Source organism: Hyla sarda, chromosome 10, assembly GCF_029499605.1.
Source record: "Hyla sarda isolate aHylSar1 chromosome 10, aHylSar1.hap1, whole genome shotgun sequence".
Lineage (NCBI taxonomy): Eukaryota > Metazoa > Chordata > Amphibia > Anura > Hylidae > Hyla > Hyla sarda.
This window is the reverse complement of record NC_079198.1, coordinates 36,671,041-36,743,129: the sequence shown is the minus strand read 5'-3', so window position 1 is coordinate 36,743,129 and position 72,089 is coordinate 36,671,041.

Sequence of the window (72,089 nt, the reverse complement as noted above, 5' to 3'; positions counted from 1 at the left end):
TGTTTGAGCTGCAGCGTCAGAACGGTATCCCACAACATAGTCTCATTTGTGATGTTGCCACACGTTGGAATTCCACCCTCCATATGTTGGACAGAGTATACGAACGAAGAAAAGTCATCACAGATTTTTTGATGATCCAAGCAGATAGGAGTACTCCCCTGTGTAACTTCAATGTGAACGAGTGGTAGCTCATATGTGACACCTGCCGTTTGCTGAGGCCCTTTGAGGGAGCCACATTTTTTGTTAGTCGCTCGATTTACGCCATGAACGACATAATTCTACTCCTACATTTACTTCAAAAAATTATTGAAAACATGGCTGGTCACGGCAATGGAGATGTTGCGCCTACATCAGAAGGCTACATGAGTCCTGTGGGGGATGAACTGGAGGATGATGATGAGGGGCAGAGCGGAGCACAGTTTACGGTGGATGAGTTGGCCGGTGTTTCTGGTCATTGGACAGGAGGGGAGAAGCAGGAGCAGCCAGAAGTGCTGGAGGGTTATTACGAGGGAGGCGAGACAGAGGACCCAGACACACCGTGGCAGTATGCAGTGGAGATGGAGGCAGGTAGTCCCAGTGAGTCACTGTCACAAATGGCACGATGCATGCTGAGTTGCTTGCGTAGTGACCCCCGAATTGTCAAAATTCGTCAGCACCATGACTTCTGGATCTCCACCTTATTAGACCCTCGCTATCGGCTCAGAATGGGGGCCTTTTTTACACCCACTGAGAGGGAGTACAAACTGACCTACTTCAGGGAGCTTCTATGTAGTCGGTTGGCCGATGCCTATCGGCCACATGGTCCATCCACTCGCAGGTCTGACTCGGGGGGCCCTCTGCGCTCACCTTCCACTGCCACGGCTGCTGGGGAGGAATGGCATGAGCAGTACCGGCTCAATCAGCAGCAGCCTGAGTCTACAGTTGCTGATGAGTAGCTTCCTTCAGCCACATAGTGAAGCTACTCATCAGCAGCAGGTGGACATGGAGCAGGACCTGAACCAGCAGGTGATGGCTTACTTCGACATGACCCTGCCAACAACCGTTGAAGATCCGCTTGACTTCTGGGCAGACAAACTCGATTTATGGCCGCAACTAGCGGAGTTTGCCCTGGAAAAGCTGTCCTGCCCGGCCAGTAGTGTGCCATCAGAGCGGGTGTTTAGTGCGGCCGGGGCCATAGTCACCCCAAGGCGAACTCGTCTGTCCACTAAAAATGTGGAGAGACTGACGTTTGTCAAGAAGAATCAGGGATGGATCAGCCAGGATTTCCAGCCACCAATGACAGATGGGTCTGAGTAGATTGACCATGCTCCTACAACAAAATGTTCTCTATTGTGGTTGGTTATGAAACCCTCTGGGGCAGACCTGGGGATTGTACGTCCCACTTGACACATACTGCCCTTTGATTGGCTCTGACCGGCCCGCACTGATTGGGGGACATCTTTGCTGCCTAATCTGGGGGACATCTATGTTGCCTAATCTGGGGGACAAGTATGCTCCTAATCTGGGGGACATCTATGTTGCTTAATCTGGGGGACAACTATGCTCCTAATATGGGGAAAACTGAAGCTTCTGGCTTTGGGCCTATAATTTTTTGAAGTTTAGCAGTAGCTAAATACATGCTTAATGCAAATGTAAACATTGATCTTTAAATGTAAGGGGTTATGAAAACCTCTTGGGTACTGCAAATGCATGCTCCAGACTCATTCTGTGTCTTTCAGGAACTACTTGCCTCCCTGGTGCATCTGGCCTTGGCATTACATTTTTGGATGCTTAGCAGTAGCTAAATACATGCTTAATGCAAATTTCAACAATGATCGTTAAATTCTCGGCGCTCTCCCAGGGCCTTCTCCTACCCCGCCTGGGCCGATCCGAGGACCTCACTAACCAACTCACTAACTAATCCAATCGCTTATAGCGACGGGCAGTGTGTACAAAGGGCAGGACTTAATAAACACCAGCTTATGACCCTCACTTACTGGTAATTCCTTGTTTTAAGATTAAATAATTGCAATCACAGATCCCTATCACAAACTGGTTTCAGCGTGCAACGCGCACCTGTCCTTGAAAGATAGAGAGACGCTAATCCGTTCAGTGGAGCGCTAGTGCGGGCCAGGACATCTGAGGCCATAACACACCTGTTATTGCTCGATCTCGCAATTGATCGGGCAAGGTAAGGGGTTATTAAAGCCTCTTGGGTACTGCTGAGGCCTATTCCTGACTGCTCCTGGTGCAATATATGGGGTAATTAAACACTCTTGGGTAGTGTTATTGTTAAATTTACTGGTCATTTTATCAGTAATAAAATTGAATTTTGCAGAATGCTAACCATTACACAACGGAACGCTTGTTTCGTGTGATTTATTAATGAAAAAAATTAAAAATAGATGGAGAGGGATTAACTCTGCTTAATCATTTTTGGCAAATAGAATCCTTTTGCCATCTGATTTTTTGGAGACAGATGCACTTACACACATGTAATATTTTTTTTTACCAAATTTCAAACATTGTGTGGTTTATTACTTTTGAGAAGAATGTCTTTGGGTGGTCCACCGTCCTGCATTATAGAGTCTTCTGAACTGCTGTATATGCGCTTGTTTTAAAAAAAAAATTGTCAGACAAATTTTGTCAGACAATTTCGATAAAATTTAGCTTTTTTTTTGGGTGGATTGTGAAGCCCGGGTGTGTAGTGTGTACTCGTGCATCAGTCAACTCCAGTCTGTGTCCTTTAGGCAATATATGGGTTACTGATGCAGCAGAGGTGGGGCCTTGGTCTTGGAATTTTAATTATTGAAAAAAATATGAACACATTGTGTTGTTTATTATATTATAGAAGAATGTCTTTGGGTGGTCCACCGTCCTGCATTATAGAGTCTTCTGAACTGCTGTATATGCGCTTGTTTTAACAAAAAGGTATTTTGTCAGACAATTTTGAAAACATTTTGCCGTTTTTTGGGGTGGATTGTGAAGCCCGGGTGACGGGTGTGTAGTGTGTACACGTGCATCAGTCAACTCCAGTTTGTGTCCGTTAGGCAATATATGGGTTACTGATGCAGCAGAGGTGGGGCTTGGTCTTGGAATTTCAATTATTTAAAAAAATTGAACATATTGTGTGGTTTATTATATTATAGAAGAATGTCTTTGGGTGGTCCACCGTCCTGCATTATAGAGTCTTCTGAACTGCTGTATATGCGCTTGTTTTAACAAAAAGGTATTTTGTCAGACAATTTTAAAAACAAATTTTTGGGGGTGGATTGTGAAGTCCGGGTGTGTACTCGTTCATCAGCGAACTCCACGCTGTGTCTTTCAGGCAATCTATGGGTTACTGATGCAGCTGAGGTGGGGCCTGGGTTTAGGAATTTCAATTTTTTTTATTTTTTATTCAACAATTGTGTGGTTCATTATTTTTGAGAAGAAAGTCTTTGGGTGGTCCACCGTCCTGCCTTATAGAGTCTTCTGAAATGTTGGATATGCGCCTGTGCTTACACAAAGTTGTACATTTAAAAAAACAAAAATGTATACAATTTTGATGATTTGGGGGCGGATTGTGAAGCCCTGTGTGTACTGGTGCATCAGCCAACTCCAGGCTTTGTCCTTCAGGCAATAAATGGGTTCCTGATGCCGCAGAGGTGGGGCCTGGGTCTGGGAATTTTACATTTTTGGATTGCGGGTGCTACAAAAAAGATGGGCACACCCTAATCCGTTCAGTGGAGCGCGCCTGCGGCCCCGGACATCTGAGCGCATAACACACCTGTTATTGCTCGATCTCAGGAGAGGGGGGTTCATCATCGGGAGAAGAGAGTTGCAGGTTGCCCTTGAGTCAGCAAGGCAGTAGCACGGTTGGCAGTCAGCGTGGTGTGGCAGTGGTGGGAATTCTGTAGCCAAACGTGCCCGGGGGAGACCACCTGCCTTGTGGCAGCTTACCTTTCTGGGAGTTAGCGGGTTACCAGCACCGGTCGATGAAAGATAGAGACACGCTAATCCGTTCAGTGGAGCACGCCTGCGGCATCGGAAATCAAAGGGCCTAACACACCTGGTATTGCTCGATCTTGCAATTGATCGTGCAAAGGTAGGGAGTTATTAAAGCCACTTGGGTACTGCTGAGGCCTACTCTTGACTGCTCCTGGTGCAATGTATGGGGTAATTAAACACTCTTGGGTAGTGTTTTTTTTTTTTATTTACTGATAATTTTATCAGTAATAAAATTTAATTTTCCAGAATGCTAATGGTTACACAACGGAACGCTTGTTGCGTGTGATTTTTTTAATGAAAAAAATATATAAAAAATACGGACAGGGATTAACTCTGCTTCATCATTTTGGGCGAAAAAAGTCCTTTGGTGATCTGATCTTTTGGAGACAGATGCGCTTACACACATATTGAATTAGTTTTTTTTTTTTTTTTATTCAAACATTGTGTGGTTTATTATTTTTGAGATGAATGTCATTGGGTGGTCCACCGTCCTGCATTATAGATTCTTGTGAACTGTTGGATATGCGCTTGTTCTTACACAACGGTATTTCTTTAAAAAATTTCTAAAATGTTGTTGTTTTTTTGGAGGGGATTGTGAAGCCCGGGTGTGTACTGGTGCATCAGCCAACTCCTGGCTGTGTCCTTCAGGCAATATATGGGTTCCTGATGCCGCAGAGGTGGGGCCTGGGTCTTGAAATTTCAAATTTTTGGATAGCGGGTGCTACCAATGAGAAATCTTTGACAAAAATGCCATATATTGTGTTGGTTTTTGGGGGTTTGTGAAGCCCTGCTGTGTACTCTTGCATCAGCCAACTCCAGGCTGTGTCATGCAGGCAATATATGGGTTACTGATGCCGCAGGGGTGGGGCCTGGTTCTGGAAATTTCAAATTTTTGGATAGCGGGTGCTACCAATGAGAAATCTTTGACAAAAATGTCATATAATGTGTTGTTTTTTTTGGGGGGGGGGGGGGATTGTGAAGCCCTGGTGTGTACTCTTGCATCAGCCAATTCCAGGCTGTGTCATGCAGGCAATATATGGGTTACTGATGCCACAGGGGTGGGGCCTGGTTCGGGAAATTTCTAATTTTTGGATAGCGGGTGCTACCAATGAGAAATCTTTGACAAAAATTTCTCATTGTGTTGATTTTGGAGAGGGGATTGTGAAGCCCTGGTGTGTACTGGTGCATCAGCCAACTCCAGGCTGTGTCGTACAGGCAATATATGGGTTACTGATGCCGCAGAGGTGGGGCCTGGGTCTGGAAATTTCTAATTTTTGGATAGCGGGTGCTACCAATGAGAAATCTTTGTCAAAAATGTCATATATTGTGTTGTTTTTTTGGGGGGGATTGTGAAGCCCTGGTGTGTAGTGTACTAGTGCATCAGCCAACTCCACGCTGTGCCATTCAGCCACTAAATAGTCTCCTCTTGCTGCCAACATGTCCACGCTATGTCATTCAGGCACTATATGGTCTCCTGACACTGATGCCACCACCAGGCTCTGTCATTGTGCTGCTGTGCGGCAGTGATTCTAAGAGTGATGCCGGTAATCTGCATGCTATTCTGAATAACAGTATTATTTCACTACCCCAGCACACTCCATATGCGTTTTAGGACACAGCAAAGTGTTCTATACCCCTATAGAGGCTGTATGTAGGCTAGAAATAGCCTTTTTTAACATCGATTCGCCGCAAATAAATTTGGATCGAAACAAACTTTTCGGGAAAATTCGGCGAATCGGCCGAATCAAATTTTTTAAAAGTTCGCTCATCTCTAGTGCAGATTCCACCATTGAAAAGGGAGGGACTGCATCACCAGCAACTTGGACAGGAGCATATTCAGCTTCTGTGCCTATGGATGAATGGGCGCATACTGTTGTCTCTTGGACATGGCTTTGCCGAAGGATTGCTGGTGGAATAATTGATTTGAAGTAGGAGGAGCAGGAGCATCTGGAGTGACAGAAGATTGGTTTGACATACAGCTCCCTTCGGCTGAGGTGGTGGAGCCTTGGCTGTCTGAAACAGGGAGAAGCATGCCACTGGGTGATGCAGAAGGCTGGACCACTACATCAAAGCCACGGTTCTCCCAGGCCACTTTATTGTAATGCTGCATATGTTGATGCAGGGCCGCGGTGCCAACATTGGAACCCTGGCCACGCTTCACCTTCCCCTAGCACATTTTGCATTGGGCAATGTTAACCTTCTCCAGATGCTTGATGAAAAACTGCCATGCCGCAGAGTAGCTGATTTTCCCAGCAACAGTTCTCACTGATTGACTGCTACTGCCGTCCACTCCAGGGACCCCTGTTTCACTACCCCCTGGGAAGGTAGGCTGCCTCAAAGCAGGTGTTCTACCCTGGGCATGTTTGGCTCCAGACTTTCCACTTCTGCCACCATGCTGACTGCCAACCATGCTATCACCTTGCTGGCTCAGCTGCTGCCTCACGGGCAAGCTGCAACCCTCTTCTCCTGATGATGTTGAAGCCCCTTCTGCACCTGGTTCCCAAGTGCGATCGGCTTTATCATCATTGAGTTGTGTCTGCACGTCACTGATGTCCTCCTCAGGTTCGTCAACAGTGTCTGCTTCAGGAGCTTGAACGCTGCCAACACCACCTCCCACTCCACTCTCCTCATCACTACTTGCCCGCCTAGAGCAGGAAGCGATGGATGTCTCCTCCACCTCTTTGCTGGGCAGTAGCTGCTGACTTTCATCTAGATTATCTTCAGTGAATAGTGGAGCTGAACCCACAGCATAAGATGCAGTACTTCTGTGTGGGAGCAAACAGAATAGGACAGAGGCAATGGGAGGACAGGGACTGCTCCCGGGCTATGTCAACTGAGAGTATTGTCTGAGGAACCCACTGAATGTTGACTGGGAGTGTCAGATGTCACTTGTGATGAAGTGGATGACAGTGTTAACCAATCGATAACGGCAAATGGGCTGCTGGTCAAGACACGACTGCTAGCTGATAACGGAAACACAGGTCTCTCACTGCGACTGCTGCTGACACTCGCCCCCAGTCTTCTGCGACCTCTGCCAGATGAATTTAGGCCTCTGCCACTCCTCTGCACGTTCTGGCACTTCTCTGCCTGACATACTTATTGCGGATATGAGGGTAGTATAATACGCTCCACTACGCTTAAAACAGCATTTGTGTATAACACCAGCCGATGTTTCCTCTTGGCTGGCCTTTCACAGTATCTAGGCCATTAAGACTTTAACAGGAACAAAATACACCACTTAATTTACGTATGTGGTATGCACCTATGAGGGGAGGACAATGTGCTCCAGTATGCTTAAAAAGCATTTGTGTACAACACCAGCCGGTGTGTACTTTTGACTGGCCTTTCACAGTAACTAGGCCCAGATTGATCATATTCTGTGCAGAAGAAAAACACTTATCATATTCTGTGCAGAAGAATAATGTTGCAGTTGCCCATAGCAACAAATCAAATTACTTTTATTTTTCAGAGGCCTTTTTAAAAATAAATGAAGCAATCTATGCTACGGTGAACTGCTCCACTTTTCCTCTGAACAGGTTTTGATAAATCTTCCCCATTGTGTATTTTAGTGGAGAAACTACTCTACAATACAGAGTTGGAAAATACAAGTAGATACAATAACATTCTTGATAACAGGAACAGCACAAATGACTATGAACCCTGAAGACAATAGCATGAAACCTTTTAGAGAGACTCAATTAATGTCTATTCTTCTAAGCCAACAAGACCAGAAAACAGAAGGTCAAATACAAGATATGTAGCCCTGAGATGCAAACAATAGGTACCTTACACAAAGAATAGCCATTTCTTTCTCAGAATATTGCTGTTAGATTCATAGGTAAAAAGTGGCAAAAATCCTGATTAGCCTTACTCACATATGGTATAAACTATCCTATTTTATTGTCCATGTTTCCACTCTCTTGTTAGACTGGTGATTTTTATTTAACTTTTGACCATTTAAAAGTTGTTATTAAACAAAGCCATAGTTAGGAAAACCTCAACATTTATTCATCAGTGTTTTGCTAGGATGAGTGTGTTCTTTGCTCTTTGAAATCCAGCTTAGACTCCAAAGGGCTAAAGATTGATTTTATTTTTTATTTTTTTTGTACTTCTTTCCATTAAAACAAGACATACTTGTCTACAATCCTCCAGTGCTAGAAAAGAAAGCTTATACATAAATAACGCATTAAATCTTTTCATGTGGGTGGTTTTGATAAGAAAAACCTTGGATTTAAAGGAAAATAGGGGAGAACATGTGTCATGATCATCAGAGATTGCTCCTCCATAAGGCCACTCAGGCCACCACCTAAGGCCTTGCAATGTAGGGGCCTCGCTCTGGCCCCAACCATCACAAGTACATTGGTGTCTACTGCATCCGATAAGCCACGCTCTGCCACCTTAAAGGGTTATTCCGGGCAAAAACATCTCATCACCTATCGAAAGGATAGGGGATAAGATGTCTGATCGTGGGTGGCCCGCCGCTAGGACCCCCCCCGCGATCTCCCTGCAACATTCTGCAGTTTCGGAAACAGCTGAGCATCCGAGACAGAGACGTGACGTCACGCCATGCCCCCTCCATTAATTTCTATGGGAGGGGGCGTAATGGCCAGCGGTTTCCGAAACTGCAGATGCAGCTACACATAGAATGCGGGCTGCTGCAGGAAGATCGCGGGGGGTCCCAGCGGTGGGCCCCCTGCGATCAGACATCTTATCCCCTATCCTTTCGATAGGGGATAAGATGTTTTTGCCCGGAATACCACTTTAAGAAAAGTGGCTGCTGGGGCTGGAAGCGTGCCGTGCGCAGGCATGTCTAGCATGTGACACATAGTACATGGTTAAGAAACACAGTGATCTCACAGTACAGGCTAACTATACACATAGATGTCCCAGTACAGGGATAATACACACAATTACTTTACAGTACATAGACAGGGGCATCACATTACATGGATAATACACACAGTGGTGTCACAGGGATAATGTTCACATTGACATCATAGTACAGGGATAATACACAGTGATGTTACAATATGTGAGGCAATACACATGGGGAGCTGCATAGGTATGCGCAGCCTAAAGCACAAACTCACGCCGCGCACGTGCGTGTGTGTGTATATATATATATATATATATATATATATATATATATATATATTTATTTATACACACACACATACACACACACAAGTAACTAACAACATATTGTTAATTTGCTCATAATCTCTATGTGAATTGCACTCATTAAACCAGCCCAGGTCAGGTGCTCTGTGTGAACAATTAGAGATAAGCAAACTTTAAAAAAAATTGATTTGGCCGATTCGCCGAATTTTCCCGAAAAGTTTGTTTCGATCCGAATTTGTTCGCGGCGAATCAATATTAAAAAAGGCTATTTCTAGCCTACATACAGCCTCTATAGGGGTATAGAACACTTTGCTGTGTCCTAAAACGCATATGGAGTGTGCTGGGGTAGTGAAATAATACTGCTATTCAGAATAGCATGCAGATTAACGTCATCGCTCTTAGAATCACTGCCGCACAGCAGCACAATGACAGAGCCTGGTGGTGGCATCAGTGTCAGGAGACCATATAGTGACTGAATGACATAGGGTGGACATGTTGGCAGCAAGAGGAGACCATTTAGTGGCTGAATGGCACAGCATGGAGTGGCTGATGCACTAGTACACTACACACCAGGGCTTCACAATCCCCCCCCCAAAAAACAACACAATATATGAAATTTTTGACAAAGATTTCTCATTGGTAGCACCCGCTATCCAAAAATTTGAAATTTCCAGAACCAGGCCCCACCCCTGCGGCATCAATAACCCATATATTGCCTGCATGACACAGCCTGGAGTTGGCTGATGCAAGAGTACACACCAGGGCTTCACAATCCCCCCCCCCCCAAAAAAAAAAAAAAACAACACAATATATGAAATGTTTGACAAAGATTTCTCATAGGTAGCACCCGGTATCAAAAAATTCGAAATTTCCAGACTCAGGCCCCACCTCTGCGGCATTAGGAACCCATATATTGCCTGAAGGACACAGCCTGGAGTTGGCTGATGCACCAGTACACACCAGGGCTTCACAATCCCCTCCAAAAAACAACCAAATTTTAGAAATTTTTTAAAGAAATACCTTTGTGTAAGAACAAGCACATATCCAACAGTTCACAAGACTCTATAATGCAGGACGGTGGACCACCCAAAGACATTCTTTTCAAAAATAATAAACCAAACAATGTTTGAAATTTTTTTACAAAAACGAATTCAATATGTGTGTAAGCGCATCGGTCTCCAAAAGATCAGATCACGAAAGGAATTTTTTCGCCCAAAATGATGAAGCAGAGTTAATCCCTGTCCGTTTTTTTTTTCATTAAAAAATAACAAAAAACAAGCGTTCCGTTGTGTAACCATTAGCATTCTGGAAAATTCAATTTTATTACCGATAAAATTATCAGTAAATAAAAAAAAAAAAAAACACTACCCAAGAGTGTTTAATTACCCCATACATTACACCAGGAGCAGTCAGGAGTAGGCCTCAGCAGTACCCAAGTGGCTTTAATAACCCCCTACCTTTGCACGATCAATTGTGAGATCGAGCAATACCAGGTGTCTTATGCCCTCAGATTTCCGGGGCCGCAGGCGCGCTCAACTGAACGGATTAGCGCGTCTCTATCTTTCATCGACCAGTGCTGATAACCCGCTAACTCCCGGAAAGGTAAGCTGCCGCGAAGCAGGTGGTCTCTCCCGGGCACGTTTGGCTCCAGAATTTCCACTACTGCCACACCACGCTGACTGCCAACCGTGCTACCGCCTTGCTGACTCAAGGGCAATCTGCAACTCTCTTCTCCCGATGATGAACCCCCTTCTCCTGAGATCGAGCAATAACAGGTGTGTTATGCCCTCAGATGTCCGGGGCCGCAGGCGCGTTCCACTGAATGGATTAGGGTGTGTCCATCTTTTTTGGTAGCACCCGCAATCCAAAAATGTTTAATTCCCAGACCCAGGCCCCTCCTCTGCGGCATCAGGAACCCATAGATTGCCTGAAAGACACAGCCTGAAGTTGGCTGATGCACGAGTACACACCCGGGCTTCACAATCCACGACAAAAAAATGCCAAATTTGATTGAAATTTTCTGACAAAATACCTGTTTTTTAAAAACAAGCGCATATACAGCATTTCAGAAGACTCTATAATGCAGGACGGTGGACCACCAATAGACATTCTTCTCAAAAATAATAAACCACACAATATGTTCAAGTTTAAAAAAAAATTGAAATTTCAAGACCAAGGCCCCACCTCTGCTGCATCAGTTTTTAAAAACAAGCGCATATTCAGAAGACTCTATAATGCAGGATGGTGGACCACCAAAAGACATTCTTCTCAAAAATAATAAACCACACAATGTTTGAAATTTGGTTAAAAAAAGTTATTACATGTGTGTAAGCGCATCTGTCTCCAAAAAATCAGATGACAAAAGGATTCTAATCGCCAAAAATGATTAAGCAGAGTTAATCCCTCTCCATCTATTTATTTATTTTTTTCATAAAAAAATCACACGCAACAAGCGTTCCGTTGTGTAACGGTTAACATTCTGCAAAATTCAATTTTATTAATGATAAAATTACCTGTAAATTTAACAATAACACTACCCAAGAGTGTTTAATTACCCCATACATTGCACCAGGAGCAGTCAGGAGTAGGCCTCAGAAGTACCCAAGAGGCTTTAATAACCCCTTACCTTGCCCAATCAATTGCAAGATCAAGCAATAACAAAGCAATCCACTGAACGGATAAGCGTGTCTCTATCTTTTAAGGACAGGTGCGTGTTGCATGCTGAAACCAGTTTGTGATAGGGATCTGGGATTGCAATTATTTAACCTTAAAAAGAGGAATTACCAGTAAGTGAGGGTCATAAACTGGCGTAGATTAAGTCCCTGCCCTTTGTGCACACCGCACGTCGCTATAGGCGATTGGATTAGTTAGTGAGTTGGTTAGTGAGGTCCTCGAATTGGCCCAGGCGGTGTAGGAGAAGGCCCTGGCAGAGCGCCCAGAATTTAACGATCATTGTTGAAATTTGAATTAAGCATGTATTTAGCTACTGCTAAACATCCAAAAATGTAAGGCCCAAGGCCAGAGGCACCAGGGAGGCAAGTAGTTCCTGAAAGACACAGAATGAGTCTGGAGCATGCATTTGCAGTACCCAAGAGGTTTTCATAACCCCTTACATTTAAAGATCAATGTTTACATTTGCATTAAGCATGTATTTAGCTACTGCTAAACTTCAAAAAATTATAGGCCCAAGGCCAGAAGCATCAGTTTTCCCCATATTAGGAGCATAGTTGTCCCCCAGATTAGGCAGCATAGATGTCCCCCAGATTAGGCAGCATAGATGTCCCCCAGATTAGGAGCATAGTTGTCCCCCAGATTAGGAGCATAGTTGTCCCCCAGATTAAGCAGCATAGATGTCCCCCAGATTAGGAGCATAGTTGTCCCCCAGAGTAGGCAGCATAGATGTTCCCCAGATTAGGAGCATACTTGTCCCCAAAATTGGGCAGCATAGATGTCCCGCAGATTAGGAGTATAGTTGTCCCCCAGATTAGGCAGCATAGATGTCCCCCAGATTAGGAGCATACTTGTCCCCCAGATTAGGCAGCATAGATGTCCCCCAGATTAGGAGCATACTTGTCCCCCAGAGTAGGCAGCATAGATGTCCCCCAGATTAGTAGCATACTTGTCCCCCAGATTAGGCAGCATAGATATCCCCCAGATTAGGAGCATAGTTGTCCCCCAGATTAGGCAGCATAGATGTCACCCAGATTAGGCAGCATAGATGTCCCCCAGATTAGGAGCATACTTGTCCCCAAGATTAGGCAGCATAGATGTCCCCCAGATTAGGAGCATACTTGTCCCCCAGAGTAGGCAGCATAGATGTCCCCCAGATTAGTAGCATACTTGTCCCCCAGATTAGGCAGCATAGATATCCCCCAGATTAGAAGCATAGTTGTCCCCCAGATTAGGCAGCATAGATGTCCCCCAGATTAGGAGCATACTTGTCCCCAAAATTAGGCAGCATAGATGTCCCCCAGATTAGGAGCATACTTGTCCCCCAGAGTAGGCAGCATAGATGTCCCCCAGATTAGTAGCATACTTGTCCCCCAGATTAGGCATCATAGATATCCCCCAGATTAGGAGCATAGTTGTCCCCCAGATTAGGCAGCATAGATGTCACCCAGATTTGGCAGCATACATGTCCCCCAGATTAGGAGCATACTTGTCCCCCAGAGTAGGCATCATAGATGTTCCCCAGATTAGGCAGCATAGATGTCCCCCAGATTAGGCAGCATAGATGTCCACCAGATTAGGCAGCATAGATGTCCACCAGATTAGGATCTTAGTTGTCCCCCAGATTAGGAGCATAGTTGTCCCCCAGATTAGGCAGCATAGATGTCCCCCAGATTAGGAGCATACTTATCCCCCAGAGTAGGCAGCATATATGTCCCCCAGATTAGGAGCATACTTGTCCCCCAGATTAGGCAGCATAGATATCCCCCAGATTAGGAGCATAGTTGTCCTCCAGATTAGGCAGCATAGATGTCCCCAGGATTAGGAGCATAGTTGTCCCCCAGATTAGGCAGCATAGATGTCACCCAGATTAGCCAGCATAGATGTCCCTCAGATTAGGAGCATAGTTGTCCCCCAGATTAGGCAGCATAGATGTCCCCCAGAATAGGAGCATACTTGTCCCCCAGAGTAGGCAGCATAGATGTCCCCCAGATTAGGAGCATACTTGTCCCCCAGATTAGGCATCATAGATGTCCACCAGATTAGGAGCATAGTTGTCCCCCAGATTAGGAGCATAGTTGTCCCCCAGATAAGGAGCATAGTTGTCCCCCAGATTAGGCAGCGTAGATGTCACCCAGATTAGGCAGCATAGATGTCCCCCAGATTAGGCAGAATAGATGTCCCCCAGATTAGGCAGCATACATGTCCCCCAGATTAGGAGCATAGTTGTCCCCCAGATTAGGCAGCATAGTTGTCCCCCAATCAGCACGGGCCGGTCAGAGCCAATCAAAGGGCCGTATGTGGCAAGCGGGCCGTACAATGCCCAGGTCTGCCCCAGAGGGTTTCATAACCAACCACAATAGAGAAAATTTTGTTGTAGGAGCATGGTCAATCTACTCAGACCCATCTGTCAGTGGTGGCTGGAAATCCTGGCTGATCCATCCCTGATTCATCTTGACAAACGTCAGTCTCTCCACATTTTTAGTGGACAGACAAGTTAGCCTTGGGGTGACTATGGCCCCGGCCGCACTAAACACCAGCTCTGATGGCACAGTACTGGCCGGGCAGGACAGCTTTTCCAGGGCAAACTCCGCTAGTTGCGGCCATAAATCAAGTTTGGCTGCTCAGAAGTCCAGCGGATCTTCAACGGTTGTTGGCAGGGTCATGTCAAGGTAAGCCACCACCTGCTGGATCAGGTCCTGCTGTATGACCACATGCTGCTGATGAGTAGCTTCACTATGCGGCTGAAGGAAGCTACTCATCAGCGACTGTAGACTCAGGCTGCTGCTGATTGAGCCGGTACTGCTCCTGCCACCCCTCCCCTCCCCAGCAGCCGTGGCAGTGGAAGGTGAGCGCAGAGGGCCCCCCGAGTCAGACCTGCGAGTGAATGGACCATGTGGCTGATGGGCATCGGCCAACCAACTACGTAGAAGCTCCCTGAAGTAGGTCAGTTTGTCCTCATTCTGGCCCCCATTCTGGGCCGGTAGCAAGGGTCTAATAAGGTGGAGATCCAGAAGTCATCGCGCTGATGAATTTTGACAATTCGGGGGTCACTATGCAAGCAACTCAGCATGCATTGTGCCATTTGTGATAGTGACTCACTGGGACTACCTGCCTCCATCTCCACTGCATACTGCCACGGTGTGTCTGGGTCCTCTGTTTCGCCTCCCTTGTAATAACCTTCCAGCTCCTCTGGCTGCTCCTGCTCCTCATCTCCTGTCCAATGACTAGAAACACCGGCCATCTCATCCACCGTAAACTGTGCTCCGCTCTGCCCCTCATCATCATCCTCCAATTCATCCCCCACAGGACTCATGTAGCCTTCTGATGTAGGTGCAATGTCTCCATTGCCGTGACCAGCCATGTTTTCAATCATTTTTTGGAGTAAATGTAGGAGTGGAATTACGTCGTTCATGGCATAATTCGAGCGACTAACAAAAAATGTGGCTTCCTCAAAGGGCCTCAGCAAACGGCAGGTGTCACGTATGAGCTGCCACTCGTTCACATTGAAGTTACACAGGGGAGTACTCCTATCTGCTTGTATCATCAAAAAATCCGTGATGGCTTTTCTTTGTTCGTACAGTCTGTCCAACATATGGAGGGTGGAATTCCAACATGTGGCAACATCACAAATGAGATTATGTTGTGGGATACCGTTCTGACGCTGCAGCTCAAGCAAAGTGTGCTTGGCGGTGTACGAGTGGATGAAGTGCATGCACAGTTTCCTTGCCATTGTCAGGACGTCTTGCAAATGGGGTGAAGACTTGATGAACTTCTTGACAACCAGATTCAATACGTGTGCCATGCAGGGCGAATGGTTCTCACTTCCTTGTCGCAGCGCGGCCACAATGTTCTTCCAATTGTCATTCACCATGGTTCCCATTTCCAGATTTCGTGGAGTAAGTCATACTCGTATTTCTTTAGCAGTTCCTCCCTGTGTGTCCGTTCGCCAAGGCAAACCATGTGAAGGATGGCTTGACACTTGTGCCCTACACACGTGGTACGATGAAGGGCCACCAAGATTTGGACATGCAGTGGAGGCCGAGGAAATAGGGGAGGAGGAGGAGGCGCACACTGTAAAAGGACCAAGTGCCTGGGAGCCAGAGCATGGAGGAGGAAGCGGTGTGACCTGTTATGGTTGCTGTTATGGCTGTGCAGGAACATTTACCCAGTGGGCCGTAAAAGACATGTATTGTCCCTGCCCGTAGTTACAGCTCCACACGTCGGCGCTGCCGTGCACTTTTGAACACACCGACAGGCTCAAGGACTGGCCCACCTTCTCTTGTACAAACTTATGCAGGGCTGGTACTGCCTTCTTCGCAAAGAAATGACGGCATGGGACTCTCCACCTCGGCTGGGAACAAGCCATCAATTCCCTGAAAGCTGCACCAGTTGGAGTCCACCAGTTGGAAAGGGAGGGACTGCAACACCAGCAACTTGGACAGAAGCACATTCAACTTCTGCGCCGTTGGTTGAGTGGGCGCATACTGTTGTCTCTTGGACATGGCTTCGCCGATCGATTGTTGGCGGAATGGCTGACTACGAGCGGGAGAAGCAGGAACGCAAGAAGGAGGGTTTTACACAATGCTCCCTTCGGCTAAGGTGGTGGAGCCTTGGCTGGATGACGGAGGGAGCGGATGGCCACTGGGTGATGCAGCAGGCTGGACCACTACCTCGGAGCCACGGTTATCCCAGGCCGCTTTATGGTGGCGAATCATGTGTTGACGCAGGGCCGTGGTGCCGAGATTGGGACCCTGGCGACGCTTCACTTTCTGCCAACAGATTTTGCATGGCACTACGCTAAGGTCCTCCGGATTCTTTATGAAGAACAACCAAACCGCAGAGTAGCTGATTTTCCCACCCGCAGTTCGCACTATTTCACTGCTATTGGCGCCGCCTTCAGGAACCCCTGCTCCACTACCTCCCTGAATGGTAGCTTGCCGCGAAGCAGGTGGTCTCCCCCTGGCACGTTTGGCTCCTGAATTTCCACTACTGCCACCACCACGCTGATTGCCAACCATGCTACCGCCTTGCTGCCTCATAGACAAATAGCAAATCTCTTCTCCTGATGATGATGAAGCCCGGCTTCTGCACCCGGCTCCCAATTGCGATCGGCTTCATCATCATCAAAATATGTGTGCACGTCACTGATGTCCTCCTCGTGTTCCACAACAGTGTCTGCCACAGGACCCTGAACAATTGAAACACCGCCTCCCACGTCACTCTCCGCATCACTACTTGACAGCCTTGCGGAGCAAGGGACGCATGTCTCCTCACATTCTTGGCTGCCCATTAAATGCTGACTGTTCTCTATTACATCGTCCTCACTAAATAGTGGAGCTGAATCCAAAGCATGAGTTACTTATTTGGGAGAGGGAACAGCATAGGACAAAGGCAATGGGATTACGGGGACTGCTCCCGGGCCATGCCAACTGAGGGTTGTGTCTGAGGAACCCACCGACTCTCGACTGGGGTTGTCAGATGTCGCTTGTGATGATGGGGATGAGTGTGCAAACCAATTGACGAGGAGAGATGGGTCGACGACACGACCGCTGGGTGTTAACGTAAGCTCAGGCCTATTGCTACGACTCCAGCTGCCACTCGCCCCAAGTCTGCTGCCAACTCTGCCTGACGTATGTAGGCCTCTGCCCTGTGCATATCCTGGCACTTCCCTGCCTGACATACTTAGTGCGTTTATGCGGGTATAGAACAGCAGCAGACGATTACTTACGGCTGTCCTTTCAAAGTATATAGGCCCTAGACAGAATAACAGTTACTAAATAGTACACTCCTTTGTTGTATGTATGCCCTTTGCAATGATGAGCGCACTGGTATGCGTATTTCTACGAAGAAAAAACACTTTTTTTTTAAATTACACCAGCAGGTGTATACTAATGTGTGGAATAGCACTGAATTTTGCACCGAGACAGAAATACAGGTACTAAATAGTACACTACTTGGTTGTATGTATGCCCTTTGCAATGATGAGCGCACTGTTAAGCGTATTTGCACGCAGGAAAAACTTTTTTTTTCTTTAATACACCGGCAGGTGTATAATGTGTGGTATAACACTTAATTTAACACAGAGACAGAAAAAAAGGTAGTATCTGGTACGCTATTTGCTTGTATTTAGGCCCTTTGCAATGATAAGGCCACTGTTAAGCGTATTTGTACTCAGGAAAAAAAAAATGTATTTAATACACCGGCAGGTGTATAATGTGTTGGTTTAACAATGAATTTAGCACAGAGACAGAAAAAAAGGTGGTATATGGTACGATATTTGCTTGTATGTAGGCCCTTTGCAATGATAAGGCCACGGTTAAGCGTATTTGTACACAGGAAAACCTTTTTTCTCTTTAATACACTGGCAGGTGTATAACATGTGGTATAACACTGAATTTAGCACAGAGGCAGAAAAAAAGGTAGTATATGGTACGCTATTTGCTTGTATTTAGGCCTTTGCAATGATAAGGCCACGGTTAAGCGTATTTGTACTCAGTAAAAACTTTTTTTTACTTTAATACATTGGCAGGTGTATAACGTGTGGTATAACACTGGATTTAGCACAGAGACAGAAAAAAAGGTGGTATATGGTACGCTATTTGCTTGTATGTAGGCCCTATTTAGCACAGAGACAGAGTAACAGGTGAAAAATTGTAAAAAGGCACTAAAGTCCACACTAATATGACTTATTTCTGAACAGCAGCAGGACCCAACAGTGCAGCACCACAAAAAAAAAAAATATCCAGGGATTAAACCCTAAATTGCACTCTGTCACACAATTCTTAGCAGCAGAAGATTTGTGGAGCAAAAAAAAATCAATTGGGCTGAAAAATGAGGAGATAAGATGCTTCAGAAAGTTCAGGCAGCTTGGAGATCTGTGTGAGGCAGCTGACAGCTATCTGCCCCTCTCTGCTGCAATGCTCAATAACGTGAATAGGAGGTTTAGCTATCAATGATCCTTCTCAGTGTTACAGCAAAGTACTCAGCACTCCTGCCTTTCCCTAAGTCTGATTTGACTAGCAGTTGCAGTGTAACGCTGTGGTATGAGCTTTTCACACACACACACACACACACATTCCCGTCCTCTCCATCTGAGTGCATAGATAAAATGAAGAGAGGCAAGATGGCCGCCGATTATATAGGGGCTGTGACATCACAGGGGTCAGTGAACACTGATAGGCTGCATCTCACATGTGGTTCAGGGTCAGCCCGCCTACCTTCAGGCTGCATCTCACACGTGGTTCAGGGTCAGCCCGCCTACCTTCATTCCCGCCGCTGTTTCCCGCCCTCCCATAATCCCCTGCCCCATGTACTCACATGTGGATCCGCCATCTTAGGTCTCCAATAGCCTGGAACGCTGTAAAATGGAGTTTAATATAGCGATTCGTGCAATAGAATTGCAGCGATATTCGTATTCGTTGCCAATCGAATTTTTCATGAAATTCGTAACGAATTCGGGTTCGTCAACTTCGATTCGCTCATCTCTATGAACAATATGTAGTATCATGCAAGTTTAAAACAATAAATCAGAACAATCTGCATTTGAATCTAAACTATCAGTAAATATCCACAGGGCGAACAGGTACACAAAAATACCAATACCAATAAGATACCAATAAAAACTACAGACCACGGAGTCAAAAAATGAGCCCTCATATAACTCCATACGCGGAAAAATAAAAAAAGTTATAGGGGTCAAAATATGACAGTTTTAAGCATACAAATTTTTGGTGCATGTATTTATTTATTTTTTTAAGTAATAAAGTAAATAAAACCTACATAAATTGAGTATCCTTTTAACTGTATAGACCTACAGAATAAAGATAAGGTGCAAAATGGCATTTTTTTTCTCATTTCATCCCACAAATATTTTTTGTTGTTGATTATGTTATAAAATAAGTATATATATATATATATATATATATATATATATATATATATATATATATATATATATATATAATGTGGTCAAGTTACAATGTATCAGACGTATAATAGTCCTAACAACATGAGCCTGAGTTGTGCCCAGGTGGCCGAATAAGGTAGCCTATGAAGAAGAGGGCTACCCATATATGAAAAGTAAATGGAAATTATGAAAATACGGGAGGGAGGGTGGGACAAACACGGCGGTACTGAAGCAGAGACCCAGTGCCCAGGGTCTCTGCCTTAAGTAGCGTACAGACTCCTCCTACAAATTAGGTTAACTCTTTCAGTTAACCTTCACTTGTGGTCAAGTTACAATGTATCAGACGTATAATAATCCTAACAACATGAGCCTGAGTTGTGCCCAGGTGGCCAAATAAGGTAGCCTATGAAGAAGAGGGCAAAACACTCAAGTTTGTGAATGTAATAATAAATATTTATTTGTTTAAACAACAAATACAATCTAAACATTAGCCAGCTGGCCAAATGCAGTAGCCATTTCCACTTGTGGGTCTGGTATGTATCTGTTGAAGCAAGGAGACCTCTATCTTCCCAACTTTTCAATAATGTGAGATGGAACAGCATGCCTGGATGCAGAGGATGCGGCCCCCATCCTGAAAGAATGCCCCGACACCGTTGCTGGATCCATACCTGCATTGTGAGCTAAGATATGAACATGTCTTACAAAATCCCGAGATGTAAGGGGCAACACGGGAAATGGCAGTAATGGCGAACTTGGTGGTTTGTCATGAAGCAACCTCAGCAATTGATGCAGGACCTTGACTGGACACCATTGATTATTGGATGGGTAGATGTTGATTTCATCATGCTTTAACTGCTGCGTCTTAGTGTGCCCCAGTGATAACTTGAAACCTGACCCCGCTGGTGATAAATGTCTTATTAACAATATCGAGGCATTATATGTAGTCTTGGTGAACTCACCCGGTCGAAGAAACCCGTAATAGGCTAGATAAATGGCTGCTTTGATAACCGTACTAGCGGAGACCCCAAACGGACTGCCATCCAGAATGGTACTGAACAGTTGAAAATTGGCAGCAGACACGGGAACTCTGGATGGTAGTTTAGGTTTCTCTAATTTCTGTAACCCCTTCAGGGCTGCTTTGACCGGATGAGTTCCAAGGATGGAAGGCAAACTGGGGTGACAAAGTGACCGGAAATGTTGTACCCCGGCTAAATATAATCGTATAGAGCTATGGGACAATTTGAGTGATGAGTGGCAAAATGATATGAACGCTAGAATGTACTGTAAATCAAAAGGGGAAGAAGATGGATGTTTGTGATGGAATTTAAGAAAAGCGTTCCAGGCCATCTTGTAAGATCTAGCGGTGTTGTTTGCTAGCGAGTGATTAATTAATTCTAAGGCCCCTAGGTAGTGTCTGTCTAATCCAGCATCAAAGCCCTGAACGGAGGTGCCCGAGTGGCCACCCGATCTGCATCTGGCATGACTTGACGGAAGATCTGAAAGTTAAAGCGGGAAAGGGCGTCAGCGGCAATATTCTTTTTCCCCTGAATATGAATACATTCAATGTGAAATTCCTGAGCGAGAGCAGTGTGAACTAATCTGCGGAGGAAAGACATTATTGTAAGAGACCGAGACCTGCCTTTGCATATTATATCTCGAATGGCAATGTTGTCTGTATAGAAGACCACAGACTGCCCCTTTCATAAATGACCCCATGTCAGAGCAGCAGCCACGACAGGAACAATCTCAAAGAGATCAGATGTGATGGAGAATTCTGGAAGAGCCAGGAGCTCTGGGGACCAGGATTCTGATAGCCAGTGCGTGGTGAATATGGCAGCGTAACCTGCTGACGCCGCTGCGTTCGTGATGACCACTGGAGATGTTTGATTAGCTAAGGGAATGAACAATGAGATCCTGTTCCACCCCATCAGGTATTGGTCCCACATCATCAAATCTGATCTTGATGCCTGATCAAGGACCACAGGAGAATCTGCCTCCGGAGCTGAAGGCAGCAAGGCTAATAATCCGGACACAAACGCTCTGCCCTGAGGGATAATCCTCGTGGCGAAATTTAGCATGCCTAACAGGCTCAAGAGCTGTTGTCTATTTGTAGCCGGAGAACAAGCCATGCTGTGAATCACCACCCGGATTTGGTCCAGCTTCTCCTGTGGGAGTCTGGCCACCATGTCTGTCAAGTCCAGTACCACCACTAAAAAGGTGATGGAAGTGAAGGGTCCCTCAACTTCCTTCTCAGCTACTGGTATGTTCAAACACTAAAACACTGACAAAACAGTCTGTAAATCCCTAGGCTCACAACTAGAACCTTCAAGCAACAAAAAGTCATCCAGATAGTGTAACACGTTGGCGCACGACCACTGATTGACCAAAGACCATTCTACAGCAGAGGAAAGGTATCAAACAGCCAGGGCTGCTTTTAGACCCGAAGGTCAGGCGCGTGGCAAAGTAATATTGCCCCTCCCATTTGATCCCATGCCACTGCCATAAGTCTGGGTGTATAGGTAACAGTTTAAAGGCATCGGAGATATCAACCTTTGACAGCCAGGTGCCGGGACCAAGGTTCAGGATTCGCTGTATTGCCACGTCCACTGATGTATACTTCATGCTAAACTCTTCGGATGGTATCAGAGAATTAATACTAGGGATATTAGTAGAATGAGGTGCTGACAAGTCGTATATGAGACGGTGTTTATTCGAAAATTTCCCGCATGCTACCCCAATAGGGCTCACCCTCCATTGATTGAAGGGAGCCCTAGAAAATGGACCTATCACGATCCCTTTGAGCACCTCATTCCTCAAGAGCTCGGTTACAATGCTGGGGTTACAGGATGCTGATAGAAGATTCCGACACTCAAAAGTCTCTTGGGGAAGACTAACCAGGCCGGTGTGAAAACCTTGCTCAAACCCCTTGCACAGGAATTCCACTAAATCTGTGTCCGAATGACCACACAGATATGCCCTGAGCACCTGAGTATTGACTCTACCTAGTTATGCCTCGGGACCCAATTTCTTGGGGCATTGCATCTTAGGATGAGCCCTATGACAAATGCTGCAGATATGTAATAAACGGCATTGACTAAACCTGCACGAAGAGTAGTTAAAATTATTACATATCTGAGCATTATCTAAGTAATGCACTGGCCTACCCAGCTTGTCTATGTTAGGCCCAGGCTGTGACTTGAGTGAAGAGCTGTTCTCGGCCACAGATGAGCAAGCTGCAGAGCCAGGGCACCAATTAGTGGCATGCGTGGAGGACTGGCAGACAGCGCACAAAGGTGCCCTCAGACCGGCAAAATGCCTGCAGAATAGTTCTGTGTCCAAGACAGCCCAATTCGTATTCTGTTGGAATTGAAACAATGTGTCAGCAGCTTTGGCAGAGAACGAACGATGGTAGTCATAGAAAGTGAATCCTCCATATTTATATCCTAAATCCACCAACTTATGGAGGTATTGATCTAATTCAATTCTCCTATTTGGATTGGCTGTGCATACCACATCCCTACAAAGTCTGAATGCCAACACAAACTCCGGAATGTTTAACTTCCTGTTGAGTCTGGGATCTCGAGCTTTGACAACACTTCACCATAGGCAAAGGTCTTGTTGTCCAAAACGTCTTGAGAAGCTACCAGGAGAGAGGCAAGATTGACATCTTTTCCCTCGAGGATGTCTTTCCTGATAGCTTCAGGTATGAAATGGGTTGGAATGAGATTTACAGATAGAGCAGACGTACCTGGGGTAGTCAGACCAGGAGTGGGATCCGTATTGGGAACCACTAATCCCAACCCCGGCGTGACCAAAGCACCAGTAAGAGGGACTGAAGAAGTAGCTGGAGCGGATGCCCGATTGGCATCAGTACCCAATGGGTCCGTTACTGGCGTGGGTACCTGTGGCGGGGTAGTGCCAGCGGACACGGGTGGCACCACCTGAGCCGAGGTGTTAGACCGAGCCTCGAGAGTCACAAGCCTATTCTGTCCATCCAGCATGGACGCGGATAGCGAATTTAGAATAGTGTGAATCTGCACTAGAGAAACAGATTCATGATCAGTCTGCTCCTGAGGGCCTGGGGTCCCTTGTGAGTTTAGGAGCCTAAACAGTTCGGCTTTCCTTGCCGTGGCAGGGAAAGGAATCCCGCGACGGCGTAGTTCGGACGTAATTCGGCCGTAATCTTGGGGATGGTCCAGGTCCTGAGTGACTGCACGCTACCCATGGATGAAGATCTGGCCGGAGAAGGGGGGGCTGCTGCCTCTTCCATACTCTCGGAGACGTGGGACATCCCCTAAAGTAACAACAACAATACCCCCAATCAGAAGACAGCTCTTTAAGCAGATAACCCATGTGACAAGGAGGAGACAACATGAGGCGCGTGGATTGATAACAATCAGCCCCGAGAAGGGCTCAAAGACAAGACAAGTGAACTATGTAACTAACCAGACTACGAGGCGCCAGGACTGGCGGGGCAATCCACCTCTACTGGCAACCCTTCCCTCCACCTCCCCCGCCCCTCTCTTTTAACCGTAAAATATCCCTGAACCCCATAACGTGAGGACTCGAGGATTGACCCGGCAATCCGCCTCTAAATAGACGTAAAGGAGAGCGTGACTAATAAAGCCCGCCCCCCCTATCCCTCAAGTAACTCTATAAAGACCACAAATTGAGGCTAATTTACTAATACTCACGCAGAAACAAAAATCCCCAGAATGTATTACTACTGAAGAAAGACTTCAACCTTGCTGCCAATGAATAAGGAGGTTAACCTAAACCACGGAAGATCGTGTGGAAAGAGATTGAAATGTAACCTAATTATACACAATACATGAGACCACAAGTACTTCCGATAATAAAACAGAAACACATACTCGGATTGCCCTACCACGGAAATGCCGAAGAAATCTTGAACGGGACAAGACAAATACCTGAAAAACAAGATTCCCTCTTTTATTACCATCATGCAGGACCCTGAAACGGAAAGCACGCCTGCAGTTAACCACCTAGCATTACCCCTCGAATATGACAAGGACCAGAAAATACACTAGCAACCTTGTGGTCACACTAGAAAGCGCCACCTAGCAATCACATATATATATAGAGCAGCCTCTCCCTTTTTTTTTTTTTACAGCCTAAAAAAGGGTCGAGCCAATAGGCAGCTCTGCACTGACACATGCAGAAGAAAAGGGGGTGAAGAGGTAAGACCTGCATTTGAAAACCCCTCCCCCCACAATAAAAACATCATGATACCCGGCTGGTCTTTAGCATGTGTACTGTAGGCTTTATCCTTACCCAACTCCCCTGGAGAAGGCTTTCCTCCTGCATTCCTGAGATACCACGGAGCGGTGCTCACTGCTTCCTGTACACTGCCCCGAGATAAACACGTGACCGGTGGAAGTAAACATTAACACGTGCAGACGCCGCTCTGCATAAGGAGGCCATACGTACGGAAGCTGGCTCTATGTGTATCTGAACTCGGCTGTCTGCCGTGCCTTCTGCGTGGGCTACAGAGCCCCCCCCCCCAACAAATGAAAGACATATGTGAGTTAAGTGTAGCGTAGCCAAGCTACACACTTACCTTCTCTAGGGCTCTACAATTGCGAGAACCGGAATCGTAAACACAAACACGGCGGTACTGAAGCAGAGACCCAGTGCCCAGGGTCTCTGCCTTAAGTAGTGTACAGACTCCTCCCACAAATTAGGTTAACTCTTTCAGTTAACCTTCACACATATATATATATAATATATATATATATATATATATATATATATATGCAAATATGAAGATTGTTCTTGAAGGGGTTATCAACCATAAGGTGATTTTAGTATGTATCTGGCAGACAGTAATGGACATGCTTAGGGAGGATCTACGCTTGTCCTGGGGTTAAATTGCTATGTTGTGAGATTACCATAATACTGTGGCTAGCTTTTTATGAACTGGTATTCCCTGTTTGAGTTTTCTTCTTTTTCTTTTGCCTTCAAATCTCATAATTCCATTTTCTTCCCTCCCACACATAAGCCACCCCACCCATTGATACATAAATGAGCTGCATCCATTCAAAAGACCTGTGGTTTTCAATCATGGCGCCTACAGCTGTTGCATTAGTTGCAGATTGATCTCTTTCCCACCAAGCGATCACTCCACCCATTGAAGCAGACAGGCTTCCTGTCATCAGCTGACTAGTGAGGTCAGGTCTCGGGAAAAAATCTGAAACAACAGTAATTTTGTATGCTGTTAAAAATAAATATTGGGGTGAAAATCACATAAGAATTGCGAGAAAACCGTCACACACAGGTACAGACACTACATAATGAACTACACTAACTTTACAGCCCCAGTAGCATAGTCAAATAAAAAATATACCTGGATTACCCCTTTAATGTAAAAATGGGCTGAGTCCTTGAGGGGTTAAATACACCCAGGCTAGTGAATCCCTTTGACAAGTCTATACAACCTTTATGGCAGACCCTTCTTCACAGGCGTGCGGGGACCAGACCGGGGTAACTGCTGATATTGATCAGCAGGCACCCCGCACAAATGCCCAGGGGGGTCATCAGACCCCCCATGTTGGCGATCGGCGCAAATCACCGTCGAATTCACACCGGCGATTTGCCAAGACACCCACGATCCCCCTGAAGGGATCCCCCTGCCACCTCTCCTATACCTGCTATTGGTCGTCTAGAGCGAGGACCAATAACAGATCGGGGGCAGGGGGTTAACTTTCGGTTTCTCCGTTCTGCCCACCCACAATAGGCTGGACAGAATGGGGATACCGGCGCCATAGTCCACTTACCCATCGGTGGAGGCTGCGGGTGGCGATCGGCGGTGGAGATCTGCAGAAGAAGAGGACGGCGATGCGGCTCCCTGGATCCTACGGAAGCCGATGAGTTGCCTAGCAACATCTGGATGGCTACAGTCTGAGACCACTATACAGTGGTCTCTAAACTGTAGCCCTCCAGATGTTGCAAAACTACAACTTCCAGCATGCCCAGACAACTGTTTGCTTTGTGGGCATGCTGGGATTTGTAGTTTTGCAATAGCTGGAGCTTCACAGTTTGGAGATCACTTTGCAATGATCTCAAAACTGTGGCCCTCTAGATCTTGTAAAACAAAAACTCCTAGCATGCCCACACGGCAGATTCCTGTCTGGGCATGCTGAGATTTGTAGTTTTGCAACATCTGGAGGGCCACAGTTTGGAGATCACTGTGCAGTGGTCTCTAAACAGTAGCCCATCAGATGTTGCAAAACTGCAAATCCCAGCATGCCCAAACAGCAAACAGCTGTCTTGGCATGCTGGGAGATGTAGTTGCGTACCTCCAGCTGTTGCATAACTGCATATTCCAGCATGCCCTTCCGCGATCAGTACATGCTGGGAGTTATAGTTTTGAAACAGCTGGAGGCACACTGGTTGGAAAATACTGAGTTAGGTAACAGAACCTAACTGAAGGTTTTCCAACCAGTGTGCCTCCAGCTGTTGCAAAAGTATAACTCCCAGCATGCACGGTCTATCAGTACATGCTGGGAGTTGTAGTTTTGAAACAGCTGGAGGTTTTCCCCCACATGTGAATGTGCAGGGTACATTCCCACGGGCGGGTTTACAATAAGTTTCGCCGCAACGCAAACTCCTAGCGGGAACCTCACTGTAACCCGCCAGTGTGAATGTGCCCTAAAAACACTACACTACACATAATAAATTTTAAAACACTGAATATACACCCCCTTACACTGCCCCCCCCCCCCAATAAAAATGAAAAGTTATTTTGTTTCCAAAACAGAGCCTCCAGCTCTTGCAAAACAACAACTCCCAGCATTTCCGGACAGCCACTGACTGTCCAGGCATGCTGGGAGTTTAGCAACAGCTGGAGGCACCCTGTTTGGGAATCACTGGCATAGAATACCCCTATGTCCACCCCTATGCAATCCCTAATTTAGTCCTCAAAAGCGCATGGCGCTCTCTCACTTTGGAGCCCTTTCGTATTTCAAGGAAACAGTTTAGGGCCACAAATGGGGTATTTCCGTACTCGGGAGAAATTGTACTACAAATTTTGGGGAGCTTTTAACCCTTTTACCCCTTATGAAAAGGAAAAGTTGGGGGCGACACCAGCCTGTTAGTGTAAAAAAAATATGCTGGTGTTACCCTAAATTTTACATTTTCACAAGGGAAAATAGGAAAAAAACAAAAACAAATTTGTAACCCCATTTCTTCTGAGTAAGAAAATACCCCATATGTGGATGTAAAGTGCTCTGCAGGTGCACTACAATGCTCAGAAGAGAAGGAGCGCCATTGGGATTTTGAACAGAAAATGTATCCGGAATTGAAGGCCAAGTGTGTTTACAGAGCCCTCATAGTGCAAGAACAATGGACCCCACCCACATGTAACCCCATTTTGTAAACTACACCCTTCACCTAAAGTCATAAAGGGTACAGTGAGCATTTACGCCCCACAGGTGTCAGAAAGATTTTTGGAAAAATTATATTTTTCATTTGCACAGCCCACTGTTTCAAAGATCTGTCAAACGCAAGTGGGGTGTAAATACTCACTGCACCCCTTATTAAATTATGTGAGGGGTGTAGTTTCCAAAATGGGGTCACATGTGGGGGGTCCACTGTTCTGGCACCACGGGTGGCTTTGCAAACGCACATGGCCCCTGACTTCCATTCCAAACAAATTCTCTTTCCAAAACCTCAATGGAGCTCCTCCTCTTCTGAGCATTGTAGTGCGCCAGTAGAGCACTTAAGGTCCACACATGGTGTATTTCCATACTCAGAAGAAATGGGGTTACACATTTTGGGGGTAATTTTCTCCTATTTCCCCTTGTAAAAATGTAAAATTTGGGGATAAAAACTGCATTTTTGTTAATTTTTTTTTAAATTTACACATTCAACTTTAACAAAAAGTCGTCATGCACCTGTCAGGTGTTAAAGCTCACTGTACCCCTTGTTACATTCCTTAATGGGTGTAGTTTCCAAAATATTATCCCATGTGTTTTTTTTTGTTTTTTTTTGCTGTTCTGGCACCACAGGGGCTTCCTAAATGTGACATGCCCCCCAAAAACCATTTCAGCAAAATTTGCATATACATATGTGGTATTTCCTTACTAGAGAGAAATTGGGTTACAAATTTTGGGGCACTTTTTCTCCTATACCACTTGTAAAAATTCAAAAACTGGGTCTACAAGAACATGCGAGTGTAAAAAATGAAGATTTTGAATTTTCTCCTTCACTTTGCTGCTATTCCTGTGAAACACCTAAAGGGTTAACACACTTACGGAATGATGTCCTCTGATGTCTTCCAAAAGTAAAAACATGTCAACTTTATGATGCAAACATAAGGTAGACATATTTTATATGTGAATCAATATAAAATTTATTTGGAATATCCATTTTCCTTATAAGCAGAGAGCTTCAAAGTTAAAAAAAAAATTCATTTTTTTTTCTCACATTTTTGAATTTTTCACCAAGAAATGATGCAAGTATCAACAAAAATTTACCACTGCCATAAAGTAGAATATGTCATCAAAAAACTTTTTCGGAATCAGAATGAAAGGTAAAAGCATCCCAGAGTTATTAATGTTTAAAAAGTGACAGTGGTCAGATGTTCAAAAAATGGCCGCGTCCTGAAGGTATAAATGGGCTGGGTCCTTAAGGGGTTAAAGGGCGCTTGCAGTCCAAATGCCTGATCTTTCGGCTGTTGCATATGTCGACCCATCATCAGGAAGAAGGGGATGTATCCAGTGGAGCAGTTAATGGTATTGTTATAGATCTCCAACAATTCTGGCAACAGCCGGGGCCACTCTTCATACACAGATGCTGCTCGCAGCATGTGGATGAAGACTTGATTGATGCGCTCACATAATTCATTCCCCTGGGGGTGGTAAGCCGTAGTCCGAAGTCTCTTGCAGTCGTGGAACCAACACAATTCCTGGAACAGTTGGGCCTCAAAGGCTGTTCCCCGATCAGTGAGGACTGACTCTAGACATCCCATGGTCTGCACGCAGTTAGAGTTGAACATCTGGGCAGCAATTTTGGTTGTGAGGTCTTTGACAGGCACAACTACTACCCACTTAGAGTAGTTGTCCACCATGATGAGAGTGTGAGTGTACCCAGAACGGGTAGGAGACAACTTGACATGGTCTTTCACTTTGGATGGGATGGAGGGGTGCTCTTGCATTCTTGCATAGGTTCTTGGTGATGTTGCAGACGACACACTCGCTGCACCACTTCTCGACATCACTTCGCATCCCAATCCAATAAAACCTTTGTCTGACAGTGGACTCCAAAGTGTCCCGACTGACGATGGCAGGTGTTGAGGACCATCGCAGCGTCTCTAAGGGGCACCAGAATCTGATGAAGTCACTCACCGGATCCAAAGAATTCCTGTACAACAGTCCCTTGTGCATAAACAGTCATTTCCTCTGTCGCCACAGCCTTTTCAACTCATAGTCACACTAGGCCTGGCATAGATGGGTTGGCATCTTTTTCATTAACAAGTAGTCCAACAGATTCCCCATGACTTAACTTTCATCTTGCAGAGTCTTCCACGTGAAGTGGTCTTCCAAAACCCTTTCGGACCTAGGTTCACTGTCATCTCGCCTAGTCAGGACACTCTGACTCACGAACCTCTGATAAAATGGGGACATCTCCACATCTTCCCACTCGTCTGCGACCGGGAGTCATCCGAGACAGTACATCTGCATTTACATTGGACTTGCCATTTCGATACTTGATGCTGAAGTTGTAGTTAGCCAATCTTGAGGACCAATGCTGTTCAATGGCCCCCAACTCAGCAGTATTCAGATGGGCCAACGGATTGTTGTCCGTGTAGACGGTAAAAGGCGTAGCAGACAGATAGTCCTTAAATTTTTCGGTCACAGCCCAGACCAAGGTGAGGACCTCCAACTTGAAGGAACTGTAGTTTGAGTCGTTCTTCTCTGCTCCTCGCAGATGTCGGCTGGCATAAGCTACCACCCGCTCTTTGTCTTCTTGGACTTGGGATAAGACAGCGCCCACAACCTCAAAAATGGCATTGGTATATAGTCGGAAAGGTTGACTATAATCCGGATACGTCAAGATAGGTTGTTTGGTCAACAGATACTTAAGAGCTCAGAACGCTGTCTCTTGCTCTTCGGCCCACTTGACAGGTAGTCTTCTATTGTAGTTTTCCTTTTTGGTACCCCTGAGGAAAGCTGTAAGGGGTCCATCAATCTGAGCGAAGTGGGGGATGAAGCTGCTGTGCGTGGGGTTGGCCGGTCTTTGACAACCTTCACTTTTCCCGGATCAGGTCGAACTCCCTCCGAGCTGACGACTTGACCTAGGTAGTGTTCCTGAGGCTTCAATAGAGGGTTTAATCTTAAGCCCATGATGGATCAAGAATTGAAATACCTCTGTTAGTTGGTTAAGATGCTCCTGATAAGTTTTGGAGCATATGATGACATCATCTAAAAATAGCAGGACACTTTGGAAGTTGAGATGTCCCAGGCATCGCTCCATCAAATGGAAAGTAGCAGGGGCGTTGCATAGCACAAAGGGCATACTTTTGAAATCAAACAACCCCATCGGGGTCACGAAAGCAGTCTTCTTTCGGTCCTCTTCAGCCATGGGCACCTGCCCGTATCCGCTGGTTAAATCTAATGTGGAGAAGTAGGCGGCTGATCCTTAAGCATTAAGGACTCTTCCATCTGGGGTAGAGGATAGGCATCTTTATGCGTGACGTTATTCAATTTCCGATAGTCCAAGCAGAAGTGGATAGTCCCATCCTTCATTTTGACTAGGACCAGGGACTCTGACTCTCTTGGATGACATCAGCATCCTTAATTTCAGCCAACATCTTTTTGACCGTCTGTTACATGCCCGATGCTACATGGCAGTGCCTCTCCTTGATTGGTGGACTGTGGTCTGTCAGGATCCGGTGGTAGTCTGGCCAAAGTCAGTGGGGTGCTTGCTGAAAGCTTCATGGTACTGCTTGGCCACTTTAATGACTCCACTAACCTGTTCTTCTGGGGTGTTTTTGTTCCCCACTTGGAGCTGGGTCCACCAGGGTTCAGGACGACTTGTTCCAGGCCCCGGGGCTGCCTGAGCTTTTCTCAGCCGGGCCACCTGCATCCCGGTGAGGATGTTCTTCGGCCTGATGAGATACAACTGAGCAACTTGAGTATATTTCGGCAGGATGGTGGCAGCGTCAGACAGCTTAAGTAGATGGCCTGGGACTTTCCCATCGGAGACGGTGACTAGACTTCTTGCTTCCCGGACTAAAGGATAATCTTCCAGATGTATCGGCTCCAGCAATTCTTGGTAATCTTTGTTCCTAATTCCAGGTCGGGCACGGCACCAGATTATGGTCTCCGTATGAGGCTGCAAGACTACTTACTGGATGTCCTGAATCCGTACTCGGCAAACTTCTCCCTGATGGTTGAAAAACTTCTGCTTTACTTGAAGAATCTCCGGCCTGAAGGTGACATGTAGGGGAGAGAGGCATGCAAAGAACCTACTACTTCAGTAAAACAGTGTCTCATAATGTTCATCCCAAATATAAACTCTGCGGCCCCCTTATCGGATACATTGGTTACACTCCCTGTCCTCTGTGTATATGCTCTCCCACTTAAATGGTTGGTTCCCAGTATCCATGTCTGGGTACTGGTTTCCCTTTCCCTGTCATTACTTGAAAATCAACATCATCAGGTTCACATAACAAATCAGCACTCCAATATTTGTAAAAGACATCCTTGAGTATGGTGGACACCTGAGATCCTCTGTCGATTAGGGCCTCCAACTGTACTCCCTCTACAACAACTTTTACATAGGGGCATTGGGCAATGTAAAGGGAGAGTCCTGACTAGGAACATGCTGAATCTGGACCTGGTGATGATTCCCCTGTGAGCCCCTCCTCTACCTCAGAGGGATTCCCGTTTAAATCCCAACATTGTCCAGTCTTATTACAATGGCTAAGGAAGGGCATATGAGTCCCTGGAGGTCTGTTAGAGGGAAAATTACAGGAATTGGCAGTGCAAGGAGCAGGGACAGGTTTTCTAGGTGGAGGTGATTCCTGGCTAGGCGGATTGGTCCGGCTAACAAGATCTTTTATGGCCTTGGTCAGCTGAGCAATGTCCTGCCTAACACTTTGAAGTTCTGAGGCCGCAGGGATTGATAGAGCAGGTGGTACTGGTACAGGAGCAGGTGATGATGGTAGCACTGACCTAGCGGACGCCTCTAGTGTCTCTGAGGGACAGTTCTAACTTCTTCGGACTCAGCCACGGACTCAATAACTTGGATGGCTAGTCTCTTAAAAGTGTTCGTAGTCAAAAAACGTAGCAGGAAGGTCTGGATACACGGGTATGGCAAAACAGGCAATAGGAACGCTTTCTCTCAGGCAATAGGCACTGAAGATCGGGCAGGGAAGTGTGGGAGGTACAAACAACTTATAATGTGGTGTCAGGTGTATTCATTAATTATGGGCGTACTGGTCCTTTAAATTTCAGAGCTCCGGCACACACACGCCCTAAGGGACGGCAATACACGATTGAGAGACAGAAGGAGCGGAGTGAGGTAAGAGACGGGCCAGGAACCGCATGCGGGTGCATCCCGCAATGCGAATCCCGGCCCCGCGGCCGTCAGGGACATATGGACACTGCGCTCACGGCCGATGCTTGTGGCCAGAGCGCAGTGTGTAACAGTACCTCACAATACAGGAATTTAGGTGCACTACTGTGGTAGATGTATACAGTGACATTGGCTATCCCTCAACACTGATGTTAAAATTGAGACATTCACCAGTATATCCTTATATGAAGGACATACCAGAGCCTGCACACCAACGCCAAGGTTTCTCAAATGGCACGGGACCTAGTACTAAACCTACCTGTGCGTGATAGGCAAAACAGGGGCCAGTGGGCAATTACGGCAGCATTAGGTCAACTCACAGAGTCCTCCCAGGAACCCTCCAGCATGACTAAGCACACATACAATGGGAGGAGGGAGGCAAACTGCAAGCCCTACCTGAGTTGGCTAAAATAGGTGCATGGCCTCACAGGTGCTACCTTGATGCTGTCTAGAGAATGTTCAAGCCGCATTACATATGGAGTTTACACACCTCCAAGAATAAAATTTAACCCCTTAAGGACCAGGCCATTTTACACCTTAAGGACCAGAGCGTTTTTTGCAAATCTGACCACTGTCACTTTAAATATTAATAACTCTGGAATGCTTTTAGTTATCATTCTGATTCCGAGATTGTTTTTTCGTGACATATTCTACTTTAACTTAGTAATAAAATTTTATGGTAACTTGCATCCTTTCTTGGTGAAAAATCGCCAAATTTGATGAAAAAAATGAAAATTTTGCATTTTTCTAACTTTGAAGCACTCTGCTTGTAAGGAAAATGGATATTAAAAAAAAAAATTTTGGGTTCACATATACAATATGTCTACTTTATGTTTGCATCATAAAATTTATGAGTTTTTGCTTTTGGAAGACACCAGAGGGCTTCAAAGTTCAGCAGCAATTTTGAAATTTTTGCACAAAATTTTCAAACTCACTATTTTTCAGGGACCAGTTCAGTTTTGAAGTGGATTTGAAGGGTCTTCATATTTGAAATACCCCATAAAAGACCCCATTATAAAAACTACACCCCCCAAAGTATTCAAAATGACATTCAGTAAGTGTATTAACCCTTTAGGTGTTTCACAGGAATAGCAGCAAAGTGAAGGATAAAATTCAAAATCTTCATTTTTTACACTCGCATGTTCTTGTAGACCCAATTTTTGAATTTTTGCAAGGGGTAAAAAGGAGAAAATGTTTACTTGTATTTGTAACCCAGTTTCTCTCGAGTAAGCACATACCTCATATGTCTTTGTTAATTGTTCAGTGGGCGCAGTAGAGGGGAAGGGAAGGGAAGGAGCGATAAATGGTTTTTGGGGGGCATGTCACCTTTAGGAAGCCCCTATGGTGCCAGGACAGAAAAAAAAACAAAAAAACACATGGCATATCATTTTGGAAACTAGACCCCTCAGGGAACGTAACAAGGGGTAAAGTGAACCTTAATATCCCACAGGTGATTGACGACTTTTGCATCTGTAAAAATATTTTTTTTTTTTTTACCTAAAATGCTTGTTTTCCCAAAAATTTTACATTTTTAAAAAGGGTAATAGCAGAACATACCCCCCAAAATTTGAAGCCCAATTTCTCCCAATTCAGAAAACACCCCATATGGGGGTGAAAATTGCTCTGCTGGCGCACTACAGGTCTCAGAAGAGGAGTCGTCACATTTGGCTTTTTGAAAGCAAATTTTGCTCTGGGGGCATGCCGCATTTAGATAGCCCCTATGGTGCCAGAACAGCAAAAAAAAAAACACATTGCATACCATTTTGGAAACAAGACCCCTTGGGGAATGTAACAAGGGGTAATGTGAACCTTAATACCCTACAGGTGTTTCACGACTTTTGCATATGTAAAAAAAAAAACATTTTTTTTTACCTAATGTGCTTGGTTTCCCAAACATTTTACATTTTTAAAAAGGGTAATAGCAGAAAATACCCACCAAAATTTGAAGCCCAATTTCTCCCGATTCTGAAAACACCCCATATGGGGGTGAAAAGTGCTCTGCTGGCGCACTAAAAGGTCTCAGAAGAGAAGGAGTCACATTTGGCTTTTTGAAAGCAAATTTTGTTCTGGGGGCATGCCGCATTTAGGAAGCCCCTATGGTGCCAGAACAGCACAAAAAAACCACATGGCATACCATTTTGGAAACTAGAACCCTCGGGGAACGTAACAAGGGGTAATGTGAACCTTAACATCCTACAGGTGTTTCACGACTTTTGCATATGTGAAAAAATGTTTTTTTTTTTTTTTACCTAAAATGCTTGGTTTCCCAAAATGTTTACATTTTTAAAAAGGGTAATAGCAGAAAATACCCCCCAAAATTTGAAGCCCAATTTCTCCCGATTCAGAAAACACCCCATATGGGGGTGAAAAGTGCTCTGCTGGCGCACTACAGGTCTCAGAAGAGAAGGAGTCACATTTGGCTTTTTGAAACCAAATTTTGCTCTGGGGGGCATGCCGCATTTAGGAAGCCCCTATGGTGCCAGGACAGCAAAAAAAAAAAACACATGGAATACCATTTCAGAAACTAGACCCCTCGGGGAACGTAACAAGGGGTAAAGTGAACCTTAATACCCCACAGGTGTTTCATGACTTTTGTATATGTTAAAAAAAAATACCTAAAATGCTTGTTTTCCCAAAAATTTTACATTTTTAAAAAGGGTAATAGCAGAAAATACCCCCCAAAATTTGTAACACAATTTCTCCCGAGTACGGCGATACCCCATATGTGACCCTTAACTGTTGCCTTGAAATACGACAGGGCTTCAAAGTGAGAGTGCCATGCGTATTTGAGGCCTGAATTAGGGACTTGCATAGGGGTGGACATAGGGGTATTCTACGCCAGTGATTCCCAAACAGGGTGCCTCCAGCTGTTGTAAAACTCCCAGCATGCCTCAGTGGCTATCTGGCAATACTGGGAATAGTTGTTTTGCAACAGCTGGAGGCTCCGTTTTGGAAATAGTGGCGTACCAGACGTTTTTCATTTTTATTGGGGAGGGGGGCTGTGTAGGGGTATGTGTATATGCAGTGTTTTTTACTTTTTATTTTATTTTGTGTTAGTGTAGTGTAGTGTTTTTAGGGTACAGTCGCACAGGCCGGGGTTCACAGTAGTTTCTCGCTGGCAGTTTGAGCTGCGGCAGAAAATTTGCCGCAGCTCAAACTTGCAACCGGATACTTACTGTAATCCTCCGCCCATGTGAGTGTACCCTGTACGTTCACATTGGGGGGGGGGAACATCCAACTGTTGCAAAACTACAACTCCCAGCATGTGCGGTCTATCAGTGCATGCTGGGAGTTGTTGTTTTGCAACCGCTGGAGGCTCCGTTTTGGAAACAGTGGCGTACCAGACGTTTTTCATTTTTATTGGGGAGGGGAGGGGGGCTGTGTAGGGGTATGTGTATATGTAGTGTTTTTTACTTTTTATTTAATTTTTTGGTAGTGTAGTGTAGTGTTTTTAGGGTACAGTCGCACGGGCAGGGGTTCATAGTAGTTTCTCGCTGGCAGTTTGAGCTGCAGCAGAAAATTTGCCGCAGCTCAAACTTGCAGCCGGATACTTACTGTAATCCTCCGCCCATGTGAGTGTACCCTGTACGTTCACATTGGGAGGGGGAACATCCAGATGTTGCAAAACTACAACTCCCAGCATGTACGGTCTATCAGTGCATGCTGGGAGTTGTAGTTTTGCAACAGCTGGAGGCACACTTGTTGTGAAACACTGAGTTTGGTAACAAACTCAGTGTTTTGCAACCAGTGTGCCTTCAGCTGTTGCAAAAACTACAACCCCCAGCCAGCATGTACGAACAGCGGAAGGGCATGCTGGGTCTTGTAGTTATGCAACAGCCGGAGGCATACTACTTTGGCTGGGGATGCTGGGGATTGTAGTTATGCAACAGCTTGAGACACACTGGTTTGCTACTTAACTCAGTGTGCCTTCAGCTGTTGCAAAACTACAACTCTCAGCAGTCACCGACAGCCAACGGGCATGCTGGGAGTTGTAGTTATGCAACCACCAGATGCACCACTACAACTCCCAGCATGCACTTTAGCTGATTGTGCACGCTGGGAGTTGTAGTTATACAACAGCTGAAGGTACACTTTTCCATAGAAAAAATGTGCCTCCAGATGTTGCAAAACTACAAGTCCCAGCATGCCCATAAGGGAATGCTGGGAGTTGTGGTGGTCTGCCTCCTGCTGTTGCATAACTACAGCTCCCAGCATGCCCTTTTTGCATGCTGGGAGCTGTTGCTAAGCAACCGCAGGAGGCTGTCACTCACCTCCTGCTGCTGCTCCACGCCGTCGCCGCCGCACAGGTCAGTCCCTCGCCGCCGCCGCTCCTGGGGCCCCGATCCCAACAGGGACGCCGGGGATCAGGGTCCCCAGCACCTGGGGTCTTCTGCCCGCACCCGCTCACGTCCTCCGGAAGAGGGGCGGAGCGGGTTGCGGGAGTGACACCCGCAGCAGGCGCCCTGATTGGTCGGCTGGGAATCCGGCCGACGAATCAGGGCGATCATGAGGTAGCACCAGTGCCACCTCACCACTGCTGGCTGAGGCCCCGATCAGCCAGTAATTCCGGGTCACCGGGTCACTGGAGACCCGATTGACCCAGAACCCGACGCAAATCGCTGGACTGACTTGTCCAGCGATGTGCGGCAATCGCCGACATGGGGGGACATAATGACCCCCCTGGGCGATATGCCGGGTTGCCTGCTGAATGATTTCAGCAGGCATCTGGCACCGGCTGGGCTCCAGCTAGCGGCTGGGGCCGGAAATGCGCAGGGCGTATCCATACGCCCTGTGTCCTTAAGGACTTGGAAACGGGGGCGTATGGATACGCCCTGTGTCCTTAAGGGGTTAAACTACAACAAAAAATGTGGTCTCAAGTGGCTGGAGGTGCTCAACCCCAAATGCAGTTGTGCATTTATACTGGGGGAGCAGATCCTGCCCTTGTACTCCGTTGCTAGAGGTGATCCCCAGCTTAAAAATGCATACAATGGAGGATGCCTGCAGCGGATTACAAGTGCCACAATAGAATCCTACACCAGATAGACGGTGTGGATGTGTAACAATTAGAACATTACAATACAGAAATGTAGGTGCACTACTGTGGTAGATGTATACAGTGACATTGGCTATCTCTCAACATTGATGTTAAAATTGAGACATTTGCAAGTATATCCTTATATAAAGGACATATCAGAGCCCGCACACCAATGCCAAGGTTTCTCAAATGGCTAAACCTACCTGTGCGTGATAAGCAAAACAGGGGCCAGTGGGCAATTACTGTGGCACTTGTAGTCCGCTGCAGGCATCCTGCATTGTATGCATTTTTATGCTGGGGATCGCCCCTAGCAATGGACTACAAGGGAAGGATCTACTCCCCAGTATAAATGCACAACTGCATTTGGGGTTGAGCACCTCCAGCCATTTGAGACCACGTTTTTTGTTGTTGTAACAGTACCCCCCCCCCTTTGGTCTCCCCCTCCTTTTACGGCTCAATGATCTTTGGAGAAGATCCTGATGTAGGATGTTATCCTGTGGTTCCCAAGACCTCTCCTCTGGTCCGAATCCATCCCAATCTACAAGAAAGAAATGTTTTCCTCTGATGAGTTTGGAGTCCAGAATTTCCTTGACAGAATATACATCAGAGGTACCCGAGATGGGAGTAGGAAGAATGTCCTTTTTAGAGAAGCCGTTATGGATGGCGGGTTTCAAGAGGGAGACATGAAAATAATTTTGGATCCGAAGGGAGGAAGGCAAATGAAGAGAATAAGCCACTGGATTTAGATGTTTCTTGACCTTGAAAGGACCCAAATAGCGTGGACCCAGTTTGTAACAGAGTACTCTGAAGCAGATATATTTAGATGATAACCACATCTTGTCCTCGGGTGAGTATTCAGGAGGAGAGTGCCTTTTCTTGTCCGCTTGACATTTCATACGGGTCATGGCACGAAGAAGGGAGAGACGAGTCTTCTTCCAGACGGAGGCGAAGTTCCGTACTAATTCATCTGCCATAGAGACACTGGAGGGAGAAGACAAGGGGAAAGGTGGACAAGGATGAAGTCCATAGACCACAAAGAAGGGTGAAGTTCTTGTGGATTCGGTATCCCTATGGTTGTAAGAAAACTCAGCCCAGAGTAGTAGTTCGGCCCAGTCGTCTTGGCGGGCAGAAACAAAGTGGTGAAGGTAATCTCCAAAGATCTGGTCACCCTCTCAATTTGACCATTAGATTGGGGATGATAGGCAGAGGATAAATCCAACTTAAAGGAGTACTCCGGCCCTGAGACATCTTATCCCACCGCGGGAGTTCTGCCGCTGGGGACCCCCGCAATCTTGTGTTCGCCACCCACCTGTTTGAGCTGCACGCCGTGGTGCCAGCTCACAAACAGCCGGGTGGCTACAACGGGGCCGGAGTATCGAGCCGTCACGCCCCCTTCCATAGACTGGCATAACGGGGCCGGGGAGTGACGTTACAAGGGGGCGGAGTCGTGACATCATGATACTCCGGCCCTGTGGTCTCCACCCGGCTGTTTGTGAGCTGGCAACGCAGTGTGCAGCCCAAACAGGTGGGTGGCGAATACAAGATTGCTGGGGTCCCCAGCAGCGGGACCCCGTGGTGAGACATCTTATCCCCTATCCTTTGGATAGGAGATAAGATGTCTCAGGGTCGGAGTACCCCTTTAACTTGATGATGTGAGCAGAGTGCCCGCCAGAATTTGGAGACAAACTGGACTCTCTGGTCAGAGACAATATGTGTTGGTAATCCATGGAGAAGGAAGATATGGGATGAGATGGTAAACCAGGCAAGGGCACGAAATGAGCCATTTTAGAAAATCGATCCACAACAACCCAGATGACCTTATTGCCGCTAGAACAAGGAAGGTCAGTAGTGAAGTCCATTGCAATGTTAGTCCAGGGCAGGTCAGGGATGGGTAAAGGATGTAGAAGACCGGCAGGCTTGGCATGTGGTGTATTGTCCCAGGCACAAACTGAGCAGGAAAGAACAAAGTCAATGACATCTCGTTTCAGAGTGGGCCACCAATACTGTCGGGAAATTAGTTGCAAGGATTTACGGATACCGTCATGACCTGCCAACAGAGAGGAATGACCCCATCTCAAGATTCGAAGTCTCAGACGAGGAGATACGAAAGTCTTCCCAGGGGGCAGATGCTGAAGACTTGCTGGTGCAGCGGAAATAAGATGATCAGGAGAAACAATATGCCGAAGAAATGATTCCATGTCTTGTACCTCAGAAGATCTGGACAAAGCGTGAGCCCGAAAATTATTTTCTGCGGAAATGGATTAAAAAAGTTAAGCCTGGAGAAGAACAGGGACCAGCGAGCCTGTCGAGGGTTGAGACGATGTGCTAACTGAAGATAGAGCAAGTTCTTGTGATCCGTAAAGATGGTTATTGGATGCACTAAGATGATGCTCTAAGAGATGTCGCCATTCTTCCAAGGGCAACTTAATAGCCAGGAGCTCACGATCTCCTATAGTATAATTTCTCTCTGCTGGGGAGGAGGTCTTAGAGAAAAATCTGCAAGTCGCAGACCTGCCCTTGGAAGATTTTTGTGTCAAGACTGCTCCACCTGAAGATGCATCCAGCTCTAAAGTAAATGGTTAGTCCGGATCAGGTCTTGACAACACCGGAGCAAAACCGAAGGTGGACTTCAAGTGGTTTAACGCTTCTTCGGCCTCAGACTTTCGGATTGGCAGTCTTTTTGGTAAGAGATATGATGGGGGACAACCAAGGTGGAATAGTGAGGAATAAACTGCCAAGTTATAGACACCACAAAGATCCAGTTTCGAGAAAATCCTGGCACCTCCCAGATGATCAAACAACTCCAAGATTAAAGGAAGGGGATAACGTTTTTTTACTGTAATTTTATTTAGTCCTCGGTAGTCGAAACAAGGACGCAACGACCCATTTTTTTTTCGACGAAGAAGAACCCGGCTCTGGCAGGAGAAGAGGATTTCCTGATAAATCCCTTCTGAAGGTTCTCCTGGAAGTAGGTTGACATGGCCTGGGTTTCAGGAACAGACAAGGGGTAGATTCGGCCCCTGGGAGGTGTGGTGCCAGGCAGTAAATCAATTGTTTGGACAATATGGAGGCAAAACGTCAGCTTGCTTTTCACTGAAGACATCAGCAAAGTCCTGGAGGAACAAAGGTAAACCGGGCAGAGCACTAGTGTCACGATGCCGGCTGGCAGGTAGTGGATCCTCTGTGCCAGAGAGGGATTGGCGTGGACCGTGCTAGTGGATCGGTTCTAAGTCACTACTGGTTTTCACCAGAGCCCGCCGCAAAGCGGGATGGTCTTGCTGCGGCGGTAGTGACCAGGTCGTATCCACTAGCAACGGCTCAACCTCTCTGACTGCTGAAGATAGGCGCGGTACAAGGGAGTAGACAGAAGCAAGGTCGGACGTAGCAGAAGGTCGGGGCAGGCAGCAAGGATCGTAGTCGGGGGCAACGGCAGGAGGTCTGGAACACAGGCTAGGAACACACAAGGAAACGCTTTCACTGGCACAATGGCAACAAGTTCCGGCGAGGGAGTGAAGGGGAAGTGAGGTATAAATAGGGAGTGCACAGGTGAACACACTAATTGGAACCACTGCGCCAATCAGCGGCGCAGTGGCCCTTTAAATCGCAGAGACCCGGCGCGCGCGCGCCCTAGGGAGCGGGGCCGCGCGCGCCGGGACAGGACAGACGGAGAGCGAGTCAGGTACGGGAGCCGGGATGCGCATCGCGAGCGGGCGCTACCCGCATCGCGAATCGCATCCCGGCTGGAGACGGTATCGCAGCGCACCGGGTCAGTGGAGCTGCCCGGAGCGCTGCGGTAGCGAGAGAGAGGCGAGCGCTCCGGGGAGGAGCGGGGACCCGGAGCGCTCGGTGTAACAGTACCCCCCCCTTGGGTCTCCCCCTCTTCTTAGAGCCTGAGAACCTGAGGAGCAGACTTTTGTCTAGGATGTTGTCCTCAGGTTCCCAGGATCTCTCTTCAGGTCCACAGCCCTCCCAATCCACCAAAAAGAACCTTTTTCCTCTGACCGTCTTGGAGGCCAGTATCTCTTTCACTGAGAAGACGTCAGAAGAACCGGAGACAGGAGTGGGAGAAACTAATTTGGGAGAGAAACGGTTGATGATGAGTGGTTTAAGAAGAGAGACATGAAAGGCATTAGGAATACGGAGAGAAGGAGGAAGAAGAAGTTTGTAAGAGACAGGATTAATTTGGCACAAGACTTTGAAAGGACCAAGATAGCGTGGACCCAGTTTGTAACTGGGGACACGAAAGCGGACATATTTAGCGGAGAGCCATACCTTGTCTCCGGGAGCAAAAATGGGGGGAGCTCTTCTTTTCTTATCGGCAAACTTTTTCATGCGAGATGAAGCCTGTAAAAGAGAATCTTGGGTCTCTTTCCATATGGTGGAAAGATCACGAGTCACTTCATCTACAGCGGGCAAACCAGAGGGCAAGGGAGTAGGGAGGGGGGGAAGAGGGTGACGGCCGTACACCACGAAAAATGGGGATTTGGAGGAAGATTCAGAGACTCTAAAGTTATACGAGAATTCGGCCCATGGTAGAAGATCTGCCCAATCATCCTGGCGGGAGGAAACAAAATGTCGTAAATAATCACCCAAGACCTGGTTAATTCTTTCTACTTGTCCATTGGATTGAGGATGATATGCAGAAGAAAAGTTTAATTTAATCTTGAGTTGTTTACAGAGAGCCCTCCAGAATTTTGACACGAATTGGACGCCTCTATCCGAGACTATCTGTGTGGGCAACCCGTGAAGACGAAAAATGTGTACAAAAAATTGTTTAGCCAACTGAGGCGCTGAAGGAAGACCAGGAAGAGGGATGAAATGTGCCATCTTGGAGAATCGATCAACGACCACCCAAACAACAGTGTTGCCACGGGATGGGGGTAGGTCTGTAATAAAATCCATACCAATCAGAGACCAAGGCTGTTCGGGGACAGGCAGAGGATGAAGAAAACCAGCGGGCTTCTGGCGAGGAGTCTTATCCCGGGCACAGACAGTGCAGGCTCGCACAAAGTCCACGACATCCGTCTCCAGAGTCGGCCACCAATAGAAGCGAGAGATGAGTTGCACAGATTTCTTGATGCCTGCATGACCTGCGAGATGGGAGGAGTGATCCCATTTGAGGATTCCGAGGCGTTGGCGTGGAGAGACGAAGGTCTTTCCTGGAGGAGTTTGCCTGATGGAGGCTGGAGAAGTGGAAATCAGGCAGTCAGGAGGAATGATGTGTTGCGGAGAGAGTTCAACTTCCGAGGCATCCGAGGAACGAGAGAGAGCATCGGCCCTAATGTTCTTATCGGCAGGCCGAAAGTGAATTTCAAAATTAAATCGGGCAAAGAACAGAGACCACCTGGCCTGGCGAGGATTCAGCCGTTGGGCAGACTGGAGATAGGAGAGGTTCTTGTGATCGGTGTAAATAATAACTGGAAATCTTGATCCCTCCAGCAGATGCCTCCATTCCTCAAGTGCTAATTTAATGGCTAGAAGCTCTCGATCCCCGATGGAGTAGTTCCTCTCCGCCGGAGAGAAGGTCCTAGAAAAAAAACCACAAGTAACAGCATGCCCGGAAGAATTTTTTTGTAGAAGGACCGCTCCAGCTCCTACAGAGGAGGCATCAACCTCCAATAGGAAGGGTTTAGATGGGTCAGGTCTGGAGAGCACGGGAGCCGAAGAAAAGGCAGACTTGAGCCGTTTAAAGGCGTCTTCCGCTTGAGGAGGCCAAGACTTGGGATTGGCATTTTTTTGGGTTAAAGCCACGATAGGGGCCACAACGGTAGAAAAATGTGGAATAAATTGCCTGTAATAATTGGCGAACCCCAAAAAACGTTGGATAGCATGGAGTCCGGAGGGGCGTGGCCAATCTAAGACGGCAGAGAGTTTGTCTGGATCCATTTGTAGTCCCTGGCCAGAGACCAAGTATCCTAGGAAAGGAAGAGATTGGCATTCAAACAGACATTTCTCTATCTTGGCATAAAGTTGATTGTCACGAAGTCTCTGAAGAACCATACGGACATGCTGGCGGTGTTCTTCTAGATTGGCAGAAAAAATCAGGATATCGTCCAGATATACAACAACACAGGAGTATAAGAGATCATGAAAAATTTCATTAACAAAGTCTTGGAAGACGGCAGGGGCGTTGCACAGGCCAAAGGGCATGACCAGATACTCAAAGTGTCCATCTCTAGTGTTAAATGCCGTTTTCCATTCATCCCCCTCTCTGATGCGGATGAGATTATAAGCACCTCTTAAGTCCAGTTTGGTAAAGATGTGGGCACCTTGGAGGCGATCAAAGAGTTCAGAGATGAGGGGTAGGGGGTAGCGGTTCTTTACCGTGATTTTATTAAGACCGCGGTAGTCAATGCAAGGACGTAGAGAGCCATCTTTTTTGGACACAAAGAAAAATCCGGCTCCGGCAGGATAGGAGGATTTACGGATAAAGCCTTTTTTTAAATTTTCCTGGATGTACTCCGACATAGCAAGAGTCTCTGGGGCGGACAGAGGATAGATTCTGCCCCGGGGTGGAGTAGTGCCCGGGAGGAGGTCAATAGGACAATCATAAGGCCTGTGAGGAGGTAGAGTCTCAGCTTGTTTTTTGCAAAAAACATCCGCAAAGTCCATATAGGCCTTAGGGAGACCGGTTACAGGGGGAACCACAGAGTCACGGCAAGGGGTACTGGGAACCGGTTTTAGGCAGTCCTTGAAACAAGAGGGCCCCCAACTCTTGATCTCCCCAGTGGACCAATCCAGGGTTGGGGAATGGAGTTGAAGCCAGGGTAGTCCAAGGAGGATTTCGGAAGTGCAATTGGGGAGGACCAAAAATTCAATCTTCTCGTGATGAGGTCCGATGCACATTAGAAGGGGCTCCGTGCGGAAACGTATGGTACAGTCCAATCTTTCATTGTTTACACAATTGATGTAGAGGGGTCTGGCGAGACTGGTCACTGGGATGTTGAACCTGTTGACGAGAGAGGCCAAAATAAAATTTCCTGCAGATCCGGAATCCAAGAAGGCCATAGTAGAGAAGGAGAAGGCAGAGGCAGATATCCGCACAGGCACAGTAAGACGTGGAGAAGCAGAGTAGACATCAAGGACTGTCTCACCTTTGTGCGGAGTCAGCGTACGTCTTTCCAGGCGGGGAGGACGGATAGGACAATCCTTCAGGAAGTGTTCGGTACTGGCACAGTACAGGCAGAGATTCTCCATGCGGCGTCGTGTCCTCTCTTGAGGTGTCAGGCGAGACCGGTCGACCTGCATAGCCTCCACGGCGGGAGGCACAGGAACGGATTGCAGGGGACCAGAGGAGAGAGGAGCCGGGGAGAAAAATGCCTTGTGCGAACAAAGTCCATATCCTGGCGGAGCTCCTGACGCCTTTCGGAAAAACGCATGTCAATGCGAGTGGCAAGATGGATGAGTTCATGTAGGTTAGCAGGGATTTCTCGTGCGGCCAGAACATCTTTAATGTTGCTGGATAGGCCTTTTTTAAAGGTCGCGCAGAGGGCCTCATTATTCCAGGATAATTCTGAAGCAAGAGTACGGAATTGTACGGCGTACTCGCCAACGGAAGAATTACCCTGGACCAGGTTCAACAGGGCAGTCTCAGCAGAAGAGGCTCGGGCAGGTTCCTCAAAGACACTTCGAATTTCCGAGAAGAAGGAGTGTATAGAGGCAGTGACGGGGTCATTGCGGTCCCAGAGCGGTGTGGCCCATGACAGAGCTTTTCCAGACAGAAGGCTGACTACGAAAGCCACCTTAGACCTTTCAGTAGGAAACTGGTCCGACATCATCTCCAAGTGCAGGGAACATTGGGAAAGAAAGCCACGGCAGAATTTAGAGTCCCCATCAAATTTATCCGGCAAGGATAGTCGTAGACCAGAAGCGGCCACTCGCTGCGGAGGAGGTGCAGGAGCTGGCGGAGGAGATGATTGCTGAAGCTGTGGTAGTAGCTGCTGTAGCATCACGGTCAGTTGAGACAGCTGTTGGCCTTGTTGCGCTATCTGTTGTGACTGCTGGGCGACCACCGTGGTGAGGTCGGCGACAACTGGCAGAGGAACTTCAGCGGGATCCATGGCCGGATCTACTGTCACGATGCCGGCTGGCAGGTAGTGGATCCTCTGTGCCAGAGAGGGATTGGCGTGGACCGTGCTAGTGGATCGGTTCTAAGTCACTACTGGTTTTCACCAGAGCCCGCCGCAAAGCGGGATGGTCTTGCTGCGGCGGTAGTGACCAGGTCGTATCCACTAGCAACGGCTCAACCTCTCTGACTGCTGAAGATAGGCGCGGTACAAGGGAGTAGACAGAAGCAAGGTCGGACGTAGCAGAAGGTCGGGGCAGGCAGCAAGGATCGTAGTCGGGGGCAACGGCAGGAGGTCTGGAACACAGGCTAGGAACACACAAGGAAACGCTTTCACTTGTACAATGGCAACAAGATCCGGCGAGGGAGTGAAGGGGAAGTGAGGTATAAATAGGGAGTGCACAGGTGAACACACTAATTGGAACCACTGCGCCAATCAGCGGCGCAGTGGCCCTTTAAATCGCAGAGACCCGGCGCGCGCGCGCCCTAGGGAGCGGGGCCGCGCGCGCCGGGACAGGACAGACGGAGAGCGAGTCAGGTACGGGAGCCGGGATGCGCATCGCGAGCGGGCGCTACCCGCATCGCGAATCGCATCCCGGCTGGAGACGGTATCGCAGCGCACCGGGTCAGTGGAGCTGCCCGGAGCGCTGCGGTAGCGAGAGAGAGGCGAGCGCTCCGGGGAGGAGCGGGGACCCGGAGCGCTCGGCGTAACAACTAGGCAATGATTTTAAATTGGTCCCCAGCTTAAACCCCAGCAAAGAACTTCTCCTGTTTCCCAATCCAGCTGTGAGGCATGAAACTGCAACCAAGGTAGGCCAAGCAAAAGAGGAGAAGTACAGTGTGGGAGTACGTAGAAGGACAAATTCTCCTTATGCAGGAACCCAATCTGCATTGACTGGGGTTCTGTGCGATATAGCACGATACAGTCTAGACTTTCTCCATTGACCGTAGAGCTGTACAGGGGTTTTAAGAGGCGAGACACTGGCAGATGATACCTATGCACTAGGGAGGCATCAATAAAGTTCCCCGCTGAGCCAGAGTCCAGGAAAGCAAGAACGGAGATAATCTCTTTAGAGGGAAGATGAAGCTGGACCGTCAAATTTAAGCGTGAAGAGGTGGAATTCACACCTAGGGAGGCCTCTCCCATGAACCCTAGGTGTGAGTGATTCCCTGTGGCTGTGGATGCAGAGGCCAATCTTTGAGGAAGTGGTCAGCACTGGTGCAGTATAGGCATAGATTTTCGATTCGTCGGCGAGTCCTTTCCTGCAGGGTCAAGCGAGACCAATCCACTTGCATAGCCTCCAATGCGGGAGGGAACATAGAAGGTTGCTGGGGTTGCTGGAAGACTAGTGCCAGACGAGGAAAGCACCAAGGTCGTGCAGATTCCATTTCTTGTCGTAGTTCCTCTCATCACTCAGAGAAAGGGATATCAATCTGGGATGCCAATTGTATAAGTTCATTCAAGTTAGATGGCAATTTCCGGGCAGTGAGGACATCCTTAATTTTGCTTAATAATCCTCTCTTGAAAGTAGTGCAGAGAGCTTCATTATTCCAAGACAACTCAGATGCCAGGGTCTGGAACCGGATGGCATACTAGCCCACAGAGGAGTTGCCCTGAGAATTACTCAACAAAGCCGTCTGAGCAGAGGAAGCTCAAGCAGGTTCTTTGAAGACACTGTGAAATTCCGTCAGGAATGCCTGGAGATTGGTAGTGATAGCATCACTGCGATCCCACAGTGGAGTTGCCCAGGCCAATGCCCTTCCTGATAGGAGACTGATGACGAAGGCCACCTTTGTTCCTTCCGTGGAGAACTGGTCCGCCATGAGTTTAATGTGCATGGAGCACTGCGTCACGAAACCACGACAGGACTTGAGATCCCCCTCAAACTTTTCTGGAAGCGACAAACGGAGTTTGGTTCCGGAAGAGAATGCAACAGCGGGAGGCTGTACTGGAGCTGGAGGAGGCTGTGGCAGTGGCAGTTGTTGCTCAGCAGATAGCAACTGCTGCATCATGGCGGATAGCTGGTTCAGCTCCTGTGCCTGTTGGGCCAACTGCTGTGACTGAAGCACCACAATAGAAGCAAGATCCGTGTTTTCAGTCAGAGGAACCCCAGTGGGATCTATGGCGGGATCTTACTGTAACGGAGCTGGATGTGGATCCTCTACCTGTGTGGCTGATTACTCGGACCGTATCGGGGAGCGGAGTCTAAGATGCCGCTGGTCTTCACCAGAGCCCACCGCAAGGCAGGATGGGCTTGCTGCAGCAGGCGACACCCAAGTCACTACCCCCGACAAGGCTCAACCACACAGGTTACTGGGAAAGGCGAAGTACCGAAGGAAGAAGCAGTAGCGAAGTCAACAAAGCAGAAGGTCAAGGCAGGCGGCAAAGGTTTGTAGTAAAAAAAACGTAGCAGGAAGGTCTGGATACACGGGTATGGAAAAACAGGTAATAGGAACGCTTTCTCTAGGCAATAGGCACTGAAGATCCAGCAGGGAAGTGTGGGAGGTGCAAACAACTTATAATGTGGTGTCAGGCGTGTTAACTAATTATGTGCGTACTGGCCCTTTAAATTTCAGAGCTCCGGCACGCGCACACCCTAAGGTATGGCGACACGCGCGCCGGAGCTAAGAGACAGAAGGAGCGGAGTGAGGTAAGAGACAGGCCGGGATTCGCATACGGGCGCATCCCGCGATGCAAATCCCAGCCCTGCCGGCGGTCGGGGACACTGTGCTCACAGCCGGTGCTTTTGGTCTGAGCGCAGTGTGTAACAATGTAACCTGGCCTGCACATCACGTCACATAATGGAATGGTTTCAGGGTTCTTCCAGATGCTCTAACACTCAATTGGAGATGCAATATGCTGCCCCATGGCATCTCACGGACCTTCTCCATTGTCCTCTCTCGTCCCACCAACCATCAAAGAGTCCCTTCTGTTTAGAGCTGTTAGCAACTTGGAAAAATCTCTGTAAACAGATGGTTCTTTCTTATCTTATCTCCAAACACTTATCTCTGTGACACACCCCTGATTTTCCTGCAGGCTACGATAATGCTCTGTTTCAGCTGTGGAGGTCACGGGAATTAATTATTTGTGTGATTTAATGACTTGTACTGGGGTTCAGTGGTTCGCTTTACCAGAATTAATGGCCACCTATGACATTCCACCATCCCATTTTTTACAATATACTCAACTTAAAGCACACTTTTTTTCAAAACGTTGTGACTTACGTAACAAACTAGTACTAATGATTTTGATTTCGTAGTGACCTCTACAGATGATAGATCCATCTCGCATCTTATGCCAGACTATGAAAATAGCTTATATCTTCGGCTCACGGTAAGCTTGGTGCTTACTGGGCCAAAACATTACGAAGTCCGGAAGTGGCCAAGCACATCTTAGCAGGCCTCTCTGATTTCTGGGATCATGTCCTCAATGAAAAATGGAGAGAAATGCAAACATATCCACTCGGCTATTTATGCGTTCACGTTCCCACCTTCATCAGGTAAACCTGACAGATTAACCTATCGCCCAAAATGCAGACTGCAAAAAGCTGATCTATTTCATTCTATCTGGCAATGTCCCAGGGTGGAGAGCTATTGGAGGGAGTTGATGAACCTAATTAAATGTGTTAGCCCTTTTTTACGGGAGCACTGAGCTACTATGAAGCACTGTTTCATATCTCAGTATCCGAGTCTGACGGTACATATTCTGATACTCATCTCCCTCCCATTCCTCACTCCATAATTACTCTAGCGAAGGTTGGCATCTTGCACGATTGGTCGTTCCCTAATGTGCCGACTATATCCCACCTTATTGAAGCATTAAAACAGCTATTTACCCTAGGTAGGAAGATCGTTTTTAGAGATGAGTGAATCGAAGCTGACGAATCCAAATTTGTTACGAATTTCATGAAAAATTTGATTTGCTACGAATATCCGTGATTCTATTGAGAGAATCGCTTTATTAAACTCCATTTAGTGTGGTCCAGGCTCCTGGGCATATAAAAGGGAAGATCCACATGTGAAGAGATGTGGCAAGGACGTGTGGCAAGGAACTGACCCTGAATCACATGCAGGATGCAGCCTATCAGCAGCCAGTCACCCCTGTGATGTCACAACCCTATATAATTGGCAGCCATATAGCAGCCAGTCACTTCATTAATTACACTTCAAAGAGATAGGACGGACAGCTTGTGTGTGTGTGTGTGTTACACAGAAAAGCTTTTTCCAGCAGTACACAAGCAGTTCTTTTTTCCACTGAAAAGGATTTTCACTGCAGCCATTAACCTCCCATTCACTTTCTACAGCATTGCTTTACAGAGAGGGGCAGAGAGTTGTGTATTGCCTCATGCATTTCAAAAAGCTGCCTCAACTTCATAAACCTTAGCAGAGGAGGCAGGAATGACTTTTCAGCACAATTCTGTGTTTTTGTTCCACAACAAATCATCTGATGGTTATACTAGTCTGTAGATGGTATAATATCCAGCAGTCCATTCCTAATAGTCTTTTACAGAGGGCCATTTTGAGTTTAGTACACAGCTTTTGTGTGATCCAGCACTGTTGTGTACTGCTGGTTTTGTGCAAAAAAGTTTTTTTAAGCGTAATGTAGCGCATTTTTCTGCCCTCATAAGTGTATACCACATACATACATATAAAGTAGTGTACTATTTTGTACCTGTTAATCTGTCAAGGGCCTAGATACTATGAAAGTCCAGGTAAAAGTACTTTCCGGCTGATATTGTACTCAAATACTTTTTTAAGTGTACTGTAGCGCATATTCCTGCCCTCATAAGTGCATACCACATACCTACATCTAAGTACTGTACTATTTTGTACCTGTTAATCTGTCAAGGGCCTAGATACTGTGAAAGTCCAGGCAAAAGTAATCACCGGCTGGTATTTTACTGCAATACATTTTTTTAAGCTTACTGTAGCGCATTTCTCTGCCCTCATAAGTGCATACCACATACCTACTTCTAAGTGGTTTACTTTTTTGTACCTGTTAATCTGTGAAGGGCCTAGATACTGTGAAAGGACAGCCAAAAGTACACACCTGCTGCTGTTCTAGACAAATACTGTTTTGAGCATAATGAAACACATTGTACTCCCCTCATATGCGCACTAAGTATGTCAGGCAGAGAAGTGCCAGGACGTACACAGAGGAGTGGCAGAGGCCTAAATTCATCAGGCGCAGGCCGAGGTTGCAGCAGACTCTTCGACTCTGCATCCTCATCTCCACCAAGTCCTCAGCCTCCACTGCCCAGACAAGTCTCAGTGCCCCTTCAGCATACCATGTGTGCAGGGCACGGCAGTGTCATGCTGTTCTTCACATGGTTTTCCTTAGCAAATGGAATCACACAGGGGAGGAACTGCTAAAAGTCATTCATAAAGAAATGTGGAAAAAAAAAAATAATAATAATATATATATATATATATATATATATATAGACAAAGAATAAGTCAGCCAGCACTTTAGTTGATACCAAACTATTATATGGACCTGGCCTACAGGTGCACGCTACTAGGCTAGATATACAGCAACAGAAGAATGCAGCAGCACACTGCCAGCACAAGGATATAGGTGAAACATGAAAATGCAGTTAAAACATGGAGAGCTATACAGCTATGGTGTAATAGATGCAAATGTGAAACTATGAAATAGTGAGGCACTTAGCTCGCAAATTTGTCTCCGCCGGCGGTCAAATAGCTTGGACCGTCCCACCACGATAAGGTAGCCTCCTTGGGACGGACCCTACACTGTGTATATGCCTCTGTGTGAACAGTTTAGTAAGCATGGCAGGATCTGGAACATCCAAGACACCTTATATACACACCTGATAGAGGTGGGTGGGGTGCAAGGCCAACATGGAGGTAGCCACTCCCCCGTATGTGCAATACAGACAAAGAATAATTCAGCCAGCACTTTAGTTGATACCAAACTATTATATGGACCTGGCCTACAGGTGCACGCTACTAGGCTAGATATACAGCAACAGAAGAATGCAGCAGCACACTGCCAGCACAAGGATATAGGTGAAACATGAAAATGCAGTTAAAACATGGAGAGCTATACAGCTATGGTGTAATAGATGCAAATGTGAAACTATGAAATAGTGAGGCACTTAGCTCGCAAATTTGTCTCCGCCGGCGGTCAAATAGCTTGGACCGTCCCACCGCGATAAGGTAGCCTCCTTGGGACGGACCCTACACTGTGTATATGCCTCTGTGTGAACAGTTCAGTAAGCATGGCAGGATCTGGAACATCCAAGACACCTTATATACACACCTGATAGAGGTGGGTGGGGTGCAAGGCCAACATGGAGGTAGCTCTCCATGTTTTAACTGCATTTTCATGTTTCACCTATATCCTTGTGCTGGCAGTGTGCTGCTGCATTCTTCTGTTGCTGTATATCTAGCCTAGTAGCGTGCACCTGTAGGCCAGGTCCATATAATAGTTTGGTATCAACTAAAGTGCTGGCTGACTTATTCTTTGTCTGTATTGCACATACGGGGGAGTGGCTACCTCCATGTTGGCCTTGCACCCCACCCACCTCTATCAGGTGTGTATATAAGGTGTCTTGGATGTTCCAGATCCTGCCATGCTTACTGAACTGTTCACACAGAGGCATATACACAGTGTAGGGTCCGTCCCAAGGAGGCTACCTTATCGCGGTGGGACGGTCCAAGCTATTTGACCGCCGGCGGAGACAAATTTGCGAGCTAAGTGCCTCACTATTTCATAGTTTCACATTTGCATCTATTACACCATAGCTGTATAGCTCTCCATGTTTTAACTGCATTGTCATGTTTCACCTATATCCTTGTGCTGGCAGTGTGCTGCTGCATTCTTCTGTTGCTATATATATATATATATATATATATATATATTAATTATTATATATATATATATATATATATATATATATATATTAATTATTATATATAGAAACCAGTCCTCAAGAGACAGTGAAAATAAAAAAAGAGCAAGAAAAGAGTGAAAGCTAGCAAGAAAAAGTAAAAGGACGAAAAAATAAGAAAAATAAGAGTAGGAATAGAGAACGAGAAAAGAAAAAGAAAAAAGAAATAGAAGTGAGAGAAGATGGATGCGTTTACTAATATACCTGAATTAGGATGGACACAAAAAAATTATAAAAATAACATTTAATAAAGTGGTACAATATACATCTGTGCAGGACCCTTGCACAAGATGTGATAAAATGATGATGATAAAATAAGGTAATGCAATCAGCAGCTGGATAATAATTAATTAAAAAGTCTCCTGGTGCAAATAGAGATATTAAGTCTATGGTTCCATTAAAATGATGTCCGTGCAGCAAATGATTTTCAATGATATAAGAATGCAACTTTGTATCCCATTGATGGTGCAGGAGATAATGTTGCCAGCTCGTTCACAATAGAGGTAAAGACAATGTAGAAATGCTGGAATGATAGTACCTGCAGTCTGCAATAGTGGGTTACTCACGATTACAGTAGCCAGCGTTTTAAATATTAGCGGAGGATGTAGTGATCAGAGTTGGCACAGTGTGGCGTCCAGCCTTGGGTAAAGTGATTCAGCGGTCCCAGCAAGGTGCAGGTGGGCACAGACAGGCATCCGGCCGAATGGGTCTCTGGAGCTGGAGGCAGGTAACAGAACTTGTGTGTGAATTGGCGTCCTCGTGGTGGATCGCGGGCGCGATTCTTTTAGTGGTACAAAGTGTGAGGTGCTGCAGCGCTGCCGAGTCGGGAACCATAGCCTTTAAACAGTCATATAAGTGCTGACATTTTAAAGTTGAGAATAACAAGCAAGGCTATACGCGTTTCAAATCTCATTCTTCAGTAGCCAAATATGTATAAGCATATGAAGAATGAGACTATTGTCTTGAAATGCGCATAGTCTTGCTATACTGGTTTCTATATATAATAATTATTATATAAATCCAGACATCAGCAGCACACAGACTGGGTGAATAAAGTGGATATTTTTTACATCACAAGTTTAAACAGAAGCAGCGTTTCCGCAGCCTCTCGCTGCCATTATCAAGCTCCTTGATAATGGCGGTGAGAGGCCGCGGAAACGTTGCTTTTGTTTAAACTGGTGATGTAATAAATATCCACTTTATTCACCCAGTTTGTGTGCTGCTGATGTCTGGATTTATATTACAAGTGTGGACCCCTTACCAAGGTCCTTTTTCAGTGTGCACCTTCTACATATGTGGACTTAAATTAGTTGTGCTGCTCTTCTTGGATTTTTTAAAAATAATTATTATATATATATTTTTTCACATATCTTTAGATCTTTGGGATATAGACCTACCCAGTTATCCTCGGGTCAGTGGCTAAGTGAGCTACACAATTTTTAATTTCTGTATATCATTCATAAAGAAATCGGAGAATGGCTTACTCCACAAAAACTGGAAATGGGAATCATGGTGACTGACAATGGGAAGAACATCTTGTCTGCGCTGCGACTGGGAGGGCTGTCAAGCGGTTCCTGAAGTGTTCCCCCCATCTGCAAGACATCCTAACAATTAGAAGGAAACTTTGCATGCATTTCAGCCACTCGTATACACCGCAAAGCACACCCTGCTTCATTTCTTACAACACGTGTTGGAAACGATGGCTGGTCAGGGCACTGGAGACGTGGCGCCTACATTTCACGGCCACATGAGCCCTGTGGGGGCTGAACTGGAGGAGGATTTGGAGGGGGTGGGGCACAGTGGAGCACAGTTTAGGTTTAGCCAAATGGGTGGTTTTTCTAGTAATCGGACAGGAGAGGAGGAGCAGGAGCAGCTAGAGGGTAATGAGGATGGTGAGACAGAGGACCCAGACACACCGTGGCAGTATGCAGTGGAGATGGAGTCACTTGCACAATCGGCACGATGCATGCTCACTTGCTTGCGTAGTGACAGCTGAATTGTCACCATTCGGCAGCGGGATGACTTCTGGCTCTCCACTTTACCTGACTACTGACACAAAATGAGGGCATCTTTCACACCCATATCTATATCGTCAAGGAAATTCTGGACTCCAAGTTTATTAGAGGAAAACATTTTTTCCTTGTGGATTGGGAAGGATTTGGGCAGGAGGAGAAGACTTGGGAGCCACAGGACAACATTTTATGGTTCAAAATATTTTATTCAGGATACAGCATAGGTAATGTACAAACAAATCAAACATGCCTTAACAAGTACCCATTTTTTTGTTTTTTCACATCACATGTACAGCATACAGTTAAGTGAGAGGAAAAAAAAAAGAAAAAGAAAACCTGACGTACAGGGTAGCGTAATCAGGAGTACATGTGCACAATGGGGGAGAAACAGGGAAGTTTACTCCCACGGTCGCCCCATCAGGCTAGGATACACGACCTGTCCTGAGTGACACAGCAACATGCAGTACATAGACAGGTATAAGTAATAAAAGAAGCGTCTCACAATTGTAATGTTAAGTAAGACAACCAGTAAATAACCAACAAACCTAAGTAACTAAGGTGGAAAATGGGAAAACAGATTGTCTACCAAGGATTATAGGGATGACATAGTAAGGTACTACCGAAAGAGAAGATAAGAGGGATTCCGGGGGTTCCCAAGTTACCTTATGCAGTATGAAATGGAGAAAACACAAAGGGAAGGAGGTAGAGGGAAGAAAGCGAGAGAGGAAGAAGGATATGGAAAGTGGGGAGATAAAGAAGGGATGATGAAGGCCTGAAAGGCACCATAGGATGCCCAGGAAGGCGTGTAATCAACTCTATTATACAATCATATCACGGAGTGGATAGGTAATGAGGCGGTGGATCTAATTCCATCCCAATATTTCTTCCATCCAGTCCACATGTCACGGAATCGTTGATGCCAGCCTTGGCCTATCGCCCAGATCTCCTCCAGGACATAGGCACAGGACAACATTTTAGACCGTGACCTCATTCAGAAGTTCTTCTCCTCCAAAAAGAGGGGGAGACCAAAGGGGGTGGTGCTGTTACACTGAGCGCTCCAGTCCGGTGCTCCGATCGTGAACGCTCACCTCCCCGCTTCTCGCCTGCTTCCACTATGGCCCGTCTCCTGCTGCAGCCGGCGGGGCTGGGATTTGCATCGCGGTACACGCCCTCATGCAAATTTCAGCCCATCACTCACCACATGCTCCTACTGCCTCCTCCTCTGCTTCTCTGCTCCGCCGCGCGTGTCCCCGTCCCCTAGGGCGCGCACACCAGAGCTTGGAAATTTAAAGGGCCAGTACACTTATAATTAGGTAATCAACTGTGCCTCAGTTATAAGCTCCTCCACCTCCCACACTTCGAAAAGTCTCTAAAACTACACCAGCCCAGACTTAGCTTAGCTTTTTGGTGAAGAGTGAAGAGTGAAGTTTCTGAAAATGTGTACCTGCACAAAATTTATCAAATGCTTTGTGACTATTTAATAAATTTGGTGCTACACATTACCAGCACACAAAAAAGGTGTAGAAAAATGCTTCACTTGCACCTACAATGATGAATGCCCCCCAATATATCAACGTTTTGTCTCAAACTGAAGTACTTCAAGGCACGTTCTTGGCATGGCATTTTGACAATTTCCTGATTTAGGTAGGGTCAAAATTGATAGTAAGTTTATGAAACATAGAGTGTCACAGAAGAACTAAATGGTGATTTCATTGTCATCAAAGTCCCAACATAAAGAGAATAATAATAACTACAGAGAAGCAAGCACCATATTTAAAAAGAAAGGAATAATTTTGTATTTTTAGGCCTAAATGAGGCTATTAAATATGTCTTCCTATACTACCCTGTCCTATTTTTTTCTAATTTTTCTTAGCAGTATGTTTGTACATTTCTTTTGTTTCTTACTTCTACAATAGTTTCATAGTTCATAAGGTTGAAAAAAGACCAGAGTCCATCAAGTTCAACCTATAATCCTAATGAGTCCATACCGAGTTGAGTTGATCCAGAGGAAGGCAAAAACCCTCATAATAGAGGTAAAAATTCCTTCCCGACTCCAAATATGGCAGTCAGAATAAATCAAAGTTCTGTCCCTACAAATCTAGTATACATAACCAGCAATGTTATTATTCTCCAAAAATGCATCCAGCCCATTTTTGAACTCTTTTACATAGTTCCCCATGGCCACCTCCTCAGGCAGAGAATTCCACAGTCTCATTGCTCTTACAGTAAAGAACCCCCATCTGTGCTGGTGTAAAAACCTTCTTAACTCTAGATGTAGAAGATGTCCCCTTGTTAAAGATACAGTAGTGGGTATAAATAGATCATGGGAGAGATCTCTTTACGGTCCCCTGATATATTTATGTTAGGCTATGCTCTCCGGCCTCACACGCTGGCTGTGAGCGCGTGGTCCCCTTACCTTCTGCTGCCGACGGGGCTGGGACTCGCATTGCGGGACGCACCCGCATGCGAGCCCCAGTCCGTCACTCTCCGGGTGTTTCCCCTGCCTCTGCTTCCACCTCTCTGCTCCGGCGCATGTGTCCCCGTCCCTTAGCCGGAGCTTTAAGATTTAAAGGGCCAGTAAGCTCATTAGTGTAACCACCTGTGTCTTGTTGATAAATTCCTCCACCCTCCTCAGTTCTCTGCCGGATCTTTGTTGCCTTGTGCCCTAGAGAAAGTGTTCCTTTGTGTTGCCTTGCCATGTACCAGATCTCCTGCTCTTGTGACCTTGACCTTGCTTCTCTGCCGCCTGCCTACTGAACTTCTGCTACGTCCCGACTACGCTACTGTGCTGCCTGCCCTGACCTACAGCTATCCTGACTACGAGTTGTCTCATCCCTTCTGTGCTTCGCATCTCCTCAGCCGCCTGTGTGGTCGAGCCGTTGGCGGGGGTTACAACCTGGGTGTCGCCTGCATCAGCAAGCCCATCCTGCTTTGCGGCGGGCTCTGGTGAAGACCAGCGGCACCTTAGACTCCGTTCCCTGGCACGGTCCGAGTCATCTGCCACACAGGTCCAGTGGATCCACATACACCGGAGTTCCTGTCTTCAGAAACGTGAGTGTTACAGTAAGATCCGGCCATGGATCCCGCTGAGGAACCCCTGCCTGAAGTTGCGGATCTTTCCTCCGTTGTGATAAGTCACTCACAGCAGTTGTCCTGACAGGCGCAGCAATTTTCTCAACTTGCAGCCATGATGCAACAGCTTTTGGCCTTGCAACAGCAGCAGGTACCACAATCTGGCCCACTCCCTCCTCCAGCTCCTGCAGTCTCTCCTGGCTCCCAGCTGCACCTGCCTTTGCCTTCCAAGTATGATGGGGATTCCAAGTCATGCAGAGGCTTTGTTAGACAGTGTTCCATGCATTTGGAGCTCATGTCTGAACTGTTTCCAACTGAACGTAGTAAGGTGACCTTTGTCATTAGTCTACTTTCTGGAAAAGCCCTGGCTTGGGCTACACCCCTTTGGGACCATGGTGATCCAGTATCCTCCAATTTGTCTGCATTCTTGGACGAATTTCGCAGTGTCTTTGAGGAACCCGCACGTGCCTCTTCAGCTGAGACGGCATTGCTTAATCTATGTCAAGGAGATTCTACCGTTGGTGACTACGCGGTTCAGTTCCGCATTCTAGCCTCTGAACTTGCCTGGAATGAAGAGGCCTTGTGTGCCACATTTAAAAAAGGACTGTCAAGCAGGATTAAAGATGCCCTTGCAGCATGAGATCCTCCATCTTCTTTGTCTGAACGTATCCACTTGGCCACACGCATTGATGTGCGTTTTGCCGAAAGACAGGAGGAATTGCGCTTTGAGAGGGAATCTGCCCGTCTGACATCTGTGTCCCAATGTTCTCCTCTTCTGTCTCTTGCGCCTCTTGCCAAAGAGGTTATATAAGAAGATCGTCCTCGTCTTACGCAGCAGGAGAGGTCACGACGACGCAACCAGAATTTGTGTTTGTACTGTGCTAGCCCGGAGCACTTTCTCAAGGACTGTACTGTTCGTTCGCACCTAGGGTATGTGGGAGAGGCATCCCTGGGTGTGAATACTACCTCTCCACGCTTAACTATTCCTGTACAAGTCTTCGCTTCAGCCAAGTCTTCCTTCAGCGCTACAGCATTTTTGGACTCCGGATCTGCATGTGACTTTATTGATGCAGCTTTAGTCCACAAGTATCATCTTCCTCTTACTCGGCTTGCCAAGCCCTTGTTCATCTCCTCTGTAAATGGACAAAATCTGGACTGTAAGGTTCACTTCCGTACTGAATCTCTCGTCATGCAAGTGGGAGTATCGCATAAAGAGAAGATTGAATTCTATGTTCTACCACACCTTGGCTGCAACGCCATTCCCCGCAACTGGATTGGAGAACTGGAGAAATAATTCTCTGGGGACAATCCTGTCAAAATTTTTGCCTCCATTCTGCTCTGCGTAAAGTTGTTTCTCGTCCTCCCACTTTACCTGGCCTGCCGCCACCTTACCAAGATTTCTCGGATGTCTTCTGCAAGAAACAGGCTGAGTCTCTGCCTCCACATCGTCCTTACGACTGCCCTATTTATCTTCTGCCTGGTACCACTCCTCCTCTTTCAGTTCCTGAGACCAAAGCCATGGCTGAGTATATTAAGAAGACTCTCCAAAAGGGATTTATCCGTAAGTCCTCTTCTCCTGCAGGAGCAGGTTTCTTCTTTGTAGGGAAGAAAGATGGCTCACTCCGTCCATGAATTGACTACAGGGGACTTAACAAAACCACGGTCAAGAACCGTTACCCTTTACCTCTTATCTCAGAACTTTTTGACCGTTTACGTGGTGCCAAGGTCTTCTCCAAGCGGGACTTACGTGGTGCGTATAATCTCATTCGTATCCGCAAGGGAGATGAATGGAAAACGGCCTTCAATACTTGTGATGGACATTTTGAGTATCTTGTTATGCCATTTGGTCTCTGCAATGCTCCAGCCATTTTCCAGGAATTCCTTAATGATATCTTCCATGATCTTCTTTACACCTGTATTGTCGTATACCTTGATGACATCCTGATCTTCTCTTCCAACTTAGTGGAGCATCGTGCTCATGTTCGTCTGGTTCTTCAGAGACTACGGAAGAATCATCTCTATGCCAAATTGGGGAAATGCCTGTTCGAAAAGTCTAGTCTTCCGTTTCTTGGCTACATTGTCTCTCATCAGGGCCTGCAGATGGATCCAGATAAGTTATCTGCAGTTTTGGATTGGCCTCGTCCCTCGGGCCTACATGTAATTCAACGCTTTCTGGGATTCGCTAACTATTATCGTCAGTTTATCCCACATTTTTCATCCTTGGTTGCTCCTGTTGTAGCTCTCACTAAAAAAGCATCCAATCCTAAGTCTTGGCCTCGAGAGGCTGAAGAGGCCTTCTTCCATTTAAAGTCTGCGTTTGCCTCTGCTCCCGTGCTTACAAGACCGGATCCAGAGAGGCCCTTTGCGTTGGAGGTTGATGTCTCATCTATTGGAGCGGGAGCCGTCCTCACACAAAAAAACGCCAAGGGCAAGAGAGTAACTTGTGGGTTTTTCTCCAAGACTTTATCTCCTGCTGAGAGGCATTACTCCATTGGAGATCGTGAACTCCTCACTATTAAGCTAGCTTTGGAGGAATGGCGACATTTACTGGAAGGTTCTTCTCATCCGGTCAGCATCTACTCCGATCATAAGAATCTTCCATACCTTCAATCTACTCAGCGTTTCAACCCCCCACCAGGCAAGATGGTCACTGTTCTTTTCCCGTTTCAACTTCTTCATTCACTTCCGTCCTGCAGACAAGAACATCAGGGCTGATGCATTCTCCAGGTCCTCTGACGTAATTCGTTTGGACTCCACGCCTAGGCACATTATTCCTCCTGACCGTTTGATTCCTGCCGCTCCTGCCGAGATTCAGCAAATTCCTCCGGGAAAATCCTTTGTGCCCACCAGATTGAGACGCAAGGTCTTGAAATGGGGTCATTCTTCCTTGACAGCAGGACATCCTGGAATACGCAAGACCCTACTTCTTATTTTCCGGCATTACTGGTGGCCCCATCTTTAACGTGATGTTTCTGATTTTGTTCGGTCCTGTGTAACTTGTGCCCGTGACAAAACTCCTGGGCAAAGACCTGCAGGACTCTTACAGCCTTTACCCATTCCAGAGTCTCCCTGGTCCATATCGCCATGGATTTCATCATCGATCTGCCACCTTCTCATAATAACACTGTCATCTGGGTCGTGGTAGATCGGTTTTCCAAGATGGCTCACTTCATTCCTCTACCAGGTCTTCCTTCTGCTCCACAGCTGGAAAAGTACTTCTTGTCGCATGTCTTTCGTTTACATGGTCTTCCACAACATATCGTTTCGGATCGAGGTGTGCAGTTTGTCTCTAAGTTCTGGCGAGCCCTTTGTTACCGTCGGGACATCAATCTGGACTTCTCCTTGGCCTACCACCCTCAGTCCAACGCTCAGGTGGAAAGGGTCAATCAAATCCTTGAGACTTATCTTCGGCATTTTGTTTCAGCTCGCCAAGATGATTGGGTCGACCTTCTCCCCTGGGCTGAATTCTCATATAATCTTAAGGATTCCGAGTCCACGAGGTCTTCTCCCTTTTTTGTTGTCTACGGACTCCATCTCCATCCTCCTCTTCCTCTCCCAGTCTCCTCTGGTGTGCCTGCTGTTTATGAGCTGGACTGTGACTTCTCCACCATCTGGCAAAAGACCCAACAGTCATTGTCCCAGGCTTCTTCACGCATGAAGGCGCAAGCGGATAAAGGTATAAGGTCCTTCTCTCCTGGTGACATGGTGTGGCTTTCATCCAAATACATCCGCTTCAAGATCCCCTGTTACAAGCTCGGTCCCTGCTACCTTAGTCCCTTCCAGATTCTACAAAAGATCAATCCTGTTTCCTACAAACTCCATTTACCTGCTTCCTTACATACTCCCAATTCCTTCCACGTCTATCTCCTCAAGCCTCTTGTTGTAAACCTGTCTCCGGCTCATCAGATGTCTACAAAGCTAAGCAGATCCTTTCTGCAAAAATTGTCAGACGTAAACAATTTTTTGGGTCGACTGGGAGGGTTACGGTCCTGAGTAGAGATCTTGGGAACCTCAGGAGAATATCCTGTACCGTGACCTTCTCAGGAGTTTCCTCTCTCGTAAAAGGAGGGGGAGACCAAAGGGGGGGTACTGTTACGCTATGCGCTCCGGCCTCACACGGTCCCCTTACCTTCTGCTGCCTACGGGGCTGGGACTCGCACTGCGGGACGCACCCGCATGCGAGCCCCAGTCCGTCACTCTCCGGGTGTTTCCCCTGCCTCTGCTTCCACCTCTCTGCTCCGGCGCATGTGTCCCAGCCCCTTAGGAGCTTTAAGATTTAAAGGGCCAGTATGCTCATTAGTGTAACCACCTGTGTCTTGTTGATAAATTCCTCCACCCTCCTCAGTTCTCTGCCGGATCTTTGTTGTCTTGTGCCCTAGAGAAAGCATTCCTTTGTATTGCCTTGCCGTGTACCAGATCTCCTGCTCTTGTGACCTTGACCTTGCTTCTCTTCCGCCTGCCTACTGAACTTCTGCTACGTCCCGACTACGCTACTGTGCTGCCTGCCCTGCCCTACAGCTATCCTGACTACGAGTTGTCTCATCCCTTCTGTGCTTCGCATCTCCTCAGCCACCTGTGTGGCCGAGCCGCCTGTGTGGTGTCGCCTGCAGCAGCAAGCCCATCCTGCTTTGCGGCGGGCTCTGGTGAAGACCAGCGGCACCTTAGACTCTGTTCCCTGGCACGGTCCGAGTCATCTGCCACACAGGTCCAGCGGATCCACATACACCGGATTTCCTGTCTTCAGAAACGTGAGTATTACAATTTAAACATAGTTATTAGGTCTCCCCTAAGTCTTCTTTTTTTCTAAACTAAATAACCTTAATTCTGATAATCTTCTGGGTACTGTAGTCCTCCCATTTCCTGTATAGCCCTGGTTGCCCATCTTTGAACCGTCTCCAGCTCCACTTTCTCTTTCTTGTACACTGGTGCCCAGTACTGTACACAGTATTCTGTGTGTGGTCTGACTAGAGATTTGTACAGTGGTAGAATTATTTCCTTGTCGTGGGCATCTATGCCCCTAATGATGCACCCCATGATTTTATTTGCCTTGACAGCAACTGCCCGACTCTGGTCACTACAACTAAATGTACTGTTAACTAAGACTTCCAAGTCCTTTTCCATGTCAGTCGTCCCAAGTGTTCTCTTCATTTAACACATAATCCCATCCCGGATTTTTCTTCCCCATGTGCATGACCTTACATTTATCAGTGCCACTTCCTCATCTGCCACTTCCCAGCCCAAACTTCCAACCTATCCAGATCCATTTGTAATAATGCACTGTCCTCTATTGTGTTTACCTCTTTACAGAGATTAGTATCATCTGCAAAGATTGCTACTTTACTATTCAACCCCTCTATAAATTCATAAATGAATATATTAAATAGGACAGGACCCAAGATGGACCCCTGTCTTACCCCACTAGTAACAGTCACCCAATCAGAATAAGTAACATTAATAACCACTGTCTGTTTCCTATCACTGAGCCAGTTACTTACCCACTTACACACATTTTCCTCCAGCCCAATCCTTCTCATTTTATGCACCAACCTTTTATGTGGAAATGTATCAAATACTTTGGAAAAATCCAGATATATGACATCCAGCGATTGCCCCTGGTCCAGTCTGGAGCTCACCTCCTCAAAAAAGCTGATCAGGTTAGTTTGACAGGACCGATCCCTCATAAAGGCAGGCTGATATGGAGTCATTCATTTATTTTTATCAAGATACTCCAAAATAGCATCTCTTAGAAAGCCCCCAAACTATTTACATACAACGGAGGTTAAAGTAACAGGTCTATATCTCCCGGGGTCACCTTTTGGCCCCTTTTTAAATATTGGCACCACATTTGCCATGCACCAGTCTTGGGGAACCTTCCCTGTCAGTATAGAGTATAGAGTCCCTGAATATTAAAAAAAAATAGGGGTCTGTCTATTACATTACTTAATTCCTTTACAACATGGGGTGAATGTGGTCTGGACCTGGCGATTTGTCAATTTTGATTTTTTGTAGGCGGCCCTGTACTTCTTCCTGTGTTAGACAGGTGACCTGTACCGGGGAGTTTACCTTATCTCGATGTATTTCACCTGGTATTTCATTTTCATACAGTGGAGAAGAATTTGTTTAATATATTTGCTTTTTCCTGATCCCAGTTTATAATTTCTTCCTAATTTTTTTTTTTAAAAGGGCCAACACTTTCATTTTTGATCTTTTTTGCTATTTATATAGTTAAAGAACATTTTGGGGTTAGTTTTACTCTCTTTGGCAAGAGAGTATAGCTTTTTAATGCTTCTTCACTGCCGTCCTGTTTTAGTAGTTTAAATGCTTTATTTTTGTCATTCATTGCCCCCTTAACGTTCTTATTCATCCATAATGTTTTTTTTTCTGACCCTTTTATTCCCATAAGGTATATACATCTTACAGTGAGAATTTAAGATATTTTTAAAAGTCTCCCATTTAGTGTCAGTATTCATGTTTTTCAGGACATTATCCCATTTTATATTGTTAAAGAGCCACTGTCATTGTTAAAAACTTTTCATATATTGCAGGACATTTCACAATATACACTTGTTAAAAAAAATTAAAATTTTCACCTGAAATTCAAGCTCAAAATAGCCACCACTAGGGGTCGCCTGTCTTTTAGCCAGACAGACTAGTATAGATTTTACAGCATACTGGATACCAGCCGTAAAGCATACCGGTATCCAGTATAGGAGATTTCTATTGTGTATGCAAAAATACAGATAAAGGATGTGTGGCAACACTGCTCTAACACAGTTATTTACAAACATTGCAGCTTCAGTTGTTACTAAACTACAACTCCCAGCATGCTGAAATAGTCAAAACTTTCTCGGACTCCTGAATGACAAAGAAGTTGATCAGACATTCAGTCTGTGAAAGATGAATGACACACATAGTGACAGCTATGCTGATTAGCATCCAGCTTTAGTAGGAGAAGATAAAACAAATAGAATATGTATTCATAAAAATGTTGTACTTTTATCTAAAAAAAATTCTTGCACTAATTTATAAAGATCTATTCTTATATTTATACATTTTATCCTGTTATGAATTCACCATAATGTCTTCTGATTACTGCAGGCAAGCTCCAAGTATCTTCCTCTGACACATGACACAGCATAAAACCAGAGAGGAAAGGGTTACAGAGTAAAGAGTACTGATTGGCTGACTGCCCAGGCTTGATCCTGTGAGGGAGACAGACTGACACGCCCCCTCCTGCCTGCACAATGAAAAAGTAACTCACCAGCAGATAAACGCTTATATCTCTGGATATATAGGTCAGAGACACATAAAAATTATATGCACATGATCAGGATTGGGTCCTGAGTAACATATCACTTTTTTCTTTTTTTTGCACTATGACAGTACCTGTTTTAAGGGCTTCTCTGAGTTGATCAAACTTTGCCTTCCTAAAGTTCATTGTTTTTGTAGCCCCTCGAAAGATTCCCTTATTGAAGAACACGTTATCATGTATCATATTATGATCACAATTTGCTAGGTATACTTCTACTTGTACATTAATTAACCCCTTAAGGACCAGGCCATTTTACACCTTAAGGACCAGAGCGTTTTTTGCAATTCTGACCACTGTCACTTTAAACATTAATAACTCTGGAATGCTTTTAGTTATCATTCTGATTCCGAGATGGTTTTTTCGTGACATATTCTACTTTAACTTAGTGGTAAAATTTTATGGTAACTTGCATCCGTTCTTGGTGAAAAATCCCAAAATTTTATGAAAAAAATGAAAATTTTGCATTTTTCTAACTTTGAAGCTCTCTGCTTGTAAGGAAAATGGATATTCATAATAAAAAAAATTTGGGTTCACATATACAATATGTCTACTTTATGTTTGCATCATAAAATGTATGAGTTTTTTCTTTTGGAAGACACCAGAGGGCTTCAAAGTTCAGCAGCAATTTTGAAATTTTTCACAAAATTTTCAAACTCGCTATTTTTCACGGACCAGTTCAGGTTTGAAGTGGATTTGAAGGGTCTTCATATTAGAAATACCCCATAAATGACCCCATTATAAAAACTACACCCCCCAAAGTATTCAAAATGACATTCAATAAGTGTATTAACCCTTTAGGTGTTTCACAGGAATAGCAGCAAAGTGAAGGAGAAAATTCACAATCTTCAGTTTTTTACTCGCATGTTCTTGTGGACCCAATTTTTGAATTTTTGCAATGGGTTGAAAGGAATTTTTTTTACTTGTATTGGAAACCCAATTTCTCTCGAGTAAGCACATACCTCATATGTCCATGTAAAGTGTTCGGTGGGCGCAGTAGAGGGCTCAGAAGGGAAGGAGCGACAAATGGTTTTTGGGGGGCATGTCACATTTAGGAAGCCCCTATGGTGCCAGGACAGCAAAAAAAAAACACATGGCATACCATTTTGGAAACTAGACCCCTCGAGGAACGTAACAAGGAGTAAAGTGAACCTTAATACCCCACAGGTGATTCACGACTTTTGCATATGTAAAAAAAAAATGTTTTACCTAAAATGCTTGGTTTCCCAAAAATTTTACATTTTTAAAAAGGATAATAGCAGAAAATACCCCCCAAAACTTGAAGCCCAATTTCTCCCGATTCAGAAAACAACCCATATGGGGGTCAAAAGTGCTCTGCTGGCGCACTACAGGTCTCAGAAGAGAAGGAGTCACATTTGGCTTTTTGAAAGCAAATTTTGCTCTGGGGACATGCCGCATTTAGGAAGCCCCTATGGTGCCAGAACAGCAAAAAAAAAAACACATGGCATACCATTTTGGAAACTAGACCCCTCGGGGAACGTAACAAGGGGTAATGTGAACCTTAATACCCCACAGGTGATTCACAACTTTTGCATATGTAAAAAAAAAAAAAAAAATTTTACCTAAAATGCTTGGTTTCCCAAAAATTTTACATTTTTAAAAAGGGTAATAGCAGAAAATACCCCCCAAAATTTGTAACACAATTTCTCCCGAGTACGGCGATACCCCATATGTGACCCTAAACTGTTGCCTTGAAATACGACAGGGCTCCAAAGTGAGAGTGCCGTGCGCATTTGAGGCCTAAATTAGGGACTTGCATAGGGGTGGACATAGGGGTATTCTAGGCCAGTGATTCCCAAGCAGGGTGCCTCCAGCTGTTGTAAAACTCCCAGCATGCCTGGACAGTCAACGGCTATCTGGCAATACTGGGAGTAGTTGTTTTGCAACAGCTGGAGGCTCCGTTTTGGTGTACAGTGGTGTACCAGACGTTTTTCATTTTTATTGGGGAGGGGAGGGGGGCTGTTTAGGGGTATGTGTATATGTAGTGTTTTTTACTTTTTATTTTGTGTTAGTGTAGTGTTTTTAGGGTACAGTCGCACTGGCGGGGGGTTCACAGTAGTTTCTCGCTGGCAGTTTGAGCTGCGGCAGAAAATTTGCCGCAGCTCAAACTTGCAGCCGGATACTTACTGTAAACCTCTGCCCATGTGAGTGTACCCTGTATGTTCACATTGGGAGGGGGGAACATCCAGCTGTTGCAAAACTACAACTCCCAGCATGTAGGGTCTATAAGTGCATGCTGGGAGTTGTAGTTTTGCAACAACTGGAGGCTCCGTTTTGGAAACAGTGGCGTACCAGACGTTTTTCATTTTTATTGGGGAGGGGAGGGGGGCTGTGTAGGGGAATGTGTATATGTAGTGTTTTTTACTTTTTATTTTATTTTGTGGTAGTGTAGTGTTTTTAGGGTACAATCGCACGGGCGGGGGGTTCACAGTAGTTTCTCGCTGGCAGTTTGAGCTGCAGCAGAAAATTTGCCGCAGCTCAAACTTGCAGCCGGATACTTACTGTAAACCTCTGCCCATGTGAGTGTACCCTGTACGTTCACATTGGGGAGGGGGGAACATCCAGCTGTTGCAAAACTACAACTCCCAGCATGTAGGGTCTATAAGTGCATGCTGGGAGTTGTAGTTTTGCAACAACTGGAGGCTCCGTTTTGGAAACAGTGGCGTACCAGACGTTTTTCATTTTTATTGGGGAGGGGGGCTGTGTAGGGGAATGTGTATATGTAGTGTTTTTTACTTTTTATTTTATTTTGTGGTAGTGTAGTGTTTTTAGGGTACAATCGCACGGGCGGGGGGTTCACAGTAGTTTCTCGCTGGCAGTTTGAGCTGCAGCAGAAAATTTGCCGCAGCTCAAACTTGCAGCCGGATACTTACTGTAAACCTCTGCCCATGTGAGTGTACCCTGTACGTTCACATTGGGGAGGGGGGAACATCCAGCTGTTGCAAAACTACAACTCCCAGCATGTAGGGTCTATAAGTGCATGCTGGGAGTTATAGTTTTGCAACAGCTGGAGGCTCTGTTTTGGAAACAGTGGCGTACCAGACGTTTTTCATTTTTATTGGGGAGGGGAGGGGGGCTGTGTAGGGGAATGTGTATATGTAGTGTTTTTTACTTTTTATTTTATCTTGTGGTAGTGTAGTGTTTTTAGCGTACAATCGCACGGGCGGGGGGTTCACAGTAGTTTCTCGCTGGCAGTTTGAGCTGCAGCAGAAAATTTGCCGCAGCTCAAACTTGCAGCCGGATACTTACTGTAATCCTTCGCCCATGTGAGTGTACCCTGTACGTTCACATTGGGGGGGGGGGAGAAACATCCAGCTGTTGCAAAACTACAACTCCCAGCATGTACGGTCTATCAGTGCATGCTGGGAGTTGTAGTTTTGCAACAGCTGGAGGCACACTGGTTGTGAAACACCGAGTTTGGTAACAAACTCAGTGTTTTGCAACCAGTGTGCCTTCAGCTGTTGCAAAAGCTACAACCCCCAGCATGTACGGACAGCGGAAGGGCATGCTGGGTGTTGTAGTTATGCAACAGCGGGAGGCATACTACTTTGGCTGGGGATGCTGGGGATTGTAGTTATGCAACAGCTGGAGACACACTGGTTTGCTACTTTACTCAGTGTGCCTTCAGCTGTTGCAAAACTACAACTCTCAGCAGTCACCGACAGCCAACGGGCATGCTGGGAGTTGTAGTTATGCAACCACCAGATGTACCACTACAACTCCCAGCATGCACTTTAGCTGATTGTGCAAGCTGGGAGTTGTAGTTAAACAACAGCTGAAGGTACACTTTTCCATAGAAAAAATGTGCCTCCAGCTGTTGCAAAACCATAAGTCCCAGCATGCCCATAAGGGAATGCTGGGAGTTGTGGTGGTCTGCCTCCTCCTGTTGCATAACTACAGCTCCCAGCATGCCCTTTTTGCATGCTGGGAGCTGTTGCTAAGCAACAGCAGGAGGCTGTCACTCACCTCCTGCTGCTGCTGATCCACGCCGCGCAAGTCAGTCCCGCCGCTGCTGCCGTCTTCGCTCCTGGGGCCCCGATCCCAACATTAACGCCGGGGATCGGGGTCCCCAGCACCCGGGGTGCACGTCCCGCACCCGCTCACGTCCTCCGGAAGAGCGGTGGAGCGGGTTGCGGGAGTGACACCCGCAGCAAGCGCCCTGATTGGTCGGCCGGGAATCCGGCCGACGAATCAGGGCGATCGTGAGGTGGCACCAGTGCCACCTCATCTCTGCTGGCTATGGCTGTTCAGGGCCGTCTCTGACGGCCCCGATCAGCCAGTAATTCCGGGTCACCGGGTCACTGGAGACCCGATTGACCCGGAATCGCCGCAGATCGCTGGACTGAATTGTCCAGCGATCTGCGGCCATCGCCGACATGGGGGGGCATAATGACCCCCCTGGGCGATATGCCGCGATGCCTGCTGAACGATTTCAGCAGGCATCGGGCACTGCATCCCCTCCGGCTACCGGTGGGGGGCCGGGAATGGACAGGACATACTCCTACGTCCTCGGTCCTTAAGGACTCGGAAACGGGGGCGTAGGAGTACGTCCATTGTCCTTAAGATACACAACACAGCACCAGTACATACAAGGTATAGGAGGATAAGCACAAAGATAGAAAAATGTTATGTTATAAAGATACACAGGTCACAACTAGCAGCGGTAATGCTGGATTAAGTACCAGAAATACATGTAGAAAGTACAATACAGAAAAATCATGGACCTGGTAAAAAAGTGCAAACAAGCAAGATGTAAACAAGCAAGAATACAGTGCCAAATCCTACCTATACCTGACCCCAACGATCGTTTCGCGGAATGACTCCGCTTCCTCAGGGGGCGCGATGCCCCCTGAGGAAGCGGAGTCATTCTGCAAACGATCGTGTGTGTGTGTGGGGGGGGGGGGGGGACTTTTATTTTGTGTAATAAAAAAAATAGAAAAAAAAAATATATATATATATATATATATATATATATATATATATATATATATATATATATAAATTAAGTTAACTGATTTAAAAAGAAAAGGATATGGTTTTACAATTCACATATTCAGATATTTTCTATTTATACATGGATATGAATGGATTGAGACCAAATTTCATGTGAAAATTCATTGTATGAATTGGACCTAATTGTGATCTTTTTAACCCCTTAACGACCACGGACGTAAATGTACGTCTGGGTTTGGCGGTACTTCGCGCACCAGGACGTACACTTATGTCCTGTGTATGACCGCGAGCATTGAAGCAGCCGGGGACCCGCCAGTAATGGCCGACATCCGCGATCGCGCGGATGTCCACCATTAACCCCTCAGATGCCGTGATCAATACAGATCACGGCATCTGCAGCAGTGCGGTACTTTGAATGGATGATCGGTTCGCCCGCAGCGCTGCCGCAGCGATCCGATCATGCAGCATGGCAGCCGAAGGTCCACTCACCTGGCTCAAGCCGTCTCTCGGGTCTTCTGCTCTGGTCTGAGATCAAGCAGACCAGAGCTGAAGATGACCGATAATACTGATCAGTGCTATGTCCTATACATAGCACTGAACAGTATTAGCAATCAAAGGACTGCTATACATAGTCCCCTATGGGGACATAAAAAGTGTAAAGAAAAGTTGAAAAATGTAAAAATAAAAAGTAAAAAAAAAAGTGAAAAATCCCCTCCCCCAAATAAAATGAAAATTGTCTGTTTTTCCCATTTTACCCCCAAAAAGCGTAAAAATATAATGTTAATGATCCCATTTGGCGAATGGCGTAAACGTAAAAAATAAAAAAGTCCAAAAATGCTGCTTTTTTGTCTCATTTTATTAAAAAAAAATTAATTAAAAATGATTTAAAAGTTTTAAATATGCAAATGTGGTATCGATAAAAAGTACAGATGAAGGCTCAAAAAATCTGCCTCATACCGCAATATATATGAAAAAATGAAAAAGTTATAGGTTGTCAAAATAGGGCGATTTTAGATCACTGATTTTGTATCATTTTAATCGTATTGACCCACAAAATTAAGAACAAGTGTCATTTTTACTGTAAAGTGTATAGTGTGAAAACAAAACCCTCCAAAATGTGCAAAATTGTGGTTTTCATATAAATTTCCTCCCTAAAAAAAAATTTGGGGGGTTTGCCGTACATTTTATGGTAAAATGAGAGGTTTTAGTACAAAGTTCAATTGTTCACCCAAAAAACAAGCCCTTATATGCGTTTGTAGATGGAAATATAAAAGAGTTATGGATTTTAGAAGGCGCGGAGGAAAAAACGAAAACACAAAAAAAAAATTAGCCTGGTCCTTAAGGTTAAATGGGCTTGGTCCTTAAGAGGTTAAAGGCATAGCAACCCTAATACTAGGTTATTTCCGTAAACCATCAAAATGTGTGTAAAGAGGTGGA